The sequence below is a fragment of the Vigna unguiculata genome, chromosome 2, assembly GCF_004118075.2.
Source record: "Vigna unguiculata cultivar IT97K-499-35 chromosome 2, ASM411807v1, whole genome shotgun sequence".
In the NCBI taxonomy this organism is placed as follows: Eukaryota; Viridiplantae; Streptophyta; class Magnoliopsida; order Fabales; family Fabaceae; genus Vigna; species Vigna unguiculata.
Window position 1 is genome coordinate 18,523,273 of NC_040280.1, and position 60,948 is coordinate 18,584,220.

The window sequence follows — 60,948 nt, forward strand, 5'->3', positions numbered from 1 at the left end:
AGATTTAAAAAAAAATGAGTCAGCCCATGGGTTTGCATGCCAGAACTTATGCAGGGGGGGCCAGATTTTTAGCTCGCATTTTTAACGTGGAGTGGCCCAGTTTGCCTCACATTTTGCGGGTCAAATGCAAGGCGGTCCGGTTTGCATTGCCACCCCAATCATTAAGCATATGAACATTATATTGGTTATGACTAAATGTAGGGATGGCAACGGGGCGGGACGGACACGTGTTTTGTTATCCCATACCCATCCTCGTAAAAAAAATTCATCCCCTTTCCCATACCTAAATCCAACGGGTATCAAACTTTTGTCTCATCCTCATCCCCACCGGGTAACGGGTATAATCTCGTACATATACTCATACCCGTTTTCTTACTACTTTAATATTAATTTTAATTAATTTTTATAAAATAATAAAAATTTATGGTAAAGGAAACATAATATTATCAAATATTCAATATTAGAAGGATGATTGTTTCCTGGATATCAAATACTTTAAAATAAATTATAATTATTTACATTTTAGATTATAATACTAAATAAAATTTCTTGAGAATCAAAACATTTATTAAATTTGCAAATATTAATGAAACATAGTTGATAAAATTTAAAAATATTTTTTTTAAAATATAAAAGGAAAACATATACTCAAATTAAAATATATTTTAAATGTTTGTTTACTTTAATCTTTTAAATTCTAATGAATCTCTTTTTTATACACTAATAAAATTTATAATGCATCATTTGATCAAAATGATAGAAAGAACAAATAATAATCATAATAAAAGCATCAGAAAAGGTTTGTGCTATTAAATACTTAAATTGAGAGTGTTAAACATTCTCATGTGAAAGGAAAATATACAATAAATAAAAATATTAAAAAAATAATAGAAATATTAAATGTGAGACATAAAAAATTTTTAATTGACATACATCTTTTTAACATAATTACATAAAGGTTAAGATAAGATGAAAAATATAATTGAGATGCGAATGAGTTTCATGACAAACCAAATAATTAGAAAAAATAAAAATAATAATATATATATATATATATATATATATGTTACTTAATTAATTATGAATATTTTAATAATTTAAACGGGGACGGGTATTATGGCGGGGATATGTACATCCTCATACCCAATTGAAAAAGTCGGGGATTCTCCATACCCATACCCAGTCAATGTGGGGATTCTCCATAAAAACAGGGATGGGTTCGGGCAATACCCACGGAGACGAGTTTATTTGTCATCTCTAACTAAATGGTTGTCTATTGATTTTCTACAATTACTCATATGATTGATTGATCGATTTATGTCCTTTGAGTTATAAATAGGACTTTTCCTCCAAGTAATAAGACAGAGAAAATAAGTCTCCATTCTCTCTTCTCCATTTTCCTCTTCTTTCTATTATCAGCTTTATATTTTACAACACATTATCAGCATGATGTTCTAACCAATTGAGCTAGTGGGAGCATTTTCTATATAAGGAAAGTGTTATGTGTGCCTCAACCCAGACTCTTTCGAATCATTTCCTCATTTACAATTTTATCTTATATTCTTAATTTTGGGATAAGAATTGTTTGACTTTATCAATTTCCATCTTGTCTTATTACTATTATTTGTATTATATTATTATTATTATTATTATGATTATTATTATAATTCTTATTTATATCTGATTACTTTTCTAACATTTAATATTGTTATATTAATTTTATAGTTTTATACATGAAATATGATTATTGTTAATATTTTATGTGCTAGTTCTAAACTTGTCAAACCTTGCAAAATTTGAATTTGGGGCCCTTGATATTACGAGGAAAACTTACTTATCTTGGATGTTAGATGTTGAAATATGTTTAGGTGCAATGAGTCTTGGTGATGTCATTAAAGAAATAAATAAAGCATCTAAGCAACTATTTTTCTCCTACAACAACAATATCTTGAAAAAAGAATTTTACAAATATTTTGAATTATTTCATGCCTTCTCGCGGCTGAACAAAACAATGAGTTCTTATGAAAAATCATGAGACCGACCAGTGGCGGATCTTGACCAACATTGTTGGGGGAGCCCAAATAATACATCCAAAATTGATACATTTCATTATTGTCACTAACACAATAAAAATGAATACATAACTTAGTATAACGATAACTAAAAAAGAAATCACAAATATCTAAAAGATTGCCCTTCGTTCTTTCAGATCCCTGAACTCATCAATAATTGAATCAGAACTAAAATTTTCAGCTATTTCTTTTTCAATGTAAATAATCATATTGTCGGCAAGAAATTCATCTTCCATTTTATTCCGCAATCTTGTTTTGATAATCTTCATTGCGGAAAATGATCTTTCTGTTGTAGCTGTAGAGACAGGAAGAGTTAAAACAAGACAAATTAAACGATCAATCAAATAGAATGTCCTTGACTTTCCTGTTCTTACCAAAGATTGACATAATTCAAGCATGGTTGATAAATTCTTCAAATCTGGATGGTTAGGAGCATCAATAATAAAATGTTGAAGTTGAAATTTTAAACTAATCTTCTCTTGCTCACTAAAATCTAAAGGATAACATTTGTTCACAAGAGTGCACATATCCTCAATGTTAAATGCTTTATAAGCATCCTTAGGAACTAAAGCATTGCTTAGAGTTAAAAGTTCCATTGTTTGCTCACTAAACATGTCATTTAATTCTTGCAACTGCTTGTCCGTTGTAACAAGAAATATATTCACCCTAAAATGATGTTCCATAGTGACATGATCTTTTTGATGTTGAGAACGGCCATGACGTGCAACATAAGTAGAATTAAAATCAGGAATATCAATGTCATGTTGTTCACAAAAGAATACCACACCTTTCAATAGATTTTGCCAACCATCCTCCCTCAACTTTTGAATAAAAATTTTAGTAGAACAAACCAATTGCATAGCATTCAATATATCCTGAGATTGTTTCTGCAAAGCTTGGCAAAGACCGTCAGTAATTCCCATAATCTCTTTCATCATTGTAAAATTAATATGAACTCAAATGAAGACAACATATTCAATGCAGCATCAACATCACCCCTTTGAGAATAAGTTGATCCATCAACAATAATTTTTTGAAGAACCAGACAAGATGCATTATATAGCTTCATCATACTACAAATGGAATAAAAATGCGAGCTCCAACGAGTATCACCAACTCGTTTTAAAGTGCCAATTTGATTTTTTCCTTTACCAGTTTCAAGTTCACCCATTTCTAACAATTGAGTTATTCCATCTAATTCAATAGCTTGTAACTCATCATGACGTTTACTAGAGGAATACACAACATTTACGATAAAAGCCACATTTGAAAAAAGTTGATGAACTGGAATGACCTCTCTTGAAGCAGCCACCAAAGCAAGTTGTAGTCTATGAGCAAAACAATGCACATAATAAGCATAAGGATTATCATTGAGAAATAATGCTTGCAACCCATTCCACTCTCCCATCATATTACTAACACCATCATATCCTTGACGCGGATATTGGAAACATCAAGATTATGCCTAAAGAGAACGACACTCAATTCTTTTTTTAGAGTGGCGGCTGTTGTATCCTTAACATGCACAATATCAAAAAAATTGTTCTTTTATATTACCATCCTTATCTACGAATCTCAAAACAATAGCCATTTGCTCTTTTTTAGATTCATCACGTGCTTCATCAACAATTATGCAAAATTTAGAATCTCCAATTTCTTCTCGAATGTGACTTCTTACTTTTCTAGAGAAAATGTGCAAGATTTCTTTCTGAATATGATGAGAAGTATTCTTAGCATTATACGGAGCATTTTCTAACACAACTTGTGCCACTTTATCATTATATGATGCTAGAAGTTTAATCATTTCAAGAAAGTTACCTTTATTACTTGACTCTGGTGTTTCCTCGTGGCCTTTAAATGCACAAGCTTGAAATGCTAGCCAACGAATTGTGTCAATAGAGGTTTTGAGCCGTAAACAATTCTTGCAAACTTGTTCTGAACTTTGAATATTTATATTGTTATTAATGTGCATAGATTGATTCAACAAGTCTTCACAAGCTTTCATTGCATTGTTATGCGGTGACCAAGGACTATCTCCAATGTGGTTGAGAAATGCACATCTTTTTCCTGCATTAACCTTTCTCCATGATCTAAAACCTTGTTTAGTAAACACATCTGATCCAAAATGACCATCTGGCTTTGAACTAAATAGATAACATGCCAAACAATAAGCTTCATCATTAGCCGGGGAATACTCTAGCCAAGAAGGAAACATTTTAAACCAACTAGATTGAAATCTCCTTGGATGTTTTTCCTTAGAATAAGGATAGTTTTCAAGTTGCATTTGATATGGACCCCATTTTAAATAAGCTATTTGAATCTCATCTCTTTGACTCATTGGATATTCCCATATTTGAAGACGCTTTCCTGTTTCACATTCCAAAGAATTAATATGAAACTCCTCACCTATAATTTTTTGAACCTTAAAAGGGGGCTCCTCTGATTGAACAATTGGAACATTAGTATCATGCTTCAGAATATCTGAAAGAGTTGAATTTGTCCTGTTTTCATCTTCACGTGTAGCCTCCCTTTTATCACTTTTAAAAAATGAATCTATTCTTTTATTCTTCATCAATATACCTATTTAAAAAAATACTAAAAAATGATTTATCATAATCTAATAAAAAATTGAGAGACATAAATACCAAAAGAAAATTCGATGATAATCAAACCACACTTAAAATTCAATTATAAAAAACACACAGTACAATCATTTTTTCTTCTATGTTGATAAAATAAAAAATTAATATAAAAGAGGCTCATTAAATAAATTATTAAACTAATATTAAGTGAGACAAAAGAGAATTACCTTCTTCTTTATTTCTTCGAGGATGGAAGAGAACAGTTGAGAGATGAAAGCAAAAATAATTGATCTTTTTTTCTTCAGAAACAAAAGAAAATAGGTAAGAATGGAAGATGAGAACAATTTGTAAGAAATTCAAGATAAACATATAAAAGAGGCTCATTAACTAAATTATTGAATTAATATTTCACTATCAAGTGACGAAAGAATTACCTTTTTCTTTTCTTCCTTGAGGATGGGAGAGAATAAAGGAGAAATAAAAGAAAAAATAATAGATCTTTTTCTTTTCAAAAACAAAAGAAAACAAATGAGAATGAAATATGAGAACAATTTATGAAAAACACAATCTATAATGAAAACAAATAATAAAAAATATTTTGATAAATCTTTTTAATCTTTAATCTTTATTATATTTTATTTTTTATTTTATTATTTATTAGTATTAATTATTATGTTTATAAAAGAAATAAAATATTTGATTTAATATTTATAACAAAATAAAATCAAAATACCTAATATCTATAATAAAAAAATCAAAATATCTATTGTAAAAAAATTCAAGGCCCCCGTGCACCCATAATACTCCGCCGCTGAGACCGACCCAATTGGTTTTTCTTCATTCTCAAAAAAGTGAATGCAACAATATTTGATTCATTTTTTCATAGTCATGGTCGTGGTCGTACTAGTGACCATGGTTGTGGACATGGTCATAAAGGAAATTTCAATGAGACATTTTATCATTAGAAGTGGAACAATAATGTGAAAAGGGGAAAAGAAAAAGTTGAAAATAATGACAAACAAGATAAAAACATAAGTTATCATTGTGGTGGTAAAAGTCATTTGAGTCGTACTTGTAGTACACCAAAGCATAAAAAAAAGAGAAGAACATAGAAACACACTTTGCTTATGAAAATGGTGATTTTGATTATGGCCACATGGATGTCACTCATCTTAATATTTTGTTTTTCTTTACTAAACCAGATGGAAGCATTGTGTTAATAATATAATGGCTAATTTCTTCAACGAGGAGGGGGTGAATATTTTTTTTCAAAAATTGTTTTCTTTCTAATTTCAAGAGAATTTTAAAACAATAATTTCTTAATCAATTGACAAAGCTACTGAATGATGTGCAATTAAAATACCTAATCCATTTTTTAAGATATAGATTTAGCTATGAAATAAAGAACACAAGAACACAAATTATACTCGTTTGATTCTTTGGGATTCTAAATCCAGTTTCTTTCTGGCAACCTTAACAAGAAAGTTTCACTAATATCTCAAGAGTTAGAGTTACAAGATAAACCTACATAATCTATACTCTAAATATACAAATGAACTTGAAATACACTTCAAGAATTACAAACATAGGTAATAATGCTACACAGAATTACCCTAATTTATCACCAACAAGGTGAGAAGAATACATAAGAAGAATTATACAGAAAATAAAAAAGAAAGAATTCACCTTATTTGTGGAGATATTATAAATTAACCTATAGGCAAGCAAGAACTTCTTATAATCAAGTGATCTTCATTATTTCTTTGAAGAACACCAAGACAACAAAAAGAACTCTCTAAAAAACACTCTAAATTCCCTAACACGTAAGTTTAATCTGAATACCCTAATTTTGAAATAAGAAGAAAAGTAGTTTTTAAAGTGAAAATCTTTTTCTGAGTATATTACGTTAGTGGGGTAACAAAAAGTGGGGATGGGATAAGAAAAGGGGTATGTGTTGTTTTCTACTTAAAACTAATCAAGTCAGTTCACAGTCACATTAAATTAATTATATTTAAGAAAAATACAATAATTTACTTAAAAGAATGCAAAATATTAGTATGAATGAGGGGAAGGGGCTGCAGAATATATTTTCAGAAACCTGGCATACCTTCTGAACTCTAGCAATCAACCTTGTCATTGCACTCTTCAGTTTACCAACTCTGTCCAAATTTCGACTACTAATCTGCATATTACATTAATCTAAAGTTCATTTAATGAATGATAAGAACCCATCTCCAATTTTGTTGTACGTGCAACAATAAAACTACAAATGGCTTCTAAAGCAACCTCCAATGCCCGAAATTCAAAGGGTGACTCTACATAAACATAATTATAAGAACAGATGATGCAAATAAATAAACATAATTATAAGAATAAGAGATGCAATCATTATATTAATATGAATTAAAAGCAAACAATGTTTAATTCAAACGCTCCTTCTATTTGAATTAATATAAATAACTCAAAAGTACAACCTTTGCATTTGTAGATTTTTTAGAAGATTAAAATGATTAAAAATTGAGCAAAGAAAAAACAAAATTTCAATCAAATTGGTGCAATAGTCCCTTTTACACCATTCAGTTTTAAATGATGGTGGGATCAATAACTTGATGCAATAGTCCTTTTTGACGATTCTAGAATATACATTCATGAGCAAAAGTTGGCTAATTAGATTCAACAATATATTCGAATATTCATATTCCAGCTCTAAATTCCATAAGGTTACCTCATGCAAAATTATCATCGTTCATTCATTTTGATTTCTTCCTAGTTCCTTTTCCTGTTTGATAAAATTAATAATAACCCTACAACCTCTCTTGCGTTTAGGGATGGCAAACGAGGCCGGCAGGGACGAGTTTCACAATCTCATACCCATTTTCGTAGAAAAAATTCATCCCATCCCATACCCATATTCAAATCTAACGGATATCAAATTTTTGTATCATCCTCATTTTCACCGCGTAACGGGTATAATCTCGTACTCATACTCGGACCCATTTTATTACTACTTCAATATGAATTTTAATAATTTTTATAAAATAATAAAAACTTACGGTAAATGAAACATAATGTTATCAAATATTCAATATTAGGAGGATGGTTGTTTCTTCGATATCAAATACTTTGAAATTAATTATAATTGTTTACATTTTATATTAGAATACCAAATAAAATTTCATGAGAACCAAAACATTTATTAAATTTGAAACATTAATGAAACCTAGTTGATAAAATTTAAAAATATTCAAAAAAAATAAAACGAATTTTTTTTTAAATTAAAATATATTTTAAATGTTTGTTTACTCCAATTATTTAAATTCTAATGAATCTCTTTTTTATACACTAATAAAAGTTATAATATATCACTTGGTCGAAATGACACAAAGAACAAATAATAAACATAATAATAAAATTTTGACATAGATTTTGTATCTTTTGAATTTTAATATATGTTGAATGGTGATAAAAAAAATATTCATGGCGATTACATTAAATTTTTATATTGTAGTAAATAAAAATTATTTATACAATTATATGAAAAAATTACAGTATGATTGGTAATAAGTTAGAAAATAAAAAATAATTAAATAAAATATATCAAAATACTATTCTACATGATAAAATAAACAACAAATAAAAATATTAAAAAATTAACAAATGTGTGTCTTTGAAATAATTTGAGAGACTATTGAAAGAAATCACACAAAGGAAAACAAATGTAATTAAGGGTATGATAAGATGAAAAATACCTTAGAGATGTAAGAAAACTTTTCAAATATCAACGTATATACTCAATGGTTGAGAAATAACGAAAATTAATTTAGCAAAACAAAAGAGTTCTTCAAATGAAACAAAAATTAATAATAATAAGTAAAGAAAAAAATTATATTACCTAGTAAATAAAAGGTTTATGCTATTGAACACTTAAACTGAGAGTATTAAACATTCTCATATGAAAGGAAAATATACAATAAATAAAAATATTAAAAAATAATAGAAATATTCAAATGTGAGACATTAAATTTTTTTAATTGGCATACATCATTTTAACATAATTACAAAAAGGTTATGATAAAATGAAAAATGTATTAGAGATGCGAATACATTTCATGACAAATCAAATAATTAGAAGAAATAAAAAAAAATAGAATATACACACACACACACACATATATATATATATATATATATATGTATGTATATATATATATATATATATACATACATATATATATATATATAAGGTTACTTAATTAATTGTAATAATTTAAACGATGACGGAAATATGACAAGGACGGGTATTATGGCGAGGATATGTACGTCCCCATACCCATCCCTATACCCAATTGAAAAAGTCGGGGATTCCCCATACCCATAACCAGTCAATGTGGGGATTCCCCGTTAAAATGGGGACGGGTTCGGACAATACCCATAGGGACGGGTTTATTTGCCATCTCTACTTGCCTTCAACTACGTCTATGCATCAATATTAGAGATGGCAAAAAAATCTGCGCCCACAGGTACCCGCGGATAAAATTTGCGACGAATAGTTGGTACACGGGTAATAGATATTTGTGGGTAGCGGAAAATTTAATACTCGTTTCTTAACGGGTCGGGGTCAGGGTTGGGTATCATACTACCCATACCCGCGGGTACCCGCTACCCGTTAAGAAAATGAAATTACATATTTATCCCTATTATGTTATGAGATATTAGGTTGATGCTGAAGTTCATTTCTTTTTTTGGCTCACTGTTGTCGTCAAGTGGTCTGGGATTTTCAAACAAGTAAACTCATGCTTCTTCATTCATTTTCTCTCTTACACACTTAACATTCATCTTCAAAAATTGTTCTTGTTCCCTTTACAACTTCGTTTTTACTCAACAACCCTTTTGGGTATTATCCTTTTCGTTAACCCATTTTTCTTTCATTCTTTGCTCCCATTTTTCCCATGCTGAATCTTCCGAAGGCTGTCCTCCAATCCTTCACATTTCGGGTGAAGCTTTAAAAGGGGTATGTTTTCTATCTCTTATTTTAGTTTTAGGTTAATACATGAATTTGAACTGCTCATGACTTTGAGTATTTCTTATTGAATAAACTGAACTATCCAATTATTTTTTCATGTCCGATTAAGGTCATTTCTGGATATGGGGAATTGAGAGATATATTTTTTAAAATTGGAAGTTATGATAAGAGCTAAAAACTGACATTGATTAACCACCGAAAACAAGGCCATTAAAACTTGAAAACTTGTCTTCAAATGAAACTTTAAGACATAATTTTCTTTCTTTCTAGGGATATTAAAACCCTTCACCACAGAATATGATACTTAAATCAATAGCAATATATAATGACAGAGGAAGGGCATGATTAAAAAATTGCTTAAGACATATCAATTTAAGACAAGAAAAGAAATAGAAAAAAGTATGTAATAAATATAAACATATTTAAGATGTCTATGAATCATTTTTCTTCATGAATAAGTGAATGAAAGGCCTAAAGCACAAGTCATGATCATTCAAAGGGGATTAAAGACTATAAAAACTATGTAAACCTTGCAGACAATATATATTTCCAAAATTATGACTTTCAAATGATTAAAAAACTTATGAATTCATGTGAACCTAGTTTTTTCACTATTTCAATTCAAGTTTCATTCATCTTTTATGCATGAATGATTCTTTCAATTAGAATTAAATGTCAAATCACATTTTCCATCACACTTAAGGCATGTAAAGTGGAAATTCATACTTTATTACTCATTCATATTTTATTTTACAAGCTCTTTGTATTTTTATACAAGTTATTATTACAATAGAAGATATATTTGATCTCTGCAACATAAAAAAACACGAGAAAAAATAAATGTTTAGTTCAATAAACTTCAGAAAAACTCCCTAGAAGTAAAAAAAGCTTCAGTGAAGTATTTACATAGAGAGATGTGTGGGGGCAGACACATGAATGATTACAATTTTTATGGTGGTTGTATTCCAAAAGCTTCAATGAAGTATTCCAAAACTTTCTTCTATATATGGTGGCAAAAATTAATGAATAGAATATTTAGTTCCATAACATTTAAACTTTGCCATAATCATGTCACATGAATGATTATATTAAACATGAATGAGTCTTCTTTTTATATTCAAAATTTAATTTTTTGTTGTGTTTTAATATTTATAGAAAGTCTAATCAAGATACATTTTCCCCTATGGATGATGGCCAATAAGGAACATTTGTAGAACCAAATGCAAATGTAGGAGATTCAAATCAAAATGATATTCCTATAGATTATATTCTAGGAGAAACCGAAAGTTCAACTCCAACTGTTAATTCAAGAAGATTACTGTCAGATGTTTGGAATCACTTTAAGAGACAAAAGGTAGATGGAAAATGGAAAGCGATATGCAATTATTGCGCCAAAAGTCTTTTGGGTGATGCAAAGCAAGGTACATCACATTTGAGAAGCCATTTCAAGAGTTTCAAGCTTCAAACAACATGGGACATCAGACAATCTTTTTTAAAAACTTATAAAGAAGGTGGTGAAACCGTAGTTGTTGGAAACTATGTGTTCAATCAACAAACAACTAGATATGCACTCTGTAAGATGATAATTCTATATGAGTATCCAATGTCAATGGTTGATCATATAGGCTTTAAAGAATTTTGTGATGATGTTCAACCTCTATTCAAGGTCATTTCTCGAAACACCTTAAAAAAAGATATTATGAAGGATTACAATGCAAAAAAAGAGAAGATGAAATTAATGTTGTCAAGGATTCAAATTTGAGTTGCAATTACCACTGATACGTGGACTGCTACTAATCAAAATAGAGGTTACATTACTATAACAACTCATTTTATTGATGATTTATGGAGGCTACAAAGTCGACTTATGAGGTAATAACATTATACTCTACTTTAATTGCAATTTTCATATTAACTTTGTTCTTCTTGACTAGATTAATGAAATTTGTCTTTCAAATATAGGTTTATGTATGTGCCTGCTCCTCATACTAGTTAAGTTCTTGCTGAATTGTTTGTTGAATGTTTAATGGATTGGAATCTAGATAGAAAAGTTTCTACTTTGACATTTGATAATTACACTACAAATGATAATATGATTGATCGCATTTTAGATAAGATCTCAAGTAGGTCTCTTATTTTGGGTGGCCAACTATTTCACATGTGATGTTGTGCACATATATTGAATTTGATTGTGAAGGATGGTTTATCCATAATTGCTAATGTCATTGAAAAGGTTAGAGACAATGCTAATTTTTGGACAGCTACACCTAAAAGAGAAGAGAAATTTATAAAGACATGTGCTCAATTGAATATTTCATTCAAAAGAAAATTAGTTGTTGATTGCACAACTAGGTGGAATTCTACATATTTAATGCTTCAAGTAGCCATACAATTCAAGGAAGTATTTGATCGTTTATCACAACGAGTAAGTCAATATAAAGTTTTGCCTAGTGCACATGATTGACAAATGGCAAATGAAATTTGTCAAAAGTTGGAAATATTTTATGATGTGACAGTCTTGTTTTCTGGTACTTCTTATTCAACTACCAACATTTTCTTTCCAAAGGTATGTCAAATTAAATTGGCTTTGATGGAATGGCTTAACTCTTCCAATTCTATTATTCATCAAATGGCTGCATCTATGGTTTAAAAGTTTGATAAGTATTGGGGTGTGATCAGTGGAGTGATGGCTATAGGTATTGTGTTAGACCCCAAGTATAAAATTGATTTATTGGATTATTTTTCCCCTCATATATATGGTGATCAATCTGATTGTGAAATTGAAAAGGTGAAGATTATTTTTAAGGACTTGGTAAGAGAGTATGAAATAAACATGAAAGGTAAGAAGTTAGTTTCTTCATGTTAAAATCCAAACATAAATATATGCCAAAGTGTTTATGGAAGAAAAGATGCTTGGAGGAGAGATTTTGCAAAACATCAAATTGCAAAGAAAAGTGAACCATCAAATTATAAGTTAGAACTTGACTATTACTTGGAGGAATCAACATTACCTTATTCAGATGAAGAATTTCACATTTTAGTTTGGTGGAAGGCTAATGGGTTAAAATATCCAATTTTGCAAATGATTGCAAGAGATTTTCTAGTCATTCCTATCTCAACAATTGCTTTTTAGTCTTCTTTTAGGACTAGTGGTCGATTTCTTACTCCACATCGCAGTAGATTACACCTAGACACTTTAGAGGCATTGATGTGTGTTCAAGATTGACTATGGATTGACATAGAAGGTAATTAAATTAGCACTTCAAATAACATATTTATATTCATTCAAATGATTGGCTATGACAAATGAATTGATTTTCCTTTTTAGGTTCTTCAAAATTTAAAGTGGACAAGATAAAGTTTAATACAATACTAAAGGAGATAATTGATGATGGTGTTAGTAGTTTCTTTTTAATATTTTATTCTAATTTTACTAATAGTGTCACTATGTCATTTATTGATGACTTTATTTTTATTTTATTTGTTTTAGGAATCAAGTGGTCAACATGAAGATATTGGAAAGGAAACATAGATCTTAGACTGTTATTTTTAGAAGAATTAATTTTTAAATTTCTTATATTTAGATGTATGTTTTAGGTACTATTAATTTGAATTTATGTTTTAACTTTTATTTAGTTGTTCATTAACTTCTATTCGGAAGTGTGCTTAAATGTTATTTTTTTCACAATTTAATTTGGACCTCATTTAAAAACTAATAATTTTTTTAAAATATCAGTGGGTATCCAATGGGTACCCACAGGTTGAAAATATCCACAGATATTTTTTATGCGGATATCCAATGGATAACGGGGCAAGTAATGGACATAGTATTCTTCACCAAAATTATGAATAACAATGATATAAATGTACAGCTAATCTTTCTCAATTTTCGAGTGCTTGAAAATGGGAACTTGAAACATATAAAATCAGAAATCAACAAAACCATTACCTTTCAAATCCAACCAAGTGTGTCCTCCTAACGCCCAAGTCCAACTTCCCATTCCTCAGCCGCTGCAAGAAGAACGCATCAAAGTATAAAATAAATTTAATAAATAAAAGGGGTTACCTTTTTTCAACCGAAAAGTTTCTTTGTGCTCATCAAATAAAATAACTCCTAAAAATTGAAGAAAAACATATTAAAGTTTAGAAATATATTATTAGAGCAGCTAAAATGGAGCCATTATCAAACAAATAGCGAAGGAAAAGAAAATGTGTTCCAAATGAAAGCAAAAGAAAGAAGAATCTCATTTAATATTGCACTAAAATTGGTTGTATAGCCACATGTGATCCTCAAGGAATTGTTAGAAAATCTAGAGTTTGTTTTTTTTCATAAACTTTTTGTGCTTACAAAATTATTGGTTTAAAATAGTTGTTTTTATATAAGAAAACATGAGTAAGAATAACATAGATTGATAAGGAACCATTAGATATTGAGATGTATAAAGCATCATTACTAAAAATGTGATATTGCCATTGATGTTGCAATCTATGCTGGTTGGAATTCTATGAAGATAATTCCTGCATTGAAAGGGAAACAAATAGTACTCAATGTCCCCAACCATATTATATTTCAATTTTAAATAAACATTAAGGACCTTTAATCACAAAAATAAGAAAGACAAAACATGATAGATTAAAACAGGATCTAAGCAAGATGTCAAGTAGATGATATTGCACCGAATAATGGTTTTCTATTGCCTTCATTGTCCAAATGCCATGGACGAACTATTATCACTTGTAACATACCAAGCATTACAAAAAGATTATTCACTTTCAAAATTGTTAATTAGTAGCCATTAATAGACTAGTTAAGTTGAGAGTTTTCCTTGAAGTTATTGACAGGTACATATTTATTCATGATGAAACATTTTGTTTTTTTCAGTTTTGTGAAAATGAGAGCAGACATTTGAGCTTCTGGATGGTTTGAACTCTTGAACTCATTCAGTTAATTTGAAATAAAAATTAGATGAAGGCCAACCCTTATTGTGAAGGATGCACACCAGTTTTGCTTCTTGCAATGTGTTCAAGGGTCTTTGTGATTATATCATATTTTATTTATGGCATGATGTAGTTCAATGGAAAATAATGCTTATCTAATTTAAAGCTTTGGAGCCTTACCTTATCCAATTTACTTCAGGAATTTTTTCTCCTTCTAGTGTAAATAATGAAATGACATACAAAGTTAATCCAACATATTAGAGAAGTCTCCAAAAGCTTTCAGTACAAGGGTGAGTGATACATATTTCCCCTTTATTTTTTGTTCTTGAACCATGGTACAAGTTAGCTTGTCTCTCACTGCTATGACGAGGATGTGATATATTACTATCGTAAATGTATCGTCATTATTCTTCTAGAATTTCAGAACAATTTAATATTTCAACCTTCGATTTTTCATGTCTTCTTTGCATTCACCTACACTATATATTTTTGTATCATTTATGAAGTATTTTCTTAGTGTAAATAAAGTGATAATTCTTATTGATATATGTATAGTTTTGAATTTAACAAGAAGATAAAGATATCGAATATACTGTACAAATTAACTGGTTGTTATACGTCAATATATATCTTTAAACAATATTTCATGTTTCAATAGATTGAAATCATGATTCAAAACGAGACTCCTAACAAGAATCCCAAATGATATATATATATATATATATATATATATATATATATATATATATATATATATATATATATTCATAAAGTTTTATTAACATTCACATTCAATCTATATTTTATAAATTGATTTTGAAAAATTTTGTTAAGATTAAATCCAAATTTTCTAATTAATATTAGTCCTATCTCAAGAATTATTTTTTGTCTATTTACCAGTTATTTATCTAATCGTTATCGACTTAAATCATTACCAAGTATAGATGAATAATAATTCACGTACATTTTAATTTTGGCTATATTTTTTTTTTCTTATTACATCATATAATTAACCTAATTTGTAATGTGTGTTAATGTAATTTTTTTGTCTACATTGAGTGTTAACCTTTTTTGGTGTACATCATATAATCTTGCTTTTGCATTACAGTTGATGGATACAAATGCACAACTTTGGTATATCATCAGAGAATATATATGTAATTCTGAGGTAACTCTAACTTGGACTCCAATGTCATCCAGGTATTGGTAAGTAGATCTTCAAGTCCTATCCTAATGTTACATTTTCCACATGTATACTCATCGTTTCTAATTTTTTCTGAATAGTGAGATTCTATTTTTGTGTTCTGTCTCTGCAAACATTACTCTACAACAGAGATTGTGCATATCCAAGACCATTTGCATTAGTTGTATTTCAACTTATTATGACTGTTGGGCAACTTTTCATTGGTATTGGATGGCCAGGGTCAATGTATGTTTGGCACTTTACTGTGTGGACTTGGTTACGGGGCTCATTGGGCAATTGTTCCAGCCACTGCTTCAGAGTTGTTTGCTCTAAAAAACTTTTGGTGCACTATACAATTTCATCTCTCTCGCAAACCCTGTAAGAACACCAGTCTTCTCTAGTCTCATTGCCAGCACCAAAGTATGGGATCACTACTGTTGGATTTGCCAAATGTTGCTCGAGTCTCTGAAGTGTGATGGTAGCGTATGCTTTTTCCAAACTTCCATTATCATGGCAACATTGTGCAAATTGCAGCAAGGCTATGCACGATTCCAGTGTTAAGAACAAGGATTGTTTATCCCAACCTTAGGTGGTTGGTTCGTCCTGAGATATGTACAATGTTTAGTTTTTTTTTGTAAATGTATGAATAAATTTTAAAGTTGTAGGAATCTTTATATATACAATTTGATATAGTAAGTCTTTTTTAAATAATGTTTATCGGATAAAGTAAGTCAATGAAATATTTTATTTGAGAATTGTACATTGTTATATTCAGGTAATCATATTATGAATGAAGGAAAACTGAAACAAAAAATATTCACTTTTTATGTAAGGTCTGGGAATACCTATCATAATAAAAAGAATTTAATGTGAGAGGTATTCAAAGACCGATTATAGTTGTCAAATATTTTCCATGGAGATAACACTCAAAAATAAAGAATGAACAAAAAATTAAATAAATTATAAAAAAATATAATTGAATAAATACACAACGTTTATTTGAGAAAACGCTATTTATTGATGAAAAATAAATAGAAAGCGCTTGTGTCTCCAAGTGTTGTCTATATATTATTGTATTTCGAAGAATACATAGATAGCATTTCATGTAAAAGGTGTTGTCCTTTTGAAAATACATAGACAACGTTTGTTTAGTCAAGCGCTATCTATAAGGTGTCATTAGATAGCGCTTTTTTACAAACGCTATCTATTAATAGATACCGCTCCAATAGATAGCGCTTAAAAAACGCTATTTATTAGCAAAAAAAAAACGTTGTCTATTGACAATTTTGGCGTAGTGTCACGACAAATGATCTCAAAGTTATCAATAAAGAGAGTTGATAGAATATCAAATACCAAGGCTACGACTTACAAGATACAAAGAAAAAGTTATGCCTTAATGAAATGAATAGGGTTTCCATAAAAATACATATTAAAGAGCACAAATGGATAAACAAAACCTTGAAGAGGACATGAAAGAAGCATGACTTGGGATTGTAACAGGCTGCACACAATGAAATTTATGTAATCAATAAAATCAGGGAAAGAATAAACATTCCATACCACGATCAACCATGAAACCTATCCATTTTTCAGTGTCTAGCGAAATAAGTGAAAAATCGACAAAACTCGAAGACAATGTAAATCTTCAAAGAAAATTAAGCATTAAAATAGGTCCAACAACACTAATAGATTAAAACCTAGTTTGATAATATTTACAAATATGTTTCGAACGACAACTTAGCAAGAGGAAGATAATATAAAAATGTAACATGAAAATAGAAAAATCGAATCTTCATTATACCTCAGCATGACAACAAACACCACCACTATCTGAAAGTAATATAGAAACATTACAAAATAAGATTGATGATTGTTAAAAGAAAAGGTAGCCTAGAATATCCCATCAAAGGAGAAAAAAATGGACCAAAGATACATGGAATGAGAGGTCATAAAGATGAATAATATTACATACAACACTGGAAAATCTACCTTGAAAATAAAAAGATTAACCCTTGATTATAGTAGACGAAAAATAATGCAAAAAGAAATACAACAACATGGTAAACCATCCATGTTTTTAAAACACAAACATTCACAACATCAATGGAAAGATTCAACCTTCACTACAACAGATAGGAAATACACAACCTAAAAATATCTACACACTTATCTCGCAAAAATATCTACATCATATTCGCTCATTTAAAGATGCTCCTTTCCCCTTTGACAGTGGCTTTTGTTTTGTTCCCAAAACCTATGTGTTCTCTCCCAACTCTTTTCTCTAGTTTTTTTGTATCTAGCCCGAATGTGTTAGATTTTTCTGATATCTTTTGAAAGCATCTGAACCTTTTTTTTCTCTTGCTCCCAACCCCCTCTCTTATGTTACATTCTTGTGCCTTATCAAGTTGAGCCAATTGTTCAGTACCATGTTCCCTTTCCCTTTTCTTCATACTCTGCACGAACATTCTGAGATGACCAAAAGCACAAAGTAGGATGCCTCCCAGCCACCCTATTAGTGTTACTACGTCTGTTGTCTGCTGCTATGACCACCATGGGTGCCACAGTAATACACACAGATACCCAACATTTTTGATTTTGTGCTAAGACGCAAATATGGAGTAAAATATGAACGTTTTTCTTGCATGGAAGGGAAAGGGTCAGCAGAGGACAGTTGACTCTTTTTTTCTCTCTTTTTTTCCTTTTTATCTTTTTTTTTATTATTTTTTGGAAAATAGAATGAAACGAAATAAAACTAAGAAAAACAAACAAAAAATATTAAAATCAAAATTAAAAAAAAAGATGAAATAAAATAAAATAAGAAAAGATAAAATAAAATAAAACAAGATAAAATTAAAGTTAAAATGAGATGAAAGTAAAAGTAGAATATATTTCTCTTCTCTTTTTAATTAATTTTTTTTATGTCAAAAATTTTTTATTTCTTATCCGGACGAAGATATAACGATAAAGTGAAGATAGTAATAAAGAAAAAGACATAAAAACCTAAAAATTGGACACGAGTCAAAATGATAAAAAATGGTGGAATTGTAAATTTAATTGACATTGTTTTTCTTTTATATATATATATATATATATATATATATATATATATATATATATATATATATATATATGGACTATATAGAGAAATTATTTTTAGAAACTTTTAGGTGATTTTATTGGTGAAATATCTCACATTTTAATTTTATTAATATAAATTATTTTTCAATTTTTCATAATTATATATCTATAATTACACATAAAATATATATATATATATATTTTATCCATAATTATGTTCTCGAAAACACAACTTAAATAGTTTGGTTTAAGTGAAATCAATCGGTTGAATTTTTTGTATAATCTGTTGATTTCACTTTGTTAGTTTTGAAATGGTGATTTAAGCCAAGAAGGGAGGCGTTTTGAACGGGCTTTATAAAAAAAATTTTGAAAGCTTAAACATTTTTTCAGTTGAATCAAATAGACTGGAAATTTAGGATGTAGATGCAACATATCAGTACACTTTCAATCGATTAAAACATAAAATAACGGACTAATTTGTTCTTGAACTATGAAACAGTCGATTAAAAAGACAAATCAGTCGGCTAAAATACTGGAGATTTATGTAGAATGCAGAATTTGCAGATTTAACTCAAACAACAATCTTTTACATACAAGACTTGTTCCAATCAATATTTTTAACAAGTGTACAACCTCATATTACACAAGAACGCATTAAATCACACCTAAGAACGAATTGCTTGGTTTTCTTGAGTTTTTAAAAAGATTCAAAGTGAGTGAGATGTAAAATATCCCTAAGGAATATTACTTAAATAAATAAATAAAATGGGAAAAGAATTTAAAGCGTCATAGTATTATTAAATCCAAAACGCGGAAGAATTTAAATTAATACTCAATGTGACTAAACTTAACTGAAATTAAGCAAAAGTATTACAAATTCCAATATCCCAAACGAAATACTAAAAACATAGTAAAAATATCCCTAGCTCTACTCCCAGCTAGCCCTCACTCCGTCGCATGAGCACCCTCAACATCACCTGCTCCCGTGTAACGAATCACACGATCATCGTCATACACAAACAGAAAGGGTAAGCTCAAAAGAATATAAGAAACATATCAATTAAATAATATCAATACACCCAATTACATTCTCATATCTGGACCATGGTCACATACTTAATACCCCCAGAGCTTTTCAACTTCCAATTTAACAACAAAGTTAGCCATGGACTCAGGATTTATGATGCTCACACGAACCTGCCCGCTCGTGGTCATGCCTCTACGAACCTTCCCACTTGTAGTCGTACTCTACGGACATGCCCACCCGTAGTCCAACACATGTGATCCACTAGCTACGTACCTCCCCGCACGCAACATCTCTCAACTATGAGCACAGATCATACGAACTTACCTCGCTCGTATCCCCAAAGGAGAGTAAATATGTATGAACCTCTCCGCTCATACCATCACATGTCAACCACCATCCATGAACCTACCCGCTCATGGCTCAACATCTCCTAATCCACGTTCTCATCAATGCGTACAAACAATACACACAAACTGCACTAAACTCGCTTGGGCTATAAGCCTTAGCTTAAGCGACCAGGCCTGTCTCGCTTAGGCTAAGCTTTCTCGCCTGAGCAAGCGTGCTAACCTGGTTTATCTGCGAAGTCTCGCTTAGGCGAGTCTCTCCTCGCCTGGGCGATTCTCTCCTCGCCTGGCCGAGTCTCTCCTCGCCTAACACCCAAAAACTCTCGCCTAGGCGGCGAGTTAAGCACAACACAAGTTAAACACGAGGTCTCACTTAAGCGAGAACCTCTCACCTGGGCGAAAAGCCTTGTCGCCCAAACATCAACCTCCTCGCCTACGCGAGGTGCCCAAAACAGGGTCTCACACCCCTCGATTTCTCGCTTAGGCGAGAGGTACTCGCCTGAGCGAGATAACAGGTCGCCCAAAAGCCTGGCACTCCGCCTAAGCGAGTAGCTCGAGTAGAAATAACATCAAGACTCTGCAACTCTCTCCTAGGCAAGCCTGGCTCGCCTGAGAGAGATTAGCATATGGTATCCCTGTTCACGCACGCAGAAACCAAACCAATTGCCCCAAATTCACATTAACAAAACAATTCATCACATAATGTCAGTGATAGGAACCTGATTTAGACTCCAAATTGACCCCCAAATTCCAATTTTAGCCATAACCCACATACAGTATTGCAGAATGCACGAAATTGTTACCAACATGCATATAGATACGAAAAGAGCTCCCCTAACCTGAAATTCCTTGCTCCAAAAGGTCTTTTAGCCTTAGCTTTGTGTTACCCAAAACCCTCCTTTGTTCTCCCACGAAAAAAAGTAGCTCTTCTCTCAACATACAAAGGACTCGAACCCAAGTCCTCTCACATAATAAAGTACTATCAACCATTTGAACTAGTACTTTCCCACGTCATATCACTCCGCATTAAATGCCTTAAAGGCTTCTACTACCCGCATTTATTAAATAATTAATTTATTAATTATTTAAATTTCTCAGGTCTTACAAGATGAGAGAGAGAGAGAGAATTGCACAGTTGTTTTTATACTGGTTCACTCAATCACAGAGCTACATCCAGTTTACCAGGACAATATGAGCATGATTTCCACTATATTCAAAAGTTTTACAAATCACATACCAAAATTACACTTTTGAACAAAGAAACTCACAAGATTTTTGACTCACAAAAATCTAGACACACACCCTGCAAGAATCACACTTACAGACCTGAAATCACATCAGGCAAACCAACTAGAGGCACAAGAACATCCAAATCAGATGGTGGTTGTCCGTAGCCAACCATACATGTGTTCTTCAAGCTACTCACAAGCCAAAATGCCTCCAAGATCAACCAAGATCTTCAAACCACGAGTTGTAGCTGTGTATTGCAGAGAGAGAGTTTTCCAGAGAAGAATGACAAACTTTCATGCTAAAAAACTCATATTCACACCTCTGCTCTTGAAAACACAACTTATATAGTCTAGTTTAAGTGAAAGCAGCCGATTGAATTTTTCGTACAGTCAGCTGATTTTACTGAATGCATTCATACCAGAAACTATATACAACAAGCTTTTTAACCTGTTAAAACCCATTTTAACATATTAAAAGAAACACACCAAGGCACACAAGACATCTAACCTATGTCATATAGCCTACCAACATGATATAACACTAAAACATTACATTTAACATGTTATTTTCAGATTTAACACACTAAAACTTAATCTTCAAGTGGATTTTCATCAATCTTCATCAAACACCTATGATATTCATGCACATGGATTTATCAATTCTTTGCTTCAAACTTGCTTGTGCCAACACACTTGACTTAACTGAAATCACTCGATTGAAAAACAATTCAACTGATTGAATACATTCATAGCAAAAACTATATACAACAAGGTTTTTAACGTGTTAAAACCCATTTTAACCGATTAAAAAGGACACACTAAGACTAATAAGACATCTAACCTCTGTCATATAGCCTACCAACGTGGTATAACATGTAATCATTACATTTAACACATTATTTCTAGATTCAATACAATAGAAACATAATCTTCAAGTAGGTTTTCATCAATCTTCATCAACCACATATGATCTTTATGCACTTGGCTTTATCAAATATTTGCTTCAAGCTTGTTAGTGCCAATAAAATATCCCATAAAAGGAGAAAAAATGGAACAAACATACATGGAATGAGAGGTTAGAAAGATGAATAATATTATTACATACAACACTGGAAAATCTACCCTGAAAATAAAGATGTTAAACCTTGATTATAGCAGACGAAAAATAATGCAAAAAGAAACACAACAACATGGTAAACCATCCATATTTTTAGAACACAAACATTCACAACATCAATGGAAAGATTCAACCTTCACTATGACAGATACGAAATACACGACCCACAAATATCTACACACTTATTTCACAGACAAAAAATAACAAAGATAAGAACAATACCTGAAAACCTAGTAGAAGAAACTCAACATATGGAGGAAAAGCGAAAGCACCAAATGAAAAGGCAAAATGAAATAGCTAGAAGACTCATATATACTTTTTTTTCTGCTATACTTTTTGAAATTTATCCATCAATCAATCATGAAACCAAACTAATCAGTAGAGAAGAACGGGAAATGCAAAAATACCATAAAACCAAACTCATTTATTAGTGTAATGAAGGCCAAGGTATAACGATAAAGTGAAGACAGTAATAAGGGAAAAGACATAAAAACCTAAAAAATGGACATGAGTCAAAATGATAAAAAATGGTGGAATTGTAAATTTAGTTGATGTTGTTTTTCTTATATATATATATATATATATATATATATATATATATATATATATATATATATATATATATATATATATATATATATATATATATATATATATATATATATATATATATATATATCAGTATAGACTATATACAGAAATTGTTTTTAGAAACTTTTAGGTGATTTTTTGTGTGAAATATTTCACATTTTAATTTTTTTAATATCAATTATTTTTCAATTTTTTATAATCATATATCTATAATAACATATAAAAATATATCTTTTATCCATAATTACATGTTTATGCTCTCGAAAACACAATTTATATAATCTAGGGTTTAGCGTTTAGGGTTTAGGGTTTAGGGTTTAGGGTTTAGGGTTTAGGGTTTTTTGTGTGAAATATTTCACATTTTAATTTTTTAATATCAATTATTTTTCAATTTTTTATAATCATATATCTATAATAACATATAAAAATATATCTTTTATCCATAATTACATGTTTATGCTCTCGAAAACACAATTTATATAATCTAGTTTAAGTGAAATCAATCGGTTGAATTTTTCGTACAATCTGTTGATTTCACTTGACTTAACTAAAATTTGTCGATTGAAAAATAATTCAACTGATTGAATACATTCATACCAAAAACTATATACAACAAGACTTTTAACTTGTTAAAACTCATTTTAACCTGTTAAAACTCATTTTAACCGATTAAAAATGACACACTAAGACTAATAAGACATCTAACCTCTGTCATATAGCCTACCAACATGGTATAATATGTAATCATTACATTTAACACATTATTTTTAGATTCAATACAATAGAAACATAATCTTCAAGCGGATCTTCATCAATCTTCATCAACCATATATGATCTTCATGCACTTGACTTTATCAAATATTTGCTTCAAGCTTGTTTGTGCCAACAAAATATCCCATAAAAGGAGAAAAAAATGGACCAAACATACATGAAATGAGAGGTTAGAAATGAATAATATTACATACAACATTGGAAAATCTACCCTGAAAATAAAAATGTTAAACCTTGATTATAACAGACAAAAAATAATGCAAAAAGAAACACAACATGGTAAACCATCCATATTTTTAGAATACAAAAATTCACAACATCAATGGAAATATTCAACTTTCACTACAATAGATACGAAATACACAACCCATAAATATCTACACACTTATTTCGCAAAAAAAAAACAAAGATAAGAACAATACCTGAAAACCTAGTAGAAGAAACTCAACAAATGGAGAGAAAGCGAAAGTACCAAATGAAAAGGCAAAATGAAATAGCTAGAAGACTCCGATATACTTTTTTTTTTCTGCTATACTTTTTAAAATTTATCCATCAATCAATTTTGAAACCAAACTGATCAGTAGAGAAGAACGAAAAATACAAAAATACCATAAAACCAAACTCATTTATTAGCGTAAGGAAGTCCAAATCAGATTTTGGGGTATAACGGTAAAGTGAAGATACTAATAAAAGAAAAGACAAAAAAAAAAACCTAAAAAGTGAACTAAGTGTCAAAATGATAAGAAAGGGTGGAATGGTAAATTTAGTGGACTTTGTTTTTCTTATATTGGTATAAACTATATTGAGAAATTGTTTTTAGTAACTTTTAGACATTTTTTTGTGTGAAATATTTCACATTTTAATTTTATTAATATCAATTATTTTTCAATTTTTTATAATTATATATCTATAATTATATATAAAAATATATCTTTAATCCATAATTACGTGTTTATGTGTTATTTTTATTATACTAAAAAATTATTAAACTATGAAATAATTTTAGCGTAATTACTAAAGAGTAAAATTAAAAAATATATATAATATAACAAAAAAAATATTCGGTATATATATATATATATATATATATATATATATATATTGTTTTATATTGGTAATAATCAAAATTAAAATAATTATAATTAGTGAATATACATGTTTACACATATATATGTTTTTTTTCTTTTTATTGTAACATAAATGTATTAAACTATAAAATTATTTTTATTAAAGGTTATTATGAAAATAAATAATTTGCATAAATATTTTATTATATAAATAGTTTTTTATTATAAATAATTATATAAATTTTAAAAAAAGTAATTATTAAAAAATAAAATTAAAAATAATTTTTATTAATAATTATTTAATTTTGAAAAGATATTTATTAAAATTAGAAATTCTACCTTTTGTCGTGTTGAGTACTCTAGCTTCCCTTTATACACTCCGTCTCTCTCTCTCTCGCCCTCCCCCACTTCCTAAAATCCTGGATTCCCTCGCAACAAAATTTAACATGCCAACCCTCACCAATTTCTACGCCATTCAAGATTTATCCCACCACAAAACCAAAGACGATTGCTGGATCCTCGTCGATGGAAAGGTTTAACCTTTTCCACTATTAACTCCTTTTTCTCTCCAATTCCCTATATGGGTTTTCTCTTCTTGCTTTCATGCCTTTTATTTTCTATAAAATCTCTGTAGTTGTGCTCATCCCTCTCATAATTTCTGTTTTCTTTTCTTTAGTATTGCTTGTTTTCTTTAGTATTGCTTGCCCCCTAGGATTTGATTTATGTCCTATGATATTTTTGGGAATATGTAATTTAAGGTTTTGAACATTTTGGTTGTTTCTCTATATAACTCAACTAATAAATGCATGATCTACTGACTAACTATCTTAGATACTTCTCTATCATCTTGTTCTCAGTGGAACTTTACATACCTTTGGTTGGGGAATACTTCATATCTTATGTTTTTGTTTTTCTCCCACACTTTTGAAATTTTTGTGACATTTTTTGGGATCCCACGTCAGTCTAGACATAGGATCAACTATGTTTTCGTTTTTCTCCCACACTTTTGAAATCTTTCTGATATTTTGTTAGTTCTACTACATTAGTATGCTATTTACCAAACATTTTATAAGCTAAAACAGCGTAGGAGTGTCCATCACTGTGACAAATGAGTAAATCAGTTACCTTTTTCTTTGAAGAAAGAAAGAATTAAAAGCTGTGGTTAATATGTAATGAACTTTTATATTAATTAGTGACACTGACACTCACACAAGCTTTTTAACTGATTGTTTTTACATATATTAGTCAAGAATATTTCTCATGCTTTTAATCTTTATTGTTCTTGTAAAAGGGATTGTTTACTTTCAATTTTTATCTTCCATGATTCAACTGGAAATAAATAAATTGAAGTTCTATTCCTGAATCTGCTGATAGAGAGCCTGGTTGGTATAACTACCAGACCATGGGTTTACCAGACACTAATGTGGTCATCCTATTCTTCCTTGATGTGTTACGTCATTCTTGACTTAGATATGTTTATGTAGTTTCAGAGACTTCTTGCTGGTAACTGCATCTCTTGGGAGTTATTTTTTTCTATGTATTAAAACATTATGATAAAATGGTCTCTTCTCAAAGAGGGTATTTCGAACTCAGAAAATAATGCACCTACTTTTCACACACAGATTTTCACGAGCTTCGTGATGAGCTTTACATAGTGTGGCAAACATATAACTGGTAGCTAAATGTAGAATCATGACACGAATAACACATGTTATTTGTTATAAATAGGTCTTCCAATGCAGATAAATTAAATATATGCAAAAATTAATTTCAAATAGACGCAGTTGCCAACAAGTAGTTTTCTGAAATTACATAAACATATGAAGCTCATGGAACTTTTATGTTTGCTCGTATTCTCTTCTTTGAGGCGAGACATTTTCATCATGATGTTTTTCTGAAGTCTTGTTTCAATCATCAACAATGCATAAATTTGTTATGAGATGATTGTTATGGCATTTCCTTTTCGTTTTCCTTTACAAAGCATTTGGCCTGGCTTACGTGCTGCTAGGATAATAAAGTCTTCTACATTTAGATATTGGTGCTCCATCATGTGCGTTATATACAGGTAATAAGTAGTGTGTGGAAGCATTTTGCTGATATTCTGTTCTGCACATTTTTCTAATTGTGTACTTAGATCGATCAAAATGTTTTTTTCTGGGGCATGTGGGGAGTCGGTTGAATAAAATGTAAAAGTTGATTCTTAATTGTGGGGAATGAAATCAGTTGATTAAATAGTTAAAATTGAGCTTGATTGTGGTTTTTCCACATATATAAAGATCAGGAATTCTGAAAAGCTGATGTTGGTTTTTTTTGTCTGCATTGCATTGCTTTCACTTGTTATTATCTTCTCCATCATACAGAAATGTTATAATAATGGTATATTTGGATTCTTATAGTTTTACAAGTGTTATTATGTTTGGAATTTTGTTGTTCTCTGTTTGAAATGGTTGTATTACTGGACCTATAATATTTAGTGCAAATAAGGCTGTCTATCTCAAGAGTTTAACCTCATGGAGCTTTTGTGGACTAGGCTCAAACTCATAAGAGTTTACCAAACATAAAAATACTATTGAATACATTTGTGCATATACATTAGAGTTAAACGGTTATGCACTTAAGAAGTTGGGAAATAAGAACAATTGTTCTTCCATTTGATGCTGAATAGATGACTAAATGGAATAATGTTGATCTTGAGCAACATCGTGGGGATGGCAACATTGTGAACTGCTTGAAAGTTCAAGTACTCCAACTTCAAATACTTTTGAGATTGATAATTTAGCTCTTGATGCTAATCTTAAAGATGCTTTTTTATCTGAGGAAGAACTTGATTGATGTTATCATGGATCATGAAGAACACACATAAGGAGGAGTAACTACCATAAGCATGGCCAAAGTAGGGAGAAGAGAGTCTAGGCTATCAAGGAGGCTTCTTGGGGGCTGTTGACTAGAAGCAAGGCTAAGAACGAGTTGGAGGAAAGGCTTCATCAAGCCAGCAAATTAATAAGGACTATTAGAAATAATAAAGGTAGTTTAGAATGAGTTAATCCTACCTTGTGTTCATTTTATAGTATAATTTGGGATTAATTCTTTATCTATTATACTCTAGGCACCCTGTTTGGTTTTAGATTAACCAAAACTAAGTTAGAATAGGATTGATACGTGTGCCATATGCTTTACAATTCGACAAAGCTCTCGGCCAAAAATCTATAAATAGGGACCAAGTGAGCTTCTTGTAAACACAACTTGGAAAATAAATGACATTGATGTTGGTTTGAGAAGTGTGTGAATCTTCTTCTACCTAAAAGCTCTATCTTAGGTGTATCATATCCTAAGTGGCTACACTCCTTTCTCTTTGCCTAATCTTGGTGAGTCATATCCTAGTAGGAAGAGTGTGCAACTATTCCATGTTCCTTTTCGAACTCCAAGATCGGAGTTCCAATTGAACATACATGTATCTTTTTTCCCTTCCTTTTCCATTTTTGGTTTCTATTATTTCTTCTTCTCTTCTTTGAAGCTTGCTTGATCAAACCACTCTTAACCTATAGCAACCAAGAACCGATCACTTTTAAACTCCATCTTGCACCTTGCAAACCTCATGGCCAGTAAAAAACATCACCAATGCAATTAAAGCTTTCAAGAACCAAGCCAAAAATCACCGACCCTTGAACATAGCTTGCAATTAATCCATATTTCATTCACCTAAATTCATCTATAAATCAAACCAAAACCAAAGACACCTTCCCCTAGGCATCCACAACACAATCAGGACATCAAAACCCATCACCAACTAGCTTCCACAAACATTAGCCTTCATAAACTTCCAAGATCTCCTTCAATATTTGAGCAAGATCCATAGAGTTTGACTACCTTATGATCATCTTTTACCCCATCAAAAATATGTAATGGTATCAGTAACCTGAATTGTGCTTCTCGAACTAACTTTGTGGTAGACTGACATTTAAAAAATAACTATTAACATAGCAACAGTTATCAAGTTATTGACTGAGTGACTCATCAGGATGGAGCTTCAACATTGCCTTGATTTCTTCCTTCAGACAGTAAAAAATAATCCTTTTCAAATACATTTGATCTGAGCACTTCAGGAATTTCCGGTCCATCTCATATTGTCCCATATACTCTTATTGAGTCCAATTGTTTCAATGCCATTTAATGTACATGTGAATTTTTAATTATCAAATCTTATAATCTTCTAATTCCTGTGGTGGGAAAACACACCCTACTTATGTTCTCAGTGAACCCCTCCACCATTGAAACCAGCTTAGGACATAGCCCTCCTTAGCTCTACAACACGAACTGCTTGAATTTCTCTTCATATGTTACCTTCTTCATTTGGGAACATTTCTACATTCTCCCTACCCTCACATATATGCATCACCCTACAGGCAATTCTATAGCCCTGAGTCCTGTTCTTCAATATTCTTTGATAACCATAGACCTATAGATAGTTTGGGTAGTAGTTGCGTGTGATCCCCTACTACACTTCTGTTTCTCCTACTGCATACCTATTTAATGATTGGTGTGATATCAGATTCCCTTTTTAGTCTTTTCTGCTCTTTAATGAACTCTGTCCTGTGGTTGTATAATCACAATGTTGTATGCTTTGTTGCCATCTGGTCTTCCAGTGGAGCTTATTTTGTAATTATCTGGATATTGTGAAAACTAACCTCTGTCTTGAGTGAGTGTGGTTCTTAATATATTTTTCCTTTAGTTTAAATCTGTCCCAAATCTGTCCCTATTGGTTTGCTACATTCTTTTCCAGCCACAAGCTGTTGACCCAACTTATTCAAGCTCCTTTTGAAACTAGCTTCTGTTATTCTCAATCCATACTTTTCTATTAAGGTTTTTGAATCCAAAATCCAACCTCATGATTGCTCAGCTGCTTGAAGCTTCCAAATGCTCTCCACTAATGTCTTTTCCAATTTCTCAATTGTTGTTCTATTTGTTGACCTGTTTTGTCATTTGCCAATGCAGGTATACGACGTGACACAATATTTGGATGATCATCCTGGTGGAGACGATGTAATCCTTGCTGCAACAGGTACCTTCCTCCATTACCCTATGAACTGCATGCAAGACTAAGCATGAAAAAATTCATCCAATGTTAGTATTCAAATCTAAATTCACCTTTTGTACTTTTCTTTAATGAAGGGAAAGATGCAACAGAAGAATTTGAAGATGCTGGCCACAGCAAAAGTGCAAGAGAACTTATGGAGCAGTATTGCATTGGTGAGCTCGACCCATCACCACCAGTTTCCACCAAGCATTGCTATTCTGAAAAGTTCATGCAGCTGACAAAGCAATATTGGGCTGTTCCTGTGACCGTTGTTGGTATCTCAGTGGTAGTTAGTTTCTTATACTTACGTAAGAAGTAACATTACACAAAGTCTGCAATTCAATTTATATTAATGTTGCAAATCATTGCAACAAGTTTTGTTTTGTATTCATTTGAAAGATAGATGTCATTAGAAAAGACTAGCTTATTCCAACATGATAACAATTGAGATATTCCATTACATTAAAGCATTGGTCAAAAAATAGATGATCAAAAAACATGCGCACTTTCAGATTTATTGATTAATTTGCGAAATCTTATTTTCTTAGAAAATTAGATGAAAGTGATATATATATATATATATATATATATATATATATATATATATCATCTAATTGATTATTATATACAATATTACATGTTAGTTCTTGGAATAATTGATTATCACAACAATTAATTAGTTATCTTGAGAAAAAAATGGATTTCCAAATAATAAGCTTTCTGAAATAATTGATTAGAGTCTTTCATAATATATATTATTTCTCTTAAAAACTTGAAAAAGGGTTAAGTTTCATTCGTTTTAAATCTGATATTTCTTTTTTAAGTCCATTAAATTGATGCCATAATCTATTTGTGAACTTTAATAGATAAAAACACAATCTAAGATTTCATTCATAATTTTTAACATTTATAATTTAAGAGAAAACAATAAAAAGCAATAATAAACAGGCAAGCAGTGAGCAATTAAAACTCTTCACTTAACTTACTACTACTCTCAAAATTTAGTCCTTTAAGCTTCTTCTTGATAGTAGCAAGATCATGATAAATCTAGTTGAAGGTTGTTCTTCATTTTTGAACATCCACTGATTGTTCCTTTTGATCATTCCCAATTTATGGAGTGTTGTTTCTCCAATTTTATTTGAGGGGATTGCAACAAAATTCCCCTATTCGGGATTAACTCCATGATGCTGAAAGACCTTTGTGAGCCTTCACTTTTGAAAAATTCCAGAAGAAGAAACTTCTGAATGAGTTTTTCATCACTCCAAAATCTTTTGAATGTGTTTTTCATCGTTAAACCAGCCTTCAGCTATGGCAGAAAGACTTGAGATGGTGAGGCTATTTGACAAAAATTTTGAGAGGGTAGCAGTGAATGTAAGGAGAAGAAAAATGCTCACATAAGAAGATTAATTCAAGCTAGAAAGATTTGCAGGTTTGATTTCATGTTAAACATCACTGATAGCCAAGCATTTAATCATTTTGTGCGTTGCCATCGAGATAAAAATTGTAAATCACATTTAATGTAGTGAGTATAGCCGTTTCATAATTTTTTAAACAAACAACATCAAACCAAAAGAATTAGTTATTTGAATCGTATAATCAATTAAAGTAGAGGATAAACATGCACACAAATAATCAATTACACTCAATTAGTGAAAAAATTAAATTTTATGATGATTTATTATAGCGGCTATAATTCACCCGTCATATTAAGTGAAGTAATGATAAAATTGTTAATATGATGAGATTTTTTAGGTCAGTCATACCTAAAATTGAAATAAAAAATAGAAGAGATAACATTTTTACAATAAAGTACAAATGTCGATAGTTAATTGCTTTTAATACGTAATCAAAATCATATTGGACTTTTCTCTCATGAGCATTTGTGAAAAACTTGAATATGTACATAAGTTCATCATGAACCTTGTGTATTCAAATTTGCCAAATTATCTTAAAAGTCTGACCTAATAAATGCTCCTATGAGACACATTAAGCTATTAGAAGCCATCTAAGACCAAACAATTAGGTCTTAAGAAGAAGTTCAATACCTTAAATGTTATAATATCACCATATTGTTGAATATAAAATATTGAAATCAAAGAATAAAGGGAGCAACTTTACAAATATGCCTTAATTTATGATGTTACCAAAAGATATGTAAGTGTAGTGTTTCAACTTAGAGTGTTTCTTGAAAGAATATAATGAGTAATATCAAAAGAACTTGCTATTAATAAGGAGACCATCGAAAACAATTTATAGAAAACAAATATGAGAAAAACTAATCAATTATCTTTAAAGGTAATCAATTATTTTGTTTTTCCTTATTATGAAAACACAACATGAAGAACTTAATTATTCTATCAATTAATGGTGAAATTAATGCGTATTGAAAAAAAGTGAGATCATTATGACATACAATTGATTAATTGTGCATGTGTGTTTCGAAATCAATTATGAGGATCAAACTTTTACCAATAGGTAAAAGAATTATAGTTAACAATCAAGCTATACATTATTTTTATTTAAGAGGATCACAATCGAACATTATTATAAAATGCATCAATTGTTTCATAGTATAGTTGATTAATTGAGCATGTGTGTTTTGAAATCAATTATTTGAATTAAATTTTTACCACTATCTCAAATATTAGTTAACAATCAATCTATAAGTAAGAAAACAAAGCGATAGGAAAATACAGTGATCTAAGTTGAGAAAACGTTTATTCAAAGTTATCACTTTCTCATCATTTTTTTTTCTCACCATACATAAAACACAACCTCTCTCTGAATTCAACGTTGAACAATGTACTTAAAGTGAGAAAGCAGAGAAAAAGCAAATCTATGGTGTCTTACAGCCTGGCCACTTAACAATCCCAGGAGAAAGAGTCTTAAGAATGGGATTTCTCTCAAAGAAATTTGTTGGTCTCAATTCAAATCCAGTGCTCAACAAGGGCATTATAGGAAAATCCTCCTGACACGGAACATGGTGGATTCCAACCACGTACCACAGTACAATGTCCTTGTTCTCAATACCTCTGTTCCTGCAAAATTTTCAATTTCAAAACCCACGTTAATAATGCAACAATATCACACCAATGAAATTTATGGTGTAAAAATATCATTTTCGATGCTAAAAATGTGGTCGGAAAGGTAAAAGATGGTTACTGCTTAGTCCAAACAGCCAGCGTATCATCTCCACGGCTCTGATCAACATATAATCCACCGGCCCATTTCTCAGTCCTATTGTAAGGTGTAACCCAAACATTGTAATTGGTGAAGGCACCACGTGTTTGAGGAAAGTCGTCTTCGGTCAGAAGTGGATGAGCTGCTGCATTTGGAATCAAACGGTACCCCACCTCGTTTCCGGTGGAAGTCTTCTTGTTAGGGTTCACCACTGCTAGCTCCGACGGACTAAACCCTAGTTTTATCTTTGCATCAGATTCACTCTTCACAACCTCACTACTAGTCGTCCAATAGCTCTTTCTCTTCGAACTCTGCTCACTCACTTCCACAGTCTTCAGATCGGTCTTCACAAAGGAGTTTCCCACACCGTCAATGTCGAAATCAAGATGGTATATGTAGTAATGATCGTGGTATACTCCGATGCTGTGTTCTGACACCAATGTGCCATGTTGGTCACTCTTTATCTCATCATTGTGAGTAATGTCCACTGCCTTAATTTCCAACATGCCCGACAGTGATATCTGTTCAAAGATTTTTAAAATATTCAGACTGATTTCTTGTTACAAAAGTTAAAGATCAATAGTTAGATTCTTTTGGGTTATGTCATGATCAAAATCTCTAGTGTTGTTACTTTTCACTGTCTGTCTCAACAACATAGCACATGAGATACTTTCTACTCATAGCAAAGAGCCCAAACCAAACATGTTTTTTATCCTGCTACAATACTATATATAAATAGTCATGCATTTCATATCACGGGATAGTACTATATATTCTATTATTATCACCACCTCATTTCACATCTAATAAATCATCAATATATAATACATATAAATAATAAAGTAGTCATTGTAATTTTTGCGGTACATAAACATATTTTAAGTTCTTAAATTTTGAAATCAAATTAAAAATAGTCCTTCAGACTTGATTATATTATAGCCTTTTTATTTGTCTGTCAAACTATTTTTTGGATTAATGTTTGAGTCATTTTTTCAATTTAAATTTAAAATCAAAATATATTAAAATTTAATGTAAAATTAAATTTCAATTTTTTATCAAACTTAAAAATATTATAGACATATTTAACTTTAAATTAAATTATATAAAATATTTAGTACACGGACGAAAGTGGCACACATAATAAGGAAACAGAACTTACAGCAGGCTTAATTGAACCACTTGTTTTGAACTCCCAATCCAAGACGTTGTCGTAGTTTCCCACTGTAACCACTGATCTAACTATCAGAGTGACGTCAGATCTAACCTCTCGTATCTGAAAACAAAACCAAGGAGACACTTAAATAATAAGAACCAACACATAGCAATTAACATTTCTAATATTTTTATTTTTTAATTTTAGTACTACATAAAAAACTAATAATTTTATTATATAATAAATATTATAATGAAAGTTAATAAAGATAACAGTGGAGCTTCTGCGGAAGAAAAACAAATTTGATTCTATACTGAATTTATTTTGTTGTGTTTCTTCCCGTGTCTTCTAGATATACCGATAAATATTAATTTTAAAATTGTAAAATATATAAAAAATATTTTTAAAATATTAATATAATATGTTTTTAATGTGCAGTAAAAAAATTAATAAATTCAAACAAAAGAATTAAAAAGATAATAATATTTTAATTATTAAATTTTGACAATTTTTTTTATAATATAATATATATTTTTAATGATTTTGAAATATTAAAAAAAATTATTTAAAAAATAACATTTAAAATTATAAAAAAAAAATTTCAAAATCTAATAATTAAAATATATTTTTCAAACTAAAATAACGTGAAACTCTTACATCCTCGTGAGGAATTCCTGTTTCTGTGTGACGCCAACTGATACCACCATACTGTTCGAACACACAGATTGCATTCTGCAACAGTTGAGGGCTTCCATCCCTTCCAACAACATAGGCATCTAGGAATTGTGCATGTGGAGGACAATCATGCAAAGGTTCCAAAGAAACCATAGATTGACCAAACCCGAATTCACCGGCATCGAAGAATGTCTTGTAATACCATTCCTCGCTCGGATCCTGGTATGGCACGAATAGTTCAGAAATGTATCCTCTGTATAACACTGAACGAGATTTATGCACTTCAGGGTCGTAGATTGATGCTGTTGAAATTATCACTCCTGCTCGAACATCGTATCCTATGTGAAACTTCCAATTCGCCCAGCTGAACCAACAAAACATCCACTTTCTAACTTTAGAAGCTGAAACATGATAACTTGTTACCAATTCTACGTTTTTATCTTAAGTAAATATTTCGATAATGAACATAATACATATGACGTGTTTGAAAATGAATTAATATTGGTAAATGGTTACTTTCATTCCACTCTCAGAAAATTCATGAAAACTTATCTTACCAAAACACATTAATTAATTTACGTTTTTAACAATTTAGAGCATAAGTGAAACACCACGAAGACAAAGACATGTTGACTTTATATAGGACTTGTTTTGGAAATGAATCTCACCTTTTTTTAAAAATAAAGTGAATACAGTTTTCATTTTCATGGGTTTAAATTCAACTATAGACGTGATGAAAAATCTAATGTTACTGTTTTTAATTACTCATTTAGTTCGTGATTTCATCTTTTCACAGATGAAAAATAGATCACGTCACTTTTCACGAATCGAAACTAAATTGAGACTAATTAACCGAAGGATCAACTTTAAAATTTTCAGACAAAAACAGGTAATTAAACCTTTTTTTTTCATCAACCATTTAAACCACTCATTTTATCTATTGTAAAGTAAAAGGTTCACTTTAATCAAAGGAAATTTAGGTGGTCCACTTCTTATCTATGTACTGTCAATGTAAATCTTTTCTTTTCTTAATAGGTAGATAATATAAATTTCCAAGTAATGATGGATTTAACACCTTAACTTAGTGGGTTAATTAGGTCTCACTACAATAATATTTTAAAGTAAAAATAATTTTAACAAATTAAAAAGGACACATGCACATCCTAATATATATATATAGCTCCTGTCCCCAAAATTTGTGTAAAATATAGACATACATTTCCTAATGAATTTAATAATTCATATAATAAAAATTTATATTTAAATTTAATTTGCACATAAATTATTAAAACCCTAATTTTGGTGAAAGAAAAATAATTCAAAAATCCAATGGCCATTCCTGTATTCCACTGTAGATTTATCCTCTTTCAATTTAGTCAATAAAATTATTGTGATTTTGTTTTGTTGATATATCAAACGGTTTTTTTTGTCCCGTCATGAACCAAGTGAAGTTCCTGATAGTTAATATATGGATTAAGATCCTGTATGTGTAGTATTATAAAAACTTGATGAGATCTCACTCGTGCATTTCTTTATTTTTAACAGATAATAAAAAAATCTGATGTTTAAGTTATGTATATACCTTTTACATCATTGACTTGTATTATTTTTTATAAAAAGAGTTTTACTTTGATATATACCTGACACTGTGTCCTTTGATGGTGAAGCCAGAACCGTCGGGTTGATAGGAGGCAAAAGAATGAAGCCTGGGACCAAACGGTGGTTTCAAATGCGAAGCTCGATATTCGGTGTTTTCCGCCTTGGGAACAGGCTCAACAGCGTTATCATGATAATCAATGATCTTCATCTGTTCAAGATCAGCCAGAATGGTTATTCCGTTGATGGGTCTCACGTAGATATTGGCGGTTTCTTCCTTCATGAAGCACTCGATTCTCAGAACCCTTTTGTTGCTCTGGGTTTCGCCGTACCATCCGACGGTGAAACCGGAGCACACCACTTCCGACAAGTTCAAGCCCCTCTTTTTAATGGACTCCACGAAGGGACCGTGCTTGAAGGGGAGTTGCAAGGCGTCGCTTTGCTCATCCACCGTTAAGGTGGGGAACCCGTTTCCGCTGTGGATCTTGTCGGAGAGAACCCGAGAGGATCGTAGGTTTATTGTGAGCTCGTGGACTTGGGAGTTTATGATGGCGATGACGAAGGCGTTGCGTGTGGTTGCGGCGCCGGTTGAGACCCATTTGAGGACAGTGGCTTTTTCCGGGTCGTCCAGTCCTACGTAGTGGAACTTGACATGGTTTGTTTTGGTCGGGTATTTGTTTAGGACTATGGTTTGGATGAGGGTGATTTCTTGCTTTGTTAAGGGGTCAAATGGGTGTGTCAGTTGCAAGGGACCAATGGAAACTGTTTCTTGAAGGAAGCAGAAGAAGAAGAAGAAGAAGAAGAAGAGTGTCGGTAGTGATAAGAGGTGGTGGAAGAGTTTCATGGTTCTAGTTTATGGCATTCACTTCCTTACAATAACAATGAGAACCACTCCCTTTATATAGAGGAAAGTGAGGTTAAGAAGGTTTTACATTTTCAAAGTGAAAGAATGGTTTAACATTCTTCAATAATGTTAAATTAAATTATTTGACTAAAATATAAATTAAATTGTTAAATTATTTTTATCAGTAATAATAAATATATTAATAGGGATAATAGGGTTGTCCCAACCCAAATACACAAAAACAAAGTAGGAAGAAAAGGAAAAAAACAACAAGAACAAATATAAACCATACATCTTTCTCTTCTATAATTGTTGTCCACCAAATTATAAGAAAAATTATAATAAAAAAGAAGACTAGAACATGAACTTGATCTACCACTCTTAATGGCAGTATGAATCCAGCATAAAATCATAAGCACAACACCACACACCAGTATAAACTCAATACCACAAATAAATTGTTGAATATAAGATTAATAAAATGAATTCTAGGGTGAAGCTAGAAAAATCATGTATTAAAAATCAAAATACTATTCAAATTTTAATGCATGCGTGTGTATATATATATATATATATATAAATAACATATTAATACTAAAATGGGTTATTTTTAAAATAAAAACAATAATATTTATCTTTTATCTCTCTGAAATATTTTCTCCCACGTTTTTGTTGTGACAAGGAGAAGTACATATACGTTTGATTGGTTATTATGAGTCCACACCCTATCATTTTATACAATCATTTTTCAACTACTTTTATTAATTTTTTAATGAAATAATTTAATTTACATGTTTAAATTAAATATCTTAATCATACAATAATTTATGTTTTAATTAAATATTTTAATTATCTTATAGATACATAAAGAGTCAACATGAGTTTAAAGTCATCTCTCAGTCCAGTTTATCTTAAAGTCATCTCTCGATCTGGTTTATCTTAAGTTTATCTTAGATTAATTTGAAAAAAATAAAATATTTTAAATATGGATCAAGTTGAATCTGACTTATTGAGTTAGATTTGACACAGGTTAATCCTTAATCCATTGACAACAGTTTTTTCTCGTATTTTTAATTTTTTATTATAATTATTCACTAATTTTAATTTTATATAAGTTGATATTTTATTTTTTTTTAAACTAAAATATTGTTCAATTAGTATTTAAATACTTTAAATGCATAGTTTACTTATTTGTCCAACTATATAAGTTAACAATTTGAATTTTACTTACTATTTTTGTAATATTACTTTTAATTGTGGTTACTGTTAAGTAAAATAGATTAACACTTTGATTTTACTATTATATTATAAACAAGCATGTTGAGTGAATTCACTTCTATTGTACTACAATAAATATATAAAATAATTTGAAAGAATAAAAATATACTTAAATGACATAACACATTTAACTCACTAACTCGTCTTTGGTCTGATAGAGGACTATTGATGGATTCCATACAAGAAGAACTTGAAGATGAACTTTTGCAATTCAAATGACCTATGATAAGGTCAAAGAGCAAAAGATTGAACGAACAAATCTATTCAAGGGTCATGATGCTACAAGCAATTGGAAATTCAAAGGATATGAAGATCATGGATTGGAGCACCCTTATAGATTATAATTTTAAGCATTTAAAGCATATGTAATTTAATTTAATTTTGTAAGTTTCTTGGATGAACATTTCGTTTCTATTTTTAATTTTTAAGTTATTTTGAGCCCAATATCTTTGGGCTTTCTTTTAGGGTTTTTTATGTTGTTTAAACATTTGTGCCTATATATATATATATATATATATATATATATATATATATATATATATATATATATATATATATATATATATGGGTACCAAATACATTTGTAGACACCTTGGATAGTCACATTATATGCATTTACATCCTTTGAGAGATGATTCTCTTGGTTCTTGGATTAGAACTCTGATTCTAATCAAAGATTAGCATATTTGTGACGAATCTTCACTTGATTTATCAATCCGTTAGGTTGTGGCGTCCCCATCTTTGTCTTATTATGCATTCTTCTTATTTATATATATATATATATATATATATATATATATATATCTTATGGTACTCTCTGATTTATTTAATGTTTTACATAAGGAATTCAAATTCAGAAACGATCGTAATAGAGTCTATTTAAGTATTTAATAATAGTTAATTAAATAATTATTTAATAAATGTGGGTAATGGGAACCTTTAAGGCAATAAATGCGGGATGTTATGATGTGGAAAAGTACTAACTAAAGTGGTTAAGAGTACTTAATTGTGTAAGAGGACTTGGGTTCAAGTCCTATTTATGTCAATTTGTGTGTTATTAAATTAGTATTATTTTTAATATATATTAATTATGTTGTGGAATGTTATAATAATTGAATCATATTAATTAGTATGAAAGATAAATTGGTTGAATGGTTGTGCATTGACTTGATGCTAATCATGGTATAGGTTCAAACCTTGAAGAACCCAAATTATAAACTCTATTTTGCTACTATTTTTAGTTTTGGCTTGAATTTGAAGGGTTAGAGGAAACGTCCAGAAACCGCCAGAACCTACTTTTTGGGTTCTCTGCTATGCACCGCCTGGCGGCTAAGTGTTGTCCGCCAGGCGACACCAACCGGCCTACCCAGTTCTTCCTGATTTTGGTATTTTTGTGATGTGGGGATGCTTGGGAGTGATTCTTATGATACGAGATTAATCGGTATGATGAATTATTGTCTGTAAATTTGTAATTGGTGGACTATTGCATGAACTTGTACTTGAATTGGGGATTTAGGGTTCATGTGGGATGGGAATTGAAAAACGTGGATGATCTTTGTGATTAACAATGTTGATGTGGAAATTGAAGTTAACATGATTAGATTATGAAAACTGGATACTGTGTGTACGTGAAAGCATGTCAGTCTGAACGTGAATTGAAATGGGGGTGTCTGTGAATCCTGTTGGATGCGAGAAAATGTGGCAGAACCCAATATTGGCATGAACCGCCTGGCGGCAGGTTGCCGCCAGGCGACGCATCAAAGCAGAGGGTGCTTGGCGATGTTTGCTGCGAGTTGTGTTCTTGGGGAGTCGCGGGTTATTTCTGTGAGAATTGGATTAGTGGTCATGGCTTTCCTCTTTAAAATTGGGTGAGGGTGAACATTTTAACGTGTGTGTACTAAGGATCATTTTGCGGTATGACTTAGGTGTAAATGAAATTTGAGAAGGGTATTGTAAACTGTAAAATTGTATTGGGGCAAATGGGAAGGGTTACAACGTTGATATTTTGTGAATTGTCCTAAATCGATGAATAGAGTAAAGTATGCTAAGGAATTGAAATTACTTGGTTGGGCGTGAAATACTTGTACATATGTAGTGGTGGTTGTCGTGCTATGTTCTAATGTTATGATTTATGTGTGAAAGATGCATTGCAATTTTGGGTTCTCTTAAGATCTGTGAACAGTGCCAAAAACTAGTAGCATTGCGCTACTGGTATGGCGCCTGGCCGTGCGGGGCAAGCCGCCAGGCGATAAGGCTCTAAATTAGTGGCAGTAGCCACTGTCTGCGGGCGGTGCCTGGCGGCAGGGTTGTGTCCGCCAGGCGGTGACGAAGTTGTGTGGCTCCTGTTTGTTTAGTGGCGCCTGATGGTGGGGGTTTGGCCGCCGGGCAGTTTGCTTCCAATTTCTGACTAGCAGCGTTTAAGCGGCGCCAGGCAGTTTTGGTTGCTGTGAAATTTGTTGTTGCTTTGATTAGTGGACTTGAAGGACTAAGTTCACTTACCTTTGTATTTGGGCTTGATGGACTAAGTCCAATAGGGGTTTGGGATGTGCTTGGTGGTGGGACGCATGATGGGCATGGAACTAGTTAGTTCTCGTCGGCTACTAAGAGGCGAGGAGTCCTTAGTATGGTGATTACATGCTTCGAACGCACGATGGGCAAGGAATAGTTTTATTCCCATTGGCTGCTATTGGGCGAGGAGTCCATAGTATGGTGATTGCGTGCGTGCCAGGGTCCAAGCTAGGAAAGCTTGAATGTTTTACTACAAACGAGGAGTCTGTGGGGTTGGACTATGAGCGGGATAGGCTCGTAGGATTGGACCACAAAAGGGATAGTTTGGTGGGAGCACAGTAAAGTCCCAAGACCTAGTTTCATGCATATGACTCATGAAGAACTATGAGATCAGGGATGGGTAATTTGAAGTTGACACATTTGAGTAAAATTTATTTCTTGGGATGGGTGTCATATTTATTTTATATTTATATGTGCATAGCTCACCCTATCTGTTTGTGTGTGGCGATGATCGGATAACTTGTTATTCGGGAGCAGATGATTTGACAGGTGAGCTAGGAGACACTTGAGTTCAGAGAGCAGGATTATATGAGCATTTGAAGACTTTGATCTTTTGATCTTTTTTTATGTTTTTGAACATTAGCTATTTTAGTTGTTTTATGGTTGTAATAAATTTTTGATCGCGAATATTTGTAATGTATGCGATTCTGTGGTTTTAATTTTCCCACGTTATTGGGAAAGTACTGATATAAATGAGATTTGACCGTTAATAATTTGTTTAATTATTTTATTATATTTATTTTAAAAGTAATATTTCTTAGGGATGTTACAGTAGACACCTTGGATACTCACATTATATGCATTTACATCCTTTGAGAAATGATTCTTTTGGTTCTTGGATTAGAACTCTGATTCTTATCAATGATTAGCATATTTGTGACGAATCTTCACTTGATTTATCAATCTGTTAGGTTGTGGCGTCCCCATCTTTGTCTTATTTTGCGTTCTTCTTATATATCTTATAGTACTCTCTGATTTATTTAATGTATTACATAAGGAATTCAAATTCAGAAACGACCGTAATAGGGTCTATTTTGGTTACATAAATTTTAACTTAAAAAAATGTGAACTGAGTTAAATTGACTCTTTTTTAGTTCAACTTGTGATGAGTTAACATGTGTGAGTCAGATTCACTCACTTTAACATCCCTAAATATATAATAGTTGCTAAAATAAAAATCATAATCTTAGTATAGTAATAAATGGAAGGGAAAACAATTTCATTGATGTAGACATTCCTTTTTCAGTGCATCCAATAATTAATTAGATGTGTATAATACACACATGCATAACATATGCCACTTAAACTCAGCTTGTCATGCATGAATAACTTTTCAGCTTAACATACTTTTTTTTATTATCAACGCTGAATTTAACATACATTATTAGAAAAGTTTGGTCTTTTGTGTCATAGGGATTCATGTATCAACTACTATGAGCTTTTTAAACAATCTAGAAAACTCAAAAGTGAAGTTTTAACTTGTTAAGATTATTGTGTCTTGAATGTTGTGTCTTCTTTAAACAAAACTTCTTTTGAGCATCGTTTAAAGTAGTTGCATGGAGAATATATATATATATATATATATATATATATATATATATATATATATATTATCTTGATGGTGTGATAATTGCATGTTCTTCGAATGACACTTAAATCAAGGTATTAGTTTACAAAAACATAATATTATTTCTTAATTATTATTATCAAAACTCGAAAGGCGTCTTATCAAATATTTTAATAATTAATATTTTTTTGGAAACATTGTTTTAGCATTAGTAAATAATTATTGGATGCACATATAATAATGATGCATGAAAAATATCTTATCACTATGCTTCTAATGTTGCTAAGCAAATATAACAAACATATGTAATAATCTATATAATTGTTGTCATATGTCATAGCAAGACTTTTAATGATGATTGATCACAGAATCGTCATCGTAAGACTTTTTTAGCGATGATTCTATATTTAAAATCATCGTCATATGTCTTTGCAAAACTTTTGACGACGGTTCTCTAGTTAACTATTGTTAAATACTTTGCAATAATTACAATATTGTCATCGCGTCTTTTTTTACAGCGAGGTCCTACGAGTGTTGTTAATTAATGTCGTGGATAACGATTTTTGCACTAGTGCCATGAAAGCATAAGTACTCGAGATTATTAATGGGAGGGAATTTTGTCCTTCTCCCCTTCTTAGAAGGCTCTCCAACTCTCCAACTTTATGTTTTCCTTAGAAAGGGCAGGGGTTGACAGATAGTTCATCTGAAGAATTTTATTAAAGAATAGAGTTAGTGTAAATCGAAGAAGCATCATCTACGATGGCAATGAATTTTGGGTTGACCAAAGGACGTTGTTGATAAAAGGATTTAAAATTAGACGAGGAAGGCATGAGGAGGTATCTAGGAGTAGAAAGGCGAATGAAGAACAAAAACTTGAGGCGGGAGCAAGGAAGACAAAAACAAAGATAATAGGAAATGAAGTGAGAAATGAAAGAGAGCAATATAAAGTAAGATAATGCAATGTTCCAGAAGAAGGGGAGACGTTTTGCAAATAGCAGCAAGGAACCCTTGTCTTCTAAAAATTAAAACTTCTAATCAGAGTGTTCCACGTGTCGAATAATGTATGTGAAAAAGCATGTTGGAAACACTAAAAGAGTAATCGTGACTATAAAAACCTCTCATTAATGAGAATAGAGGCATTAAATGCTTTAAAAGGACCAATAATTAGATATGACAAATAAATTTGTCATCGTGGGTATTCACTGAACTCGTCTCCGTTTTGACGGGGAATCCCCGCATTGACTAGGTATGGGGAATCCCCGATCTGTTCAATTGGGGATGGGGATGGGGATGTACATATCCCCGCCATAATACTCGTCCCCGCCATATCTTCATCCTCGTTTAAATTATTAAAATATTCACAATTAATTAAGTAACCATATATATATATATATACTTTCTTTTTTTATTTCTTTTAATTATTTGGTTTGTTATGAAACTCATTCGCATCTCCAATATATTTTTTTATCTTATCATAACCTTTATGTAATTATGTAAAAATGATGTATGTCAATTAAAAAAAATTATTTATAGCATTTGAATATTTCTATTATTTTTTTAATATTTTTATTTATTGTATTTTTTTTTTCACATGAGAATGTTTAATACTCTCAATTTAAGTGTTTAATAACATAAACCTTTCATTTACTAGGTAATATAAAAAAATTACTTTTTATTATTAATTTTTGTTTCATTTGAAATACTTTTTTGTTTCGCTAAAACATTTTTTGTTATTTCTCGACCATTGAGTATATATGATGATATTTGAAAAGTTTTCTTAGATCTTTAACATATTTTTCATCTTATCATACCTTTAATTATACATTTGTTTTCAAATTCCTTTCAATAGTCTCCAAATTGTTTATAAGACACACACTTGTTTATTTTTTAATTTTTTTATTTTTTTTTATTTTCATCATGCAGAATACTATTTCAATATATTTTATCTATTTATTTTTTATTTTTTAACTCATTACAATCATATTTTAATTTTTTTCACTATAATTGTATACATAATTTTTATTTACTACAATATAAAAATTTAATGTAATTGCCATGAATTTTTTTTATCACCATCTAACATATATTGGAGTTCAAAAGATACAAGATGTATGTTAAAATTTTATTATTATGTTTATTATTTATTTTTTGCGTCATTTTGATCAAATGATGTGTTATAACTTTTATTAGTGTATAGAAGAGAGATTCATTATAATTTAAAAAATTGAAGTAAACAAACATTTAAAATGTATTTTAATTTGAATATTTTTTTCCTTTTATATTCTTTTTAAAGTAATTTTAAATTTTATCAACTAGGTTTCATTAATATTTGCAAATTAATAAATGTTTTGGTTCTCATGAAATTTTATTTGGTATTCTAATCTAAGATATAAACAATTATAATTTATTTCAAAGTATTTGATATCGAAGAAACAACTATCCTCATAATATTGAATATTTGATAATATTATGTTTCCTTTACGTTAATTTTTTATTTATTTTATAAAAATTAATTAAAATTAATATTAAAGTAGTAAGAATATGGGTACGGATATGAGTATGAGACTATACCAGTTGTCAGGTGGGATGAGTATGAGACAAAAAATTTAATACCCATTAAATTTGGGTATGAAAATGAGGATAAATATTTTTTACAAAAATAAATATGGAATAACGAAACTTATCCTCGTCCTGTTGTCCAAAAATTCGTTAAACTGAATACAAGTATAACTTAACCATGAGCTAAAAACAAAGTATAATAACTTATAAAAATTTAATAATTATTAACTTTTTTTCGAATTGAATGACTTATGTACTTACCAAATCTATATTTATATTATTATTAATACCTTTTGACAAACCCAAAAAAATTAAATAGTAAAATCACCACGATATTTACAATATCATATAATATATTAACTACTTTAAAATAAGAAAAAGATAATATTCACTAAATATATAATATTATATGATAAAAGTAGAATCCATTTAAAATAACATAACTCATTTATAATATTATTTGTTGATCCTTGAGCCTAAAAAAATTATAAATATACACGATCATCCTATAATTGCTTTTACCGATGAACTTCCTTCTTATAATGATTTCAAGTTAAATCACACATCAACATTAATTATTAAGTAAGATTTTCAAGGATCTCTGTTGGACAAAATTTGACCCATGCCTAGACTTCTCAGGACCATGAAAGCTATTATGTCCCATCCCAATGATCGTATTCGACCTCGATCCACGTGATGTGAATAAAAAGTCTTAATAAATATGTGTTTCAAATATTTTATATCAACAATTTTTAAATGAAAAAAAAAACATTATCTCCTAAACTTTTATTTGGATTTTCATACATAATTCAGTTAACGTTTTCCCTGTGGACTGTGGCCAAAACATGAAATAACTTGGTGATGTGGTCCAATGTCTGATTAACAAAAATCTAAGGCTTGGTACCTTTTTAAACACATAAAACAAACAACAAGAAATATGAAAAGGAGATTGTATTTTGAAATTTAAGTTGTCCCATGAGATTTGCGAGAGAAAGATTATATGCAAATTTATTAAGACCTAATAAATTGTTTTTTAAAATTGTGTACATACAGTTATATTTTTATTCACTATAACATAATAATATTTAAAATAATAGTTCTAAATATATTAAACTTACTTTCGGTGTTTTATTTTTAAAGTTTGTGGCTGATGAAAACTGAAATGTGATTACGCGAAGACATGGCATACGTGGAAGTGATAGCTGCACATAATGTGGTGGTGGAAGCATGGCCCTGGACAGAGACACTATAAAGTAAAGCAACGTGCATAAACAAATTGAGGCACGATTATATATAGTGAAACAATTATTGTTTGGTTTGGTAGGGTTATGACGCGGCGTCTATGGTGTCTCTCTGCAACAACCTTATCTCATAAGACACTCTTTTCTGACCGTTGATTTACCGTTTATCGTGGGCAATCACATCTGCGTCTGCACGGAAGTCTCATCCTACGCTCCTTATTTGTGCTTCAATCACACCATCAACACCCACCCACAAACAACTGGCTCAGACCGTGACCCATCATGCTTCCTCTACCAACTCGCCTCAAACCATCTTCACTTTTATTTTTTTTCCTTTTATATTTTGACTCTTCAAGTGTAATATAAAAAAAGTCGTAGCCGCAACATCATTCATAGGTAAATATAAATATTGTAAATATTGTAGTGTTAATTATATTTTTAGTTCTTATTTTTGTTTAAAGTGGTCATACATTTTAGTTTTCAAAGATAAAAAATAAATAAAATACAATTTTTTAATTTAATTATATTAAGTTTTTCTTATCATGTCAAACACATTTTATATCAATGTTAAATTGTTTATACTCTTTTTCTTGGATGTCTACTAAAAACATTATTCATATTTAAAAAATATAACGTAATTTAGTTAAAAATTTATATTTATTAATTTCTAAGTTTGAACATCAAAATATATCAAAATTTTGAATAAAAATAAATTTTAATTTTATGTAAAAATTTACAGAAAGACATGGTTAACTCATTAAAATATAAGAACACATTAAAATTATAGATAGAGAAAAGAAGTAATATAAAAATATAAGACAAGGTATAGTTTGTTGTGTAAGGCCCATTAAATTATTTTATTCTTTTCTGCCATAAAGTGAAGGGTTGCCCTTTGTAATTAGGCCTAGGACTAGCCCAAGTGATAAAATCAAACCCTAGTCTGCCCTAACACTCACTCTCACTCATTCACTCTTTCAGTCGTCTCTCTCAGCTACGCCAATAAAGCTCTGTTAGGGTTGCTACCTCGCCTCGGACAAGTCTGCTCCAAGCTCAGTTTTGTTTTCTGCTCCGTGTAAGTGATCCCCGATCTCATGCCTTTACTCCCTATGAGCTCTTTCCCAAATTTTCTCCTTTTAGGGTTCAATAATAACTTTGTTCTGCTACTGTTCCGCCAGTTTCCAAGTCCCTCTCTCGAGCTGCTGTGCTCCGTGGTCCCGTGTCGAAGCCTCGTGTAACCCCTTTCCAGGTACGGGAAGTTAGGGTTTCTGCAAAATCGATGTTAACATGATTGTTTGTGTATGATTCGTGTGATTTACGTTTTGTATGTTGCCCTGAGTTTGTGAAGTGTATTATTGTGTGCGCTTGGCCTGGTTTTGCCTGTTATGTGAGTGAACAATGGGCGGAAACTGATAATCTCGCCCAAGCGAGCTGGCCTCACCTAGGCGAGATGAGCAGAGGCTCACCCAGGTCTTTTCGCGCGAGAGGTCGCTCAGGCGACCAGCTCATTTTGAGCGAGCGAGTATCTCGCTCAGGCGAGGAAGGTCTCGCCTAAGCGAGACAGCATGTGAGCCACTGTTTCAGTCCTTCGAGCCTTCGCCTAGGCGAGGAGGGCTCGCCTGAGCGAGAGACCCTCTCGCTTGAGCGAGAGGCTGGGCGAGAGTGTGTGATTTAGTTGGCTTTCTTCCCGTTGGTGGATGTTTGGGGTATAATTAATGGGATTACTGTATGATGGCATGATGGGATTGAATATATATGATGAGGGGATGCTTGCATGTAATGAATGGTGAGTTTGGCATGAGCTTATGTGGGATATACATGAGGGGTTGGATACGCATGTGGTCACAAATCTGACATGAACAACTGCAAACATTGAGGATTGGTAATTTAGTGGCATGATATTGATATGAGGGGAAACGTTTTCTCGTGATTGGTAACACGAGTTGGTATTGGTTTGACATGTGATACATGAGGGTTGTTTACAGGTGTTGGTATGAATTTTCTATACATGGTGTATACGTTATTTCTTGGCTGATTATTTATGTTGATAAGTGGTCAGTACGTAATCCCTTGGAGTCTCTAGGTGAGGCTTCAGGGTCGTGCTTCAGTGGTCGGGATGTAATTCCATGACCCCTGTTAGTGGGTGTCCATAGTGGTGCCCCATCGGTATAACTAGGTAAGGATTCAAGGTAAGGTTGCATCCTGACACTCTAAGGAGTCAGTTAGTCTCACCTAGAGCGGACTGACTCCTGTGGTGAGAGTAGCAGGAGGCCTGAAATTCATTAAGGGCTAACCTTGTGGTGAGGGAAATTGATTTATTGTAACACTTGTAACACATAGCTCGGGGGTGAGCAGCTCGGGAGTGAGCAGAGGTATCCACCACAAGTGCAAGCATCTGCTGAATCCGACCAGGTTATACGTATCCGGATGAGTCGAGTCGTGTCGTAGTGTATTCCCTGTGGCATCATAACATGCTTGGTTGATTTGAGTGTACAATATTGTGAAATTATATTTGATTTGATGGATGAAATCTTTTGTGCTCTAGCTTGCCCTACTTTTATTGTTGTGTGTTCTACTGTGTGGTACTCTCCTTTGCGATGATCATCAACTTGTTGATGTGAGCAGATGCGAGGAACACCCGCGGGCAACAGGGAGGTTATAGTTCCGCTGCATAATCTATATGGGCTGGTTTTAGTTTCTTTATTGGGCTTTTCTTTAGGGCTAAGGCCCATGTACTTGTTTTCCTTGGATCTACATACTTTCTTTGTAAACTTTTATCCAGTTTTCTTTTGGGCATCGTGATTGTAAGGAGTTGAGTTTTAAACTCCAAGACTGCGCTATTATGTTATCTTTTTGTAACGCTTCCTTTAATTTCGTATATTAAATTAAATGGGGTGTTACATGTTGAACACTAGAGAATTCCTTTAAGGACTTATCTCTATTATGTTATACAAACCGTAAGACTTATTTATATTTCTTTATACAAACTCTTTAGAATACAACAAACATAGGGTGAAGTGAAAAAAAAAAATACACTACTAAAAAAACTCATTTTTCTAGCCAATTTTTTTTTTAAATTTTTTTTTTCTAGAAAATACTTACAAATTTTGTTGTGAAAAAAAATTTGCAAGAAATTGCTACCAATTTTTTTGCAAAAATATTTTGTATAAAACACCTTTTGCAAAAATTTTGTAGGAAATACTTGCAAATTTTATAATTTTGTAGGGAATGATTACGCACGAAGAAATTACCTACCAATTAAAATTAAAAAAAAAATAGAAGAAAAAAGTCTTTTCTTGCAAATTTTTTTAACAAATTTACAAGAAAAATCCTATGTAATATGAGAATTTCCAATAATGATATCTAAATAAGACTTCAAGTTTTATATTAATCAAAGATAAAATAAATAAATAAATGAATGAATTAAACAAATAATAAAAAAAATCCGGCATTTCCAAAAACAATTCGCTAATGTGATAAATAGTTACAAATTTACATAAAATCACATTATTATTTACATACAATAGTTACAAATTTACATAAAATCACATTATTATGTCAACATATACACATTAGCCTTTCATTTTTTTAAAATCAAAATGATTTTTCATTCCACAAAATTTATATCCTTATTATCATATTCTAGTTTTAGTGAAAAGTAAATGTATATATATTAAAAGTATAATGATAAATTTCATTAAATTTTACAGTAATAATAATATTATTAGGATTTTTTTTATTGATGGGCAGTTTAAAACTCTTTACACTGAGCTTCAGATAAGTTAAAAACTCTTTTCCATTGCGGCTTTTGAATTATGCATCTTGACAAATATTATGGAGATTGATATTACTCAAAATCATATGTATTCATAGTATATTATTTAAAATTAATGTATGGATTACATTAAATAAGAAAAATAAGTATTTTAGAAGAAAAAATTTATAAATTTATTATTTTAATTTTTTTTACTAAAAATAATATTAATTTTTATATAAATCGAACTCAAATTTCACTAATATTATATCTTTCATTAATATTTTCAAGAAAGATCCCTAAACAATATTTATAATCATTTAAAAATAGAATAAAGTTTTAATTACTCACTTATCTCCAATTTGATAAAAAGTTTTAAGTCAATTTCCACTTAGTTTTCTTTCAATTGAGTTACAATTTAGTTTTTTTATTTATTTATTTCAATTGACTGAATTAGGTTCTTGTAAAGATATAGAAAATGACATTTTAGAAATGATAGTGGTTTAAAATAAGTGAGACTCGATTATTTTAATATAAAAAATGTTTAATATAAATAGTTTTGGTATAAACAAGTTTTTTTTTATTTTAAAACACATCATCTCTCTATAAACCATTCTTCTAGAGTTCTTTTTAAGAGTTTTTCCTCTCTGCTCGTTCTATTTGAACATAAAAATAAAATTAAAATTAATTTGACAAAATTTACGAAAATTAAGATCAAAAAATATTTTTACCAAAATAAAAATAAATAATATGTTAAGAAGTCAATTTTAGTAAAAATATTAATATTTTATACACATTGTAAAGTTTGTATTAATTTGGAGAGGATCAATATAATTTTATTTTGAAAAAAGAATTAAGACAAAATTAAATAAATAAATCTATATATATACTAATCAAGTACAAGATAATAATATTTGACATTGTATGTGACAGACATTACACTAACAACTAGCATGTGATACCGAGAAGGTTGTGTGTCGTTGATGTGTGAATAACAAAAAATTTTAAATAAAAAATTATGAATTAATATATGACAATGATTCTAACTACCTGATTTATAATTTTTTTAAAAAAAAATCTAATTGAATCAATTTTTAAAAGTTAAAATTCAATCGAAAAAAAAGCAAAATCAAAATTAAGACTCGATCGAAGAAAAACTAAACAGAGAATAAACTAATAATTTGTACATAGCCGCTGGCCAGGTTGTCTACGACAGGTAGCTTCTTTTACCAAACCTTTGCAATGGTCTTTCTTTGAACTGACGAGAAAATATTTAGGTTATGTTAAAAATATGGCAAATTTCCTTTTTTATGTTAAAAACTTTAAATACGTTAACTGAGACTGTACCGTCGCTGTCGGCACTATTCCATCATCCTTTTCTTCAAAATATTAAATGTTATCTAGAAAAGTGGGTCATGGCCATGACAACTCGGGTTCATTGAAAATATCCAAATTTGTATCCATTCACGGGGACTGATTGAGACCAGGCAGTAGTAACAAGTCACAAATATAATTTTCTGCGACATGCCACATTTTCATCTATCTCTGTCGTCTTATCGTGCTCTTTCTTCTATGCATAAACAATACTACAAAGGGAAAAAATGGTTAACAATTTTTATCATATATATATCAACGGGTATCGGAATATCTGTAAATTTAGGATTATCCATAAATATTTTCCAAATTATAAAAATCCCAATTTATGTTTTCCTCCAATTTTTAAGAAACCCTAATTATTAATTTTAGGGGTTTTAATTTTAGTTAACCTTATGAAATTGTATTGGAATATAATGGAAGCTGTGGATTGGGTTTATCATATCACGTGAGCATGTTGTTAGAATTTGCATTTGGAATTTAGCATGATGCTTTCCCTGTTACGAGTGCCTTTAAAATTCAAGGCTTTTTGGTTTGGAAAATAAAAACCCGTGAATGTCAACTGCATACTCCATTTTTTTTTTCCTTTGCTCCATAAATGCTCGTTGATGTCATGTGTATGTATCAATAATTAATGAAATTTTGACTGTATATTGTTGTTTATTTTAATATATATATATATATATATATATATATATATATATATATATATATATATATATATATATATTTCAACTAAAAAATTTGAATCAGACTATTCAAAAATTCAAAGGAAAAGAAGAATCGAGGCTTTAATTGTATCACAAAAAAAGGAGCTATGAATAAATGTATAAGAATATATAAGAAAAATGGATTAGAAAATATAAGTGGGTCAATAATGTCTCAAGAAAGATTAAATGGATTAACCTTATTATCTATTGAAAAATAATTGTTAAATGAAATTAATTATTACAATATAATAAATAATTTTGCATAAAAATAAATTTTAAATAAAAGACTTCATTTTTTAAGTTTGCTTTAGGCCTCTCAAACTCTTGGGTCGTACATGTTAACTTCACTAGTTCCATGAGTATGATTCCCTCTCATATCTAGTTTATCTTGTAAAGCTTCCTTCAACTCATACCACCAAGTTATCATCTTCTATATGATAGTCCCACATCATAAGTCCCCTTCAATACACTTAAACTCATCCTAGATTAGCATTTCTCCCTGGAAATAGCTAATTTAACCACCCAACACTAAAATATACACACATACTAATGCATTGTCAAACAAATGGTAACAATCATATTATAAAAGATAGTTTACAACGGAAGTCATTCAGCAAGATATAAACCATTCTTAGTATGAAAAAATATCACATAGTTACCACCTAGTGCCAAGGAATCATCGTCCAACGGTAATGCAACAAAAACTGGTTTTTAGGGTAATATTAGTGTCTAATATGATTTTAGATAATTCTCACTCTTGTCTAGATTGCAACTACAAATTTCCCAAGTTATAAAACACATTCTTCATAAATCAAACTAAGGTCTAAATACTAGCTAGGTTTTTAATTTGGTTTTGTCCATGCTTCCAATCTATTTAAGCATTTCCTTCATATAATATAAAGAGCAAAAGTAAAATCACCTTATTACATCATAGTCATTCAAACAAACAGACCCAAAGGAATCATTTACTCATGCAATTCATAGAAATCATACTCATTCCCTGCATCTTCTACTATAATCACCGTCCCAACATTTTTTTATAACCACAACTCCTTTTTATCCCACCCAGCAGTTTCACCTACACTTAAAAATTCATAACATAGAGAGAGGAAGAAGGGTCAAGAGAACCTAGCTTTTGGGAATGAAGGTGTTTTTGTAAATGGGCTCTTCTATCTTAAAAACTCATTTAAAATTTTACACACACACACGCATGCATGCACGCACACACGCACCCATGCGACCCTGCGACCCCGCGACCCTGTTTCCCACGCCCCAACTCCCCCACACGCGCCCACACTCACCCACACGCGCCCACACTCTCCCACACACGCCCACATGCACCCACACGCCCCCACACTCGCCCACACGCGCCCACACTCTCCCATACGTGCCCACACACGCCCACAACACCCACACGCGCCCATACGCGCCCACAGATGCCCACACGTGCCCACACACGCCCACACATGCCCACACGTGCCCACACACACCCCATACACGCCCACACATGCCCACATGCCTACACACGCCCACACTTGCACACATTCTATATGTGAATATATAAAAAATTTTAAAATCTATATCTAGGTTCTCGAGTTAAAATTATATTAGGTTCTCAAATTCTCCCATACTAAAAAAATTTTCGTTCACAAAAATAACTATGATATAATTCTCTTATCATCTTCTCAATCTCTTTGGTGAAATCACTATATGCAAGATCCCACACTTGTTAATGGTATAACTCTTGGAAAATATTTTCACCAATAAAAGAATTTTAATGATTTTCTTCTTTAATACATAAAAGATTTTTGCATACATAAAAATGTTTTCAAGTAGTCTTAATTCATCCTAACTTTCTCCTTAGTGTATTGTACTAACTCTAGTTTAATCATCCTAATTTCCTGATCCTAAAAATAACATAAAGGATTCCATATCTCTTCCGTACAATACTTCCATAACTATGCTTTCTAACAACTATTGTTCTAAATGAATTATATTAAAGTCTAACTCTAACCCAACTTCCAAAAAAAATCCAACAAATAAGTTATAGGCTAGTCCCTTGAGAATTGGATAGTTCTCTTTAATTACCCATCAATCTCTAATTGATACGCAATACACAGTCGAAGTTTGGTCTACAAAGCCTCTTGAAACATTTTTTCAAACTAGAAATGAAATGTCATTCTTACTTGAGACTATGCTAGTGGGTACATGATGAGTGCATATTTATGTCCTTATTTAGCCTTCAATCTTGGATTCTTAATTATTTTTTGTGTTTTAAAAAATGTTTTAATTGGAATTTGTTATAATTGGGTTTATTGAACATGAAATATAAAAACTTGTTACAAATAGCATTTAGTCGGGGACGGAGCATAATAGGAGTAGGAGGGGGCCATGGCCCCTCCAATTTTTTATTTTAATTTATGTAGTTAAAATTTTTGACATTTTTTAAATTATGTATGCTCAAAAATTTTGATTTTTTTTTAAATTAATGTGGTTAAAAATTTTGAAACTTTTTAAATTATGTATAGTATTTTAAACTTTTTTAAATTATGTGTACTTTATCAAGAATTAAAGAAAATTAAATTAAATATTTTTTGAAATCAAATATAATAAAGAATAAAAAAAATATTAAGATATTTTTTATTTGTTTTCTGAGTTTTTCACAAATTATTCTCATCTTTTACTTTTACTTGTTTTTTTTTTTATTTCTAAAGAAAAAAAGAATCATTGTTTTTATTCTTATCTCTTATGTGTTCTTTTTCATTCTTGAAAAAAAAATATTTTTTTTTGTTTCACTTGACAGTGAAATATTAGTTTAGTAATTAACATTATTTTTTATGTAACGAGCTTTTTGTATATTATTTTTATGAATATAGAAGAAAAAAAATATTGTACTATGTGTTTTTTCATAATCAATTTTTAATTATAGCTTGATTATCATGAATTTATTAGATTATGACAAATTATTTTTTAGTCTTAATCTTAAAAAAATATTGATGAAGAATATAAGAACAAATTCATATCTTAAAAATGATAAAAAAGGAAACTATATGTGAAGATGAAAACAAGACAAATTCAACCTTTTCACATATATTTTGAACCATTATACTAATGACCCAATTGTCCAATTATAGAAGTTATTTCTTAAAGTTCAACAAACTATAGATGAGCCATTACTATAATAGAGATTTTTTTTTTTTTAATGAAGATTATCATAAAAAGATTGTTGAACAAATATGGAAGGTGAATTTTTTGCTGACAATATGTTTATTTACATTGAAAAAGAAAGAGTTGAAAATTTTAGTTATGATCCAAGTATTTATGAGTTCAAGAATATGAAGGAAGACATGACAATAATTATGATTTCTTTTTATCCTTATGGTTATACTAAATGATGTTTTGAGGTGTGTTAGCTCAACTGCAACTAAGTTGAACTCATGGAGGTATGAAAATAAATTGACTAAAGTTCTGAGACACGTTAACGATAAATCCAAACATAGGAAATAATAAAAACCACGAAAATCCAAGCTAAACATTGCATGAAGGAGGTAAGAAAAACATGAAAAAGTGAAGCAATTTGGCTAAGCCAAGAAGAGAGAACAAATAACAGAAATTTCTTTAGAATAAAAGATAATTTTGGACAAATATATCTTTAGATATTTTATTTGGGAAAAATATGTTTTTGGTCCCTGAAATATTAAATAAATTGAAAATGGTCCTTATTTCAAATTTGGTCATCGGATGGTGCCATGTACTCTCAAAAGCATTGATTTTGGTCCCTATTTTTCAACTGCGTTAAAACTTATTCTACATGGCAAATGGCATTTCAACTCAATGTCAGGATGATGACACATGTTCGCCACGTGTCTACATTATTAAGTAAAATTGAAAATGGTCCCTATTTGAAACTTATCACCATCTGCACCCTCTACACTCAAAAGCATTGGTTTTGGTCCCTATTTTGCAACGATGTTAAAACTTATCCTATGTGAAAAATGGCGTTCCAACTCAATGTCAGGATGATGACATATGTTTGTCACATGTCTACCACGTGTTATTTTATTTTTTAAAAAAAATTGCTTTGCTAGATTAATTTTTAAATTTATTTAAAAATAAATAAACCAATTGTGTCGACTAGACCACATTAAGATTAGTTAAAAAAATAAAACACATTCTCTTCGTCTCCATTTCAAGAATAAAAATTTAAATAAAAATTAAATTTTATAATGAAAACTAAACATTTTCTCAAGGAACATTGCACATCTTTGGTTCTGGTGGTTTTGATTTTTGTATGTTCTGTTGTGGATGGGAGTGGCAGTTCTAATTTCTCTCCAGGGCACAAATCGTTAGTGGGAATGCGAAGATGCAAATCTGGGGTTTTGTTTTAGATCAGGAGTTTTGTTCTGTGAGGATACACAAATCTTTTGCTCAATGCATTATACTTTCTGGCTTTCTCCTGAACTATTCAAAAAATTTACTTGCAAGTTTCCGGAAGACTTTTGAAATTGAAGACCACTGTAGATGCTGAACTACATCACCAAGATAACTTGCTAAATATTAATTGATGTTTTTTGTTATTTATGTGATGAATTGAATTTATATGTCTATCACCTACCGTGTTTTTGATTTGATTAGTTGTTATAAATTTCAATTCTCGTGTATTCAGTTTAGATAACCAAAGTCAATGCCATTTTCCAAGTTCTGCATACATGGAGTTGTTGCCTACCTATTTCCGCACAAATAAATTTACTTCTTCTCTTTCAGGAATTATCCATTCATAAGGGTAAACACTGTGATGTTTTCTACTCAAATCGGAAGTGAAGAGAATAGTTTTTTTAATTAATCCTAATAAAAATCGGAAGTGAAGGGCTAGGCCTACGCAATTGGTTTATTTTTTAAAATAAATTTAAAAATTATATTTAATTAGTCGGGTGATACCTATTTTTGTCGAGATGTGTCACTTTGATATTCGCTTCTAAAATTGTGTCAATTACATCCTAACTTTTGAAAAAATACTTCAATTAGGTCCTTTAAAAAAAAAGTTAATGACGTGTCACGTGTCAATGTCACTACCAAGTGTCATTGTCTTCATTTCAATCTATTCTCCACATATGTTTCTTTGTTTCAATTTAATTCTCATATATGTCTCATTGTTTCAATTTAATCCCCACATATATCTTTTTATTTCAATTTAGTCTCAAATTTTTTTCTCAAAATAGAGAAATATTATCTTTCTCTTGAATTTGAGACGGAATTTATTATTTATATAAATATTATATTGATATTTGTTATTAAAAATAACTTACAAAATTAAGTACTAATATTTAGGTTTAAATTGGAATAAGTTCCTCTTCAAAACATTGGTCCAATTTAATCTCTCAACTTTATAATAGTGTGGATTTTGTCCTTTAAACTAAATTTTTGTTAAATTTATTTAAAGTTTCAAATACGTTTCAATCAGAGCCTAAAAGACATGAATAACAAGTTAACGATTAAAATATATATATATATATATATATATATATATATATATATATATATAATATGTTATAACGACATTTTCAATTTTCAATAAAAATATCAGTATAACATGTATATAATAATAAATTTGGTCCAAAATATAAGAGAGACAATATTGTTTTATTTTGAAAAAAAAGAATAATTGGGGACTAAATTGAAACAAAGAGACATACCCGGTAACTAAATTGAAATGAAATAAAAAAAATCACAGATTGACACCTGACACGCTATTAATACCGTTAATATTTTTTTTTTTAAAAGGACCTTATTGAAGCATTATTTTTTCAAAAGTTAGGACGCAATTGACACGTTTTTAAAAGTAGGTACCAAACTGACACATTCTGAGTGGTTACCATCCGACTAATTAAATTTAAAACTTAATCCAGAATTTTTCTATTTTAAGAGAATAAAGTAACACGTGGCAGACACGCGTCAATCATCCTATCGTTGAGTTGGAAATTCGTTTGCCACATAGGATATGTTGTAATGTGGTTGAAAAATAGGGACCAAAACCGATACTTTTGAAAGTGCAAAAACCAAAAGGTAAGCAAGTTTCGAGTAGGGACCATTTTCAGTTTTACTTAATACTTTAGGGACCATGCTTTTTGAATTTTTAAATAATTATCTTACTTAATTATATTAGTAAATATCAAAAGATAATATTTGCCATATCTTTTTTATTATGGCAAGATCTTCTTAAATCTTTCTAGATTTACATAACAACAAAAATAGATCTTGAAGATATTGGATTATTAGAGGATTATTTATAAGACAATTAGAGGAGATTAGGTTATTAGAGAGAAGATTATAACAAAAAAAAAAAATCCAAAACAAAACTCATTTTAATTTTTATATAAACAAAACTCATTTTAATTTTTAGGGTTAAATATGTTTTTGGTCCCTCAAGTTTTAGCGAAATTTGGAATTAGTCTCTCATCAAAACTTTTGACCAATTTAGTCCTTCATCTTTCAAAATGCATGAATCTAGTCTTTTTAACCAAATTTTGTTAAGTTTATCTGACGTTTCAAGCGCATTTCATGATAATATTTAAATTATTTACACTGTTTGACACATTTTTGCTTCAATGTTAACTTAAATACTATCATGAAATGTGCTTAAAACGTTAAATAAACTTAACAAAATTTGGTTAAAAGGACTAAATTTACGCATTTTGAAAGATGAAAGACTAAATTGGTATAAAGTTTTGATGAGGGACTAATTCCAAAATTCATGAAACTTGAGGGACCAAAAACATATTTAACCCTAATTTTTATATAGAGATTCAGAAAAACACGTTAAGGAAGTTTAGAAACCTTTTGTGGCCTAATCACGTCCTTTTTAGAAACTGTTGTCTAGAAAATCTTGTTTTAAATTTTTTTAAAAACTTGTTTCAAAAAATTTCCCAAATATATAAACGAAAGTCACTTTTTCAAAGAGTAAAATTGGTCAATTTAAAAAGTTGATTAGGTGTGCAAAGAAATTGTGGGTGCAAGAAGTAACACCCATGTTCCAAATAACCGTCTGTTGTTGAGGCCCAATATCTTCGACAGGAGAAGAAGCCCAATACACAGAGAAAACAGAAACACAGTTTTAGGTGTTAGCGGCGACGCTAGGTGGTGGTGGTGGTTGTGGTTTTTGAAGTGAGTGAAGTAGGAATGGCGATGACGCAAGGGGTGCAGAAGAACACGTTGTACGTGGGAGGGTTAGCGGAGGAGGTCAACGAGTCAATCCTCCACGCCGCCTTCATCCCCTTCGGCGACATCAAGGACGTCAAGACGCCGCTCGACCAGGCCACGCAGAAGCACCGCTCATTCGGCTTCGTCACCTTCCTCGAACGCGAAGATGCCACCGCCGCCATGGACAACATGGACGGTGCCGAGCTCTACGGCCGCGTCCTCACCGTCAACTACGCCCTCCCCGAACGCATCAAAGGCGGTGAACAGGGCTGGGCCGCCCAACCTAGTAAAAACCCTAATCCTATGCTTATTTATTTTTCACTCATGCTTAAACCCTAATTTGTGAATGGTCTAATTCTATTCTTTGTTTTGTGTTCTCTGTGGGAGATTGACCGTGCATATCTGTTTTGTGTTTCAGTTTGGGCGGATGCCGATACCTGGTTTGAGCGCCAGCAGCAGGAGGAGGAGATGCGGCGGATTGAGGCCGAGAATCGCGCGGCGATGCAGGCGGCGGAGGACTTGCACCGAAAACAAGTGGCTGAACAGCGAGAGGGAGAGAAGGAAGAAGAAATTGAGATCAAGGATGATCCTATGGCCAATGCTGAAGCTGAGGTTCTACGACAATAGATTACGGTGATCTGTCAAATCGGAGCAACTTGGTGAGTGAATATCTAATGTGATTTTGTAAGGATACAATCTAGAATCTCATGCGAACATCTAAACCCTCTATCAATAGGCTGACCTTGGTGGGTCATTTGTAATGTGAGATAAATCTTGTGTATGATTACTTATTTCTATAGATTATGAAACAGGATAGCTAGTCATATGAAACCACCATTCTTTGGAAAAGAAGTTAAATTCCGTTGGGTATGAGCTTAATCTACATTGAATTTTAGATTCGTCTTGTGTATATAATATTTCTTTTTGGCAGAAAAGAGAAGAGTCATTCTTAAAAGTTTGAGAAGTGCCTAAAGTGGACTATACTGAGATTGAGAGCAATATAAAGAAACATGTTGCAGGGTTACATGAAAACCTAAGCATGAATACTAGAACATACTCATAGACCATGTGCTCTGAATTCCTGATGTGATTGTGGCTGTACTAAACTGTCTAAGCATTTGAATTGCTCTCTGTCAGTAGCTCGTATAAGCTCTCCGA

The 60,948-nt window shown here is 30.9% G+C and overlaps 4 protein-coding genes across 4 annotated transcripts; 2 read left to right on the plus strand and 2 right to left on the minus strand.

Annotated features, from left to right (window-relative positions):
* Positions 1-3,006: 3,006 nt before the first annotated feature.
* On the minus strand, positions 3,007-7,529 carry LOC114174546 (zinc finger MYM-type protein 1-like). The gene is made up of 5 exons (XM_028059382.1): positions 7,526-7,529; positions 6,941-6,969; positions 6,762-6,836; positions 3,630-4,542; positions 3,007-3,503 (listed from the first exon to the last, which is right to left on the minus strand). The coding sequence occupies exons 1-5, from the start codon at positions 7,527-7,529 to the stop codon at positions 3,007-3,009; spliced, it is 1,518 nt and encodes a 505-aa protein (XP_027915183.1).
* A 17,854-nt stretch (positions 7,530-25,383) lies between these two features.
* Positions 25,384-30,612, plus strand: LOC114171820 (cytochrome b5). The gene is made up of 3 exons (XM_028056650.1): positions 25,384-25,556; positions 30,016-30,082; positions 30,193-30,612. The coding sequence occupies exons 1-3, from the start codon at positions 25,470-25,472 to the stop codon at positions 30,414-30,416; spliced, it is 378 nt and encodes a 125-aa protein (XP_027912451.1). The 5' UTR covers positions 25,384-25,469; the 3' UTR covers positions 30,417-30,612.
* Positions 30,613-32,788: 2,176 nt separating this feature from the next.
* Positions 32,789-37,585, minus strand: LOC114167043 (primary amine oxidase-like). Its single transcript, XM_028051968.1, has 5 exons — positions 36,746-37,585; positions 35,088-35,469; positions 34,437-34,550; positions 33,260-33,798; positions 32,789-33,135 (listed from the first exon to the last, which is right to left on the minus strand). Exons 1-5 carry the CDS (start codon positions 37,543-37,545, stop codon positions 32,934-32,936), a joined length of 2,037 nt encoding a protein of 678 aa, XP_027907769.1. The 5' UTR covers positions 37,546-37,585; the 3' UTR covers positions 32,789-32,933.
* Positions 37,586-59,700: 22,115 nt separating this feature from the next.
* LOC114172215 (peptidyl-prolyl cis-trans isomerase E) lies at positions 59,701-60,660 on the plus strand. The gene is made up of 2 exons (XM_028056814.1): positions 59,701-60,076; positions 60,209-60,660. The coding sequence occupies exons 1-2, from the start codon at positions 59,770-59,772 to the stop codon at positions 60,415-60,417; spliced, it is 516 nt and encodes a 171-aa protein (XP_027912615.1). The 5' UTR covers positions 59,701-59,769; the 3' UTR covers positions 60,418-60,660.
* Positions 60,661-60,948: the final 288 nt, after the last annotated feature.

Coding starts and splice junctions, on each gene's coding strand:
- LOC114174546 (XM_028059382.1), bottom strand. Junction 6,837..6,940: donor TTGAATTTCGGGCATTGGAG/GTTGCTTTAGAA, acceptor TGTAATATGCAG/ATTAGTAGTCGAAATTTGGA. Junction 4,543..6,761: donor TGATTGCTAGAGTTCAGAAG/GTATGCCAGGTT, acceptor GATATTCTGAAG/CATGATACTAATGTTCCAAT.
- LOC114171820 (XM_028056650.1), top strand. CDS start 25,470: ATGCCAACCCTCACCAATTTCTACGCCATTCAAGATTTATCCCACCAC. Junction 25,557..30,015: donor GGATCCTCGTCGATGGAAAG/GTTTAACCTTTT, acceptor TTGCCAATGCAG/GTATACGACGTGACACAATA. Junction 30,083..30,192: donor TGTAATCCTTGCTGCAACAG/GTACCTTCCTCC, acceptor TCTTTAATGAAG/GGAAAGATGCAACAGAAGAA.
- LOC114167043 (XM_028051968.1), bottom strand. CDS start 37,545: ATGAAACTCTTCCACCACCTCTTATCACTACCGACACTCTTCTTCTTC. Junction 35,470..36,745: donor ATCAAAGGACACAGTGTCAG/GTATATATCAAA, acceptor TTGTTGGTTCAG/CTGGGCGAATTGGAAGTTTC. Junction 33,136..33,259: donor CTGGCTGTTTGGACTAAGCA/GTAACCATCTTT, acceptor AAAATTTTGCAG/GAACAGAGGTATTGAGAACA.
- LOC114172215 (XM_028056814.1), top strand. CDS start 59,770: ATGGCGATGACGCAAGGGGTGCAGAAGAACACGTTGTACGTGGGAGGG. Junction 60,077..60,208: donor GGGCTGGGCCGCCCAACCTA/GTAAAAACCCTA, acceptor TTTGTGTTTCAG/TTTGGGCGGATGCCGATACC.